Raw genomic sequence first — 71,472 nt, 5'->3', positions numbered from 1 at the left:
CGCAATAGAAATGACGAGCGCATGCGAGGACGAGACGACGGAAAAGCTGAAACAAAACAGCGAGAGAGAGAGAGAGAGAGAGAGAGAGAGAGAGAGAGAGAGAGGCGCGTGAGGCGGTGCACGAACCCAGGGAGCGACGCACAAAAGCGCGCGGCGTTTATCTTTTGCGCGCGCCATTCGCAGCGTGTTTTCCGCGTTTCTCCCTAGAGTGCCGTGAAGTCGAGTTTACCGTAGACGACGCCGGCGGCGTGGGACGCGACGTGGCGCGAGAAGGGACGCACACGCACATTTTGCGAACTCGCACCCTTTCTTTCCCTCTCTCTCTCGCTTTCCTGTCTGTATGTGTGTCTCTCTCTCTCCCTCATTCTGCTTTCCGCTTTCCCCACAGGTGGGAGCTGATGGTTCCCAGATCGGCCGTGAATAATGGAGCCAGGCCACGGCATTGCGTGCCTTCGTCGTCGGCGCCCCCCCCCCCCCCCCCCCGTCTCTCTTCCCCCATTTTCCTTTAGCCTTCCTCGAACGGCGTCACTTCCTTACGTTTATCCTTCCTTTACCTTTTTCTAACCGGCATCTTCTCTGACGCTGTACTCGTTAACATTCGCGCTCCCGAATTCTCCTCTCTTCTTTTCCTTAACTGCGCCAAAGTGGGGGAGGAGGAGTGAATCGGAGAAGTCCCTTCCTCAGTCCTCCTCCTTCCGTCTCTGCCTTTCCCCTCTTTTGCATTTCCTGTTCACGCGACGGTCGCGCAACCCTCCTTCTGCCCCCTCTTCCACTTCCCCAAGCCCCCGTTCACAAAAAAAAAATGAAAAGAGAGCGACCAGCCCAGGCAGCGTCAGACGCTGGAAATACGCTTTTGGCCAGCGATCTCCCTAGTTGGGATGCTGCTGCTGCTGCTTTGAATGCGAGTGCGTCCTCACCTCTCGCTGTTGCTTCACACTAACCCCCGCCTCTCCGTCCCGATCCACACCCTGCATCTCCTTTAGGTATACTCACACTGATGAAAGGCGTCCGTGTATTCTCCTTCCCTTTTTTTTATCCCTTTCGCACCGTTTTATGCCTTGTTGCGTTCACAAAAAAAATCGTCACAAGGTAAGCGGGGAGCATGGGGAGTGTGCGATCTTTCCAAATAAAGTGGTTTCGAGACAAAAGCCGGCAACAGTCTAAGCAACAGAACTACCGAGAACACGAGGGAATTGAAGAAAATCAGCAGTGGAAGTGCGAGCTCGTAGAGCGAAATATTCAAATCGAATAAAAACTACAGGAATGCAATGGAATGATTGATTGAGGTTTTCAAAGCATTTGCCGAATAAAAGTTATCTCTGTTTGGTGAAGAGGACACAATTTGAAAAGATGCGAACGCACTTTTTGCATAGCCTTCATCCCGTCGGCACGTTTAGTCTAATCGCCCCTCCACGCTATTTTTCTCGTCCATTGCGCCTTTTCTTAGCCGAAAACGGGAAGGCTTGCTCCAGTGCTCTTGGCTTATGTTGCTAGCGTAACTGCTTGGTATTAAAACGTCGAGTTCCAATTACGAAGGAAGCTTCCCCGGTACGCTGCTGCACGGTGCTACACATTTGTTCGTAGATTTGTTGGTCCGGCTTGTTTGCGGGACACATTACTACCACTTATCTGATAATCAAAGAACATTTTCGCAAATCAGCTGCCTTGCCGCTGTCAACATGTTCAAAGAGACCTCTATCTCAAGACACCCGTCACCGAATCAAAGTGAAGACTACACAGTTTTTCGTGAATTGTTAAAAGGGAGGCTAATATATAAAAAAGTACAAAAGGGCCAGTATCTTACAAGTATCAGACAAGGCGATGAGCAAAATGAGAACAAAATGAAAGCGGGACCCAACGTCTCGACAGGTGGATTTGTATTTTTCAAGGCATAATACTTATCATTGTTATGTAATTACAATAATATAATACATTATTATTATTATTATTATTATTATTATTATTATTATTATTATTATTATTATTATTATTATTATTATTATTATTATTATTATTATTATTATTATTATTATTATTATTATTGTGTGTGCCTTGAAAAACACGAGTCCACTTGTCGAAACGCTGGCTCCTGCTTTCACCTTGTTCTCGTTTTCCTCATCGTCTTGAATTTCCACCCACCGTCCGCCTGTTTTCCCAAGTATCAGACAAGTAACTCATAAGACAGCATAATGCTTGCATACCGCGTCAGTGGATTTTTCGTGGTATTTTATTGCATAAGGAAGGCATTTTTTTTTCTTTTGAGATATAGAATGACATTTGTACATCGAAATGCTTCGCGCATAGGTGTTTTGTCTGAAACCCCTTGTGCATCGTATATATGCCTCTCAGATGTGTTTTTTCTCAAAATTGTACTCTTCATGGCCCGTTGTATATGGCGTTTGCACTGGTGTAATCTTGTCTGAAACCCTCTGTATTTCGCCCGTCTAATCACACAGAAACAAATGAAAGGCCAAGACAGTGTAAATAAATGTATGTACACGAACCTCGGAGGCAACAGCCGTCGTTCGCCGAAGATGGCGTTGGAGAAAACGCGCCTTCTTTAAGAGGCTTCTTATCCGCGCCTTTCTAGTGCAGGTTCGTCGACGTGCTTCTGCGACCCGCATTTGATTAACACGAGCTAAGAACTTGCATAGAAGAAACCGTGGGCTCGATCGACATCAACTTGTCAAAATTATTTTCGGTAGCGGTTTTATGCGAAGAGCGTTTAGTTTGTAAGTAAGCATTTAAAAAAAATCTACAAATGAAAACCGAAAAACGTGGAGAGAATTACTCCAAAACCTACGAGCTACTGTTAGACGCAACATAAGGTCCCTATAGTAATAGTACGCGGTGGATAGAAGAGACGCCTTACAGTGGACGCAACGCAAAGCCCAAATAGCTTTGATGCTTTTGATGAAAAGAAGAAATAAAAAAAGGAAGCCAACAAAAAAGTTGCAGCCAAGGCGTATCAAATGTGAGAGCTGTGTCTCCAGGAAGTGTAATCGCGTGTTTGTGTCCACCTATAATTAGCTACACGACCTCCAAGGCACACATGTACTGGCAAACGAAGTTCACGTACCCAAAGATTTTGGGTGCTTCAACATACCAAGTTGAAGCTTCTCTAAAACTCATTCTCCAAACAATATAATCAAGCACGCAATGAAAAGTGTGGTCTTCACCAGAATATGTTTACTCTTGTATTTTAAAACTGTATTTAATTCTGTGCAGCGTGTTCTTCTATATATACGAGACCTAAATTGTTTTTTTTTGTCGCTTCTATTTCTTTCAGATGCAAAGCTCATTCTATAACACGCACCCAAGTTCATTTCCTTCTCTTCTCTTTTCATTCAGCAAACTTCTCAATTTAAATTCAATCTTGCGCCCCCGCATGCCATTTCACTCTGGTGACGCGTCTTTTTCAGTTTTGTGCAGAGTTGCCGAGAGGGGTCACTGTACGCCACGTGACATTTCCTCGCTACGTTTGTGTGTTGCGTTTTCAACTCAGGCGTTTCATTCCGTAGTATAGCTTACCGAAGCTTTCGTATGTTTGTGCCGAACCAAGCAAGAACGCTTGCAGGAGACGATACACCAGATTTGCGGGACGAACGGAAATTGGCCACCGCTTCTGATTTGCATGTTATACAGAAAACGCCGAGATGAAAACCACGTGAGTTTGGACAGCTCAGGGATACATCTAAATACACTTGGCATTAGGATGCGCCTCGATTCCTCTTTTTTGCAGTTATTTCGAAAGTTCTTTCTTTTTCGTTCCTTTAACTTTTTGTTTGCTTTGGTGGGCAATGCTTCTAAAAGTTTTGCGAGATTACTCGTCTAGACTAACTTCTCGTTTCTTATTTCAGAATCTGAGCAGAACATTTTTTTCATCATCATTGTTGATGCCGCTTACTACGGTTGTTCTTGCTGAAATATACTTAGCACTACGTAAATTGTGGATGGAACCGACGCCTTCGGTATATAAATTTCGATGCGCTTGAAGAGAAATATAACTTCAAATGACATCTTCATCTTGGAACCCCTCTGTATAGTGATCTATCACTATGGCTTTCTGCAACCACCAGAACGCCTGTGGCAAACTTCATTGCTTATAAAACATTTTTTGATGTATTTTTCGCCATGTGCTCCCTCGGTGTTTAGAACTAGAAGCCAAGATTAATGCGAAAAAATGCGAACGTACCGTATTGGCTGTGCTTCGAGTGCAATCAGCGAAAAAAAAAATGTATTTGAGGAACGTTGCACGTCTGAAGAACCACTTCAGCAGAACTGCCTTATCGGCAAGAAATGACGCCAATCACTCATGTATAATGCTCCTTCACCCTAGCTCCTTACCTTGGGTCAGGCATTCTCGAAAGAAGGAAAGACACAAATTTTCAGTTTGAAAATAACGAACTTGCAGAAACGTTACGAACAGAAAGCCACCTGTAAACAACGAGAAATGCAGCCTTACTTGAAAAGCACATGTGTCAAGAGGGGAGGGGAAAAACGTGTTGGTAAAGTGATGGAGTGTCTCATCACGACGGCAAAATATACGCAGGATGGGCGGCGATCGAGAATTTTCGGTGTAAGCCGTCAGCTATAGGACGTAGAAATGACGCTGACGCCAGACACGCGAGGCAATGGCTTTACAGAGTCGGGAGGGTTGCCTGTCGTCGGCACTGAGAGCCTGACATCTCGTTTATTTTAAGATATCTCGCAGGACCAAGAAGTAGTTGTTTCCCATCACGTTGTGGCTCAGACCAAGGCGTACGATGTGATGCAGTATGTCCGGGCTGCTTCTTTTCCTTTAAATGTTGGCACGTGGAGTACAACTGATGGAGCCTGGCGGTTGCAGTGACAGTGACGGCGGTGTCAGCTATAGATCAGAAATAGAAGTAGGAGGGTGTGGCTGCGATCAAAGTAGATAAGATCCGGCGAGCTGTCATGCCTTCTCGTCTATAGAGTTTCACACAAGCATTACCGGATGCAAATCAGGAGCTGCTCTTCTTACGAGGGGAGGGTATGACATTGCAGCCAAATACTGGGGTATAAACGGACATCTCCTAGTTTTTCCCATCCCGATTCCAACGTTTGCTGTCTCTCCTGGCATTGCTCTAGGAACAGCGTATGTAAGAGAAATGAAAGATGGCGGAAGGCGCAGGAAAAGTTGCGCGTTTATAGTAAACTCTCTCTCGAAAAAAAAAAAAACGGTAAGTGAAAGGCATGGAGGTTAATCAGGACTGATCCCGGTTCACTACCCTGCACTAAGAGAAGGAGGTAAGGGAGGATAAGATTGATGACAGATAGCCAAGAGTTGGTCGGCACTGGAGTCGCCAACGTAGTGAAAATTCTCAACACTTAATTCTTTTCTCCTTTCTCTCTCTCTCTCTCTAAGCACTGAATCACGGACAGTCGCTCAGTGTTGCCTTTGAGGAATCGCAACAGAGCCTTTGTGGTCTTTTGCAGTTGTGAATAGTGAGACAGTGGTCCCAAGACCTTGTCTAAATAGGAAGGGCTAGATGGTCTAGAAGCGGTGCAGAGGTCACCACTCTAACGGAAGTAAACGCTGGAGGTAGGCACTGCAGTCTCTTAAAGTACAAGAACATGATTAATGACTAGTCACGTTAAAAAGAAGCCATAAGTATTAATTATTCCTTTACACGTCAACAAATAATATCGTTAATATGGTGCGTGACCACCAATCAGCAAGTTATATAGAACAATTGCTGCGGCATGAAAAACAAGACCTATTAGGCACCAATCTATCTTGCACAAAAATTCACGACACGTGGCATTATAAAAACAGGCATTACCTTGCGCAAGTTGCACATCATACGCGAGTGGCACAGAAATAAATCTTCCACGTGCTTCGGCACTCTGCACGAACCACCCAATCCGCGGTGAACTCACCGAGCTGTCTTTATTAAGCATTACATTTTCGTTAAGCCGCCTCCATATACGAGTAGCGACAGGAAGTTAAGAGCGCTCCCCAGCTGTCTTAACGAGGCGCTAATCCATACATACGAGCGAGCGATGTCTGAAATCCAGGTTGATGCTCCGCACGGCAACAAAGCTGCCGAACACGGCGGAGAGCGCTGCCTTCGTCTTGGACCGGGACTCCGCTCCATTACGGCGTCCGCTCGCCCGGCATCGCCCCGCAACGGCTGCCTTCGTTAGCGATTGAGCGCCGCGGCTCATTGAATCCGCGCAAACCGAGCGGCGAAAATAAACGAGTCAATTTTTTGCTTCGATGTCGCGACCCACCCTGGGTTCCCGCTAACCTTGCCTGCCTTGTTCTTCTCTAGCACTAGCAAGCCCATTTCGGTGGCGCCTCTTGTACTGCTGCCAACCTCGGTCGCTCCTTGCCATCGTTTTTAGCTTCTGCGCTTGCTTTTGTTCTGTCGCGCTGGGGAAACGTGTCGAACATCGCGAGCAGCTGTGGAGCGCGTAACACCACCTCCATCCTCCAGCCCCCGACGACTGCGCGGGCCGCTGGCGTAGCTTGTTTATATGCCTGTTCAGGACAACCCCTGGGGGGTTTTGACGCAGACCAAATTAAAGGGGGAGGGGGTGGCTTCAGAAAGTGCAGGGCGGTCGTAGTAGTTACGGGGGCGAGTTCGAGGTTATGTGGGAGAGGTTAGGTGGGTGCAAATGTGGAGAGGAGGACGTTACGAGCATTGCGGGCGAGGGTGCGGTGCGCGCTTGGAGTTGTGCGTAGAACGGGAGGGAGACGAGGAGATGAGATGCGTTGCCCCACCATGCCGGTGGAACGCGCGTCCATGCCGCACACGGTGCAGGGCCGCCGAGAGGTAATGGCCTGTGGCTCTTGTTTCGACGAGCAATAATTACGTCGTGACTCATCGCGGGCCCGCTGCTGCCGCCAGCTCCGTGTGCGCGCTCACGAACGACGCGTATTGACGGCGACGCCCCGGTGATCGCCCCCCAACAGCACGGTCCGCTTCGCTGCGGACATGCGCGTGTGACCGGGCAGCTTCAGCCGCATTTAGGCTGATCCCTTCATTTGGAAACTTTGCGCAGTTTGCTTTGCTTTTCTTGTACACGCGGCGCGATGATGTATGATGGTGACTAATGTAACTTTATTTCCGTACACGTAGAACCCTCTTACTCTCTTGATTACGCGGATCGCACTTACGGCACGCTCGCATTTTGCTTCGGGCTGATCAGCGGGCCTCCTGATATTTGACTTCAGTGTAGGCCGATGTTGAGGGGCGAAGCGACCACGTTCTTACTGCTCCGACACTCTTTTGTAAAAGTTGTACATAGGTTCCATAAGCAGCTTGATTTGGGCGAGGTCATGTGGTTCCGTATCGCTGGTCTTTTCATTTCGAAAACACGCATAAATCGGGTTCCATTTCGAAACTATGTCACACGAAATGACACTGGCTTTCAGCTTTATGTTTAGCGTGCATCGCATCTGGGCAGCTTTCGAGCGGTTGCTCTGTAACAAAGCTCACGACGATACACGCTCGCTTCCCCATCTACGCTAACATTAGAAAGCAGGGAGTCACGAAGCACGCTTGCGCCGATGTTCCCGAGTGCGTTCGATAAGGCTCTCCTCGCTAAGAGGGCCTCGTACGGGGTCTCCGACCAATCGGCTTCGTCCCTTGGGTCACGTAGTCATCTCCTAGCAAGGGACATTCTGTAGACGCTGCCATTACGAGTACTAATAGTCGTACCTGCTCACCCCCAGTTGATCGCAAACGTGCACTTTCCCGGCACTTGATTCGCATACATCCTAGACAATGCTTCGTCGCAACGCGCCGCACCTCAGTAGCGTTTCGTTTTCCTCTCCCTCTTGCTTCCTCATTTCTCCCTCTCTCTCTCCTCAGCGCCACGAAGCCATCAAATCCCCGGGCTTAGTTCATTAGAAGGGGGCCTCTCTGCCTTTCGGATTAATTTATGCCCATGGCCCCTGCGGGCACTCGCGGCAACGCCACCTTTTTTTTTTTTCTGCGTTCGGTACGGAGCGGTTCGTGAGAATGCGCGAAAACCCCCTAGCCCTGATGTAGCATCGAGTTCGGTGAAGTGGCTCGCACAGCATTACTGCTCCCTTCTCCACACCGCGTCGCTCCCCCCCTTCCTCTTCCCCTTCCACCTGTCGCACCAGCGTGCATCTCTGTTCGTCGCGCCAGAGCTCGTGTTCACCTTTGGGTCCGTTTCTGGCCGCTGGGAGGGAGGTTAACATACTACTGTCGCGAGGCGCACACGTTGGACCGAAGCTCCGGTCGGGTCAGCGATGCGCTTGCGTGAGCACGTCGAGGGAAAAAGGTTTCGGATTGAGCAGGACGGCGAGAACTCTTTTGCATATACGGGCACCCCGTGTGCCCTTCGTGGGCCAGTCATTGCGCGGTCATTCGTTATGCGGGAAGTTGCCTGCCGGCGACCGACACAGTTACGAAAGAGTGATTCATGTGTATTCCTTTCGTTTTGTGTGTTTGTCTTCGAGCGCACGAATCGGATCGAGAGTGGTTCTGGCGGAATCCTGATGGGCAGCCACCGGGATTGGTGTCCAAACAAGTCAGGCTTCCTCTCGGCAAACTTTGTTCGCTGAACTGCTTGCAAGTTGCCCTTTCTGTGGTTTATTTGTGCGTGGTAGCAGATACTAATGCCTTTTTGTTGCAAACAGAAAGAAAAGAATAAAATAGGATTGAACTCGGCGCAATCTCGTAACATGCATCTTGTAACGTCTTGTAACATGCGGGAGCACGGGGCTTCCACAGGCACTGAAACCATGTTCTTCTCACAGCGAAGGCAATCGCGAAAAGCGCTATTGATATGCGGAGAGATACCATCAAAAGAATGAAAACGAATTAATGAGTCGCACGTATATCAACATAGAAACTGCAAAACGTTGTGGAAAAAAAGAAGAAAAAACAGGAAAGGGGGAGAGGGGGGGGGGGGACGAATGTGACCCGTCGGTCACGTGATGAGCATGATTGGTCACGCGCCGCGGCTTCCGGCGGTCACGGAGCGTGGCTACGGCGCTGCGCTTCAGGAAGGCTGCCAGCAGCGAGGGTCGTGCACGGAAAACAGCGCCGGGGGGTGTCGAGACGGGGGGGGGGGGGAGGAGGAGGAATGCCGTACGTGTCCAACTTGGCAATGACCCCGCGATTAATCGGATTACACGCTGCGAGGCCCCTTCCGCTGCAAGCAGAGCTCCCCAAGCGTGCGCGAGCCACGTTGTTTGGAGGCCTCGGAAGCGTCGTAGCGTGCAGTTGTCGTCACCGGGTGGTCGTCTAGGTTGCGAAGTGTTGTGTACAACAAGCCTGCCCGCCGGCGTTATCCGCGACGCGCATCTCAACAGCGACGTTTCGTGTTATAGTGTGCTCACCGCAAACGCTGTGCGCTGTGACGCGGCGCTGTACTACATATCTATCCTCACTTGTCCGGGGGCTCAGTGCGGGTCTGGATTCGCAACTTTTCACCTCCCCGCAGTGTTTGTCGTCTTAATTAAATTAATGACCCTCGGGTCAGTTGTTTGAATGCGGGCTGGTTAAGTTAATTTGACGCCTACGCTTAAGTTTCTTTTTTTTACTTCTTTGCGGTGTCAATACGCATATCAATGAGAGTTTCAGGTCTCTTGTGAAAGCCAGCAAACTGACGTATTTTTTTTTTTCGAGAGGTTACGCGAAGGGTTATTGAGCCGACTCGAGCATCGCCAGGTCAGTTTGCTTCTCGAGGTGTACTGAAGCGCTAAATCGTCCCGCAATTCAGTATGACGTTGCATCGAGAGAGGCAAAATAAGCTGGCTGCTTTCCCCATTTCAAAAAATAGAAGTTTCCGGTCTCGAGTACGAAAAAACCGCTCATTAATCTCAATGCTTTGTTGTGGGTACGCTTTGGAATAGCGACCTCAAGGTGTCATATCTCTAGGCGTTCTATTTGTAATGTGTTTTACGGTAGTCGTATTGTCAGTTTTGTCTTTTTGCATTGTCTTTTGCACCTTGCTTGCACCGTGCTTTTGCACCTTGTGCGTTAAAAAAAGCAATGATAACAAGCCTGCTTAAAAGAAAAGAAAAGAAAGAAAAAGAGAATGTCTACTTAGTGAAATGACTTCGATGAAGTGGCGCTTCGCTGTGCAAGCTTATACCTGAACTAATAAAGGGGGCAAAACAATTTCAATTCTGAAAACTGTCACTGCCAAATCTTTGTTTTCTTCCGACGCCCTCTTTATTTCAGATTGGCTACCTTGAAACGTTCAGATGGAAAACGGTGCGGCTGGGTTGCCGCACCGACACCGACAGCGTCACCTTATTACCACCGCGAAAACCACGTTCTCGCTTTCAGAATGACGCCCAGTAGCGGGACTCCATCTCCTCAATTACAACCGCGATGGTTGGTGGAGCCGCTATATTGTAAGGCAAATAAACAAAGCCCACTGCGGTGCACGCAGCTACTCAGACTCTGAAGGTGTGCAACGTCCGTTGCCGTCAATATTCTGGCCATCCACCCGCGTAACAACTCTTAGTTTCATCGCAAAGAGCGCCACGGCCTTGCAGCAGCAGCCTTACATTGCAGTCGTCGTTCCGACGATCGAGAGTGTCCGCGCACTCGCGAGCATCGCATCACACCGGATACGCCGGAGTCGAGAGCGACTCGACTGCGGCCTGGTCGACTCCAGTTTCGGCCATCGAGTGGCGGCGCGTCTTCCTCGTGACACGACTCGGCAAAAGAGCGAGGCCCGCGAAAGCGAAGCAGAACTACAAGGCCCGCCCCGGTGGAAGGCGCGATGCGAGAGGAGGGGACCCCGGAGCCGGACAAGTGCGTTCAGGCCGCCACTCGTAGCCCACTTGGGGAGCGGCGCCAAGTGATACCTCTGGCTGCGTCAGCTATACTGGCCGGCGGCCCGACCGCTGCTATGCCTTTGCACTTAGAAGCGGGCCCACGGATTCTCGCGATTGCTCGGCGCCGTGTGAAGGCCACGTCTCGCGTTTCGCTCACTATCTGAGTGTTTTTTTTTCTTCTATTTTTGTTCCTATCGTTCTACACGCAACGACCCCTGCCCTCCCGGGGGTTCGCCGCGCGGGATGTCTTCTCTTCCAGCGTCTTTGTTTTTCTTGCAATTTGCATTAAACTCTTTACGTGCACGTGGGTAACATTTAGCTTTGTGTCTTGGATCACGCCTTTCTCCAGAATTGTCACTGGCTGGAAGTGTTTCGTTTTACCAGTCTATTTTGTGCTCGAAAGAACGTTCGCGGTCGGGAGTTGTTTTTCCGCCCCCCTAGTCTCCTTCGAACTTTGCGCGTCGTATTCACTCGCACAATAGTTCTACCAGTGTCCCTAGATATACGTTCTCACGAGGTTTGTTTCGTATCTGGCAGTGGCTTTGAGGACGTTTGTTGGCGCACGCTGTAGCGAGCGACCGTTTATACTTGTTTCTTGCTAGCATGTCACTGGAGTTGACACACGCGACGTGGTATTGTCGACAGTCGTCTCCCTGCCACTTAGGAAGCGCACGACTATTGTGCGGCAGCACTGGGCAAACGAAGTGGCTGCGACAAACAGGAGCTTCGCGTGCCCCGCGGGCAAGGCTGTCTCCAGGAGGGACTAAATGTTGTTGGATTTGTTTGGTTCTTTGAGAGGTCTGATGAGTGGAACGGAAAGTGCCCAGTGTAATAATGTGACCAAAGGACCACTACTTCTAAGTTGCGCTGAGAGAAGCGCTGTCAAAAGCAACAACACGAAGCTAAGCACTGCCGCAAAACACAAGAGTAGCCAGCGAGATGTAAAAAGTATTAATCTGCACAGTTCTTCGTATCTTGACCGGAGAGGGTCATCGTCAGAAGAGTGTCCTTAAATACGTGTTTTCAACTCGTAAACGGTTGCCTTACTCACACATGAACGTCCTAACTAATGGTGCATTCAATTACCAAAAACTATCTGAACACCTGTAGCAACCCAGCTGGAACAGTAGTAGCACGGGTCTGGTCGCACAGAGGAAAAAAAAAACTATAGTTATGTGTGCTTAGCAGTGCTGCTGCTACTGAACAGACTAGCGTGTACTTTGCCTCCTTTGGAAGCTCATGCTGATCGGTATATTTGAGTGTTCCTTTCAGGCATCACATCTACGTTATAGCAAATATACGAGCTGTAGAAGATTGAACTGAAATAGCGCTGTTGCCGTGTGTGATCGATGATGATCGTTCATTAAGCTGAACGATCTCCCAGGAGTGCATCAAAAGGCAGCACCAACCCTGTCTTAAATATTGGTTCTCAAGGCCTAATCACTCTACTATTAAAATTAAGTTCAATTAAAGATATCTTGAATTATACCTACCACGTTCTTAATTGTCTAGAAACTCACAGTGTTCAAGCAAAGCAGCAGTGTTATTCCCCGGAGACATTTCAGCGTCGCCTTATTCAGTGACCTATTTTGCGAAACTGTGAAATATCAGCGCTTATAGCCCCCAAACGGAATTCGCAATATTAGTTTGTACTCTTGAAGATCGACGAATGCCCCCTTTTTTTCTTTGTTGCTAGTGTTGAGATCACACCGTCATTATTACACCAACGATGGCAGGACCAATGCCGCTCGTGGGGTTCTCCAGTCAGAAGAGTCCGAAAGTGACCACGCCAAGCTTAAGTTTTATCATTTTGTCACTCCAGCTAATCGTTTTACCTATTGTGCGTGCCACCCAAATCCACGTTTTCCTGGCCATCTTAAACAGATCATTTACTCACCTTTGATTCCCAATTGATACTGCTCGCGCTCTATTTCTTAATGTCAAGCTATCATTTTCTAACCTACTGTTCATTTCGCGGAGCTTCACTTTTATAATTCTTTGTAGTTTCAAACTTTAGGCCTCAGTTATGACGCGCACCAAGTGTGTTCGCTGCTTTCGAGTCACAGATGTTTTTGGTGCAGCTGTAGATTGAACAGAAGCGGTAAGTGATAAATATAATGGTATTAAGGAAGGGTCTCTCTCTGTAGCTTCTTTTCGTCTACTTGGTGGCGCGGCCAAATAGTGGAGCCAGCTGATGTCATGCCCCTCCCCCCCCCCCTCTTTCAGGTGAACATTACAAAACTGCACTCTAAGGAAAGGGTCAAACGAAAACAATGTAAGCGCTGTAAGACTTCCTGGCGACAGCTGAGCTGCGCGTTAAAATCCGTTCATAAACGCTGTAGCTCGCTGCTCAGAAACATTGGTCCGGGTTAAGCTGCTACCGCCGGTAGATGGTCAAATGAGCATGCTGTCGTAAAGTGAGCGCACCGAAGTGCTTTGAAAGAAAGTGGAGCAAATATCGGCGGCGCAGCTAGGTGAAAGAGAAAGAAAAATCTGCAGGCAGCGATAAGGCACTGGCATTAGGTACAGGCGGTCAACAAAGATTTGATTACTCCCCACAAGTCAGGCCTTACATAAGCGTGCTATAAAAGAACAACAAAAGTACTCCTTTGGGCTAAGTCTATCGCTGAGCAACGAATTACAAAAGTTTGTAGAGAATCGGTAGCACTTCTTATTGCAAGATGCGGCATGGTAGAGAAAATAATGATGATGATAATGAAGGCAGTGATCACAGTGATCATTCATAAGGATGAAATTCCTCGCTGATGCGACCCGGCCAGCGAAAAGAAAGCTGACTAGATTTGAATTCGAGATTTCTAACGCGTCATAGTACTGCAACGGATGCTAGTTGCTATGGCATGACATTATGGTGTCTCTAGCACCCAACGTCATCTTCCTCGGCCGCCTTTTATATATGGTACGCTCCAGAACGTGTGTCTCCTGCCTCGTCTCGCGAGTTGCTGGGCTAGAAAATAAGTGAAGAAGATTAAAATAAAAAGAGCTTCTGCTCCTGCCATCGGTCCGAACGCTTCTCAGGTCTTTCGCTCGCTGACTCACACATTGGTGCAGTGGACCTAACCTCGGTCCCTGTAACGTGGTGACCCGGCACTGACGTGCGCCGGCACCGAATTAGTTGTGATACCAATAATACGCGCCGCGACGAGGGCCAGAACGGGAGCTGAACCGAGAAGGGATTCTGTAACGGCAATCGTGATCGCGCTGACGACGGTGCGGCGATGATTGTTGTGCAGTAATGGTCTCAGCAAGTTCGTCAATCATTTGCTCAAGGCGAGAATGCGAATCTTTGATGTGGAATGGTGTCAATTGCGCTGTCTTGGTGACACGCAGAGAGACACTGACGCGCTAACATGAAACGGACACAGACCTAGCGCAAGGCGATGTGTTCACCTTGCGCTATGGGCCTGTCTTCGTTTAGTGTTTCCGTGTCAGTGCACATGCAGGCGCCGCCTAAGCAGTACAACTTACACCATAACGCAGTAGATATATTTCCTTTATGGGGTATTAGTGTCGCAACGAGGAAAAACCATTTCACAATGTGCGAAAGTAAGCAAATGTCTTCATAAATGGCTGTTTAACAGTCGTTGTACCATTTTCTCAGTAAACAAATCCGTCTAGTATGTTCCCAGCAGCAGGCTGTAAAGTGTTGTCGTACCGTAAAACGCCCTTCTTCGATTGCCGTTACCAGTTTTCTTTATCGATGATGTTGAAAACCAGCACGGTGAAGCCCAGAAGTCAGCCTGGCTCATAAGGTTCTTGCCAGACGATCACAGTTTGCAATTGGAAACGAGAAGATTATAAAGAAAACTGAACATTGATAATATAGAAAAAAGGGGTTGTGTCAAGGTCGCCATGATGCAAGAACGTCTAGTTAACAATGAGGATTTCGCGACTGCATGGAGCGTACGTCTGGATTGTGCTAGCATGCCTGCTATTTCGGCACGAGGGAATCGTCTGGGAGTGATGCATTGGTTATCAGGCAATAGTAAAAAGAATTGGGTCTATTATTCGCAATGTGGTTCAAGCGCTATTGTGATTCATAAGAAGGGGCGAACTGAGAACTAACGTGTCATTGAAGGCGGCCGGGCAATGACAAGAGTTGCTGCGAGCACAAAGATTTGCGAAATCCGGCCGAAAGGGTATTGTCCACATGTTAATTATAGAGCGTCAACAGACGTTGTAGCTTGAAGAGCCGAATGTACGCCACGGAGAGTCGTGGCCTCTTGACATAAGTTTTCAGATGATTACGGAAATAAATGTGTTCTCGCACAATTGTTACAGTATAGTTCAATGCTATTTGCAATAAGAATCGAAACAAACAAACCAACAAAAATACTTGGGGTAGATATTTTAACGCGTATTGAGAAAGGGAGCAAAAGGAAAGGTATGCGGCTAATACAGTGCCGAGAATGAGAAGCTTCGTGTTTTGGAACAGATTCCTTAATGATGGTGTGGTTGGAACCATAATACGCGGCGTGCATACTTTTACGTCTGAATTTACAAAAATTAATTGTTTAGATTTTTTTTCTGTATTGCGCGTTTTATACCCTCTCAACCATGCGGCGCAGTTTGCTGCAAACAACGAAATAAAGAAACAAATTGAAAAAACTCACAGAGAGGAGAAGAGTGTTAAAACATGCTCGGCGTTCCTCCATTCAGAGTTCAGCAAACAAGAATGCCGGTCCATCCACGTGAGGGGGTCAGGATTGTAACTCAATTAAAGGCGGCAAACAGTCAAAACTGGTTCTACCTCCCACTTTGTTTACTGCTGTGGGGCATTCTGAAGAGTTAGCGAGAGCTGGCGAGGTGAGGAAGCAAACCTTGTTACATCACACGGAGCTAGTTTGCAAGGCTACCGTTTCTTTTTTGCGTTCGCAGGACACTTCCAACAAGAGGGTAAACGTGATATTTCTGTCGCTTGCTTTCTTCTTTGCCGCATAGTTTTGTTTCTTTAAGTGTGAGTTTACTTCTTTCCGGCAGTTTGGTGGCTGGGCATTCTAGTAATTGAGTTTCACCTCTGTGCTGGCCTTTGTGCCCTGTCTTCGAGACCTGGACCTGGCTTTCGTTTACCACTGAGTGAAGTTCAAATTAGGATTTATTTGTCCGTAATTAAAGTTCGGCAAACTCTTGCCTCGCGGTCATTATTCGCAGGGTTCCGACCGTTGTCGTGGTGCCTGCAAGCGTGCTTTTTTGCAGTATGAGCTTTATTGAGGCAAAGCCGCACTAGTGGCAGCGTCCTCGAAACGAGGTTGTTAGCGCGCCTTCCTTACCCTCACTTCAAATTTCTTCTTATTTGTACGTTTGATTTCTTTTTCTCTTCTATGCCACTCTCTGTCATAAGCTGGAAAATTGTTACCAGAAGCGCTCTCTTTAAGCTGAGAGATCTATTTAATCACACCATGACATTAATTGGAAAGTGCGATTTCGATTTTCCTGTTCGTAATCAAACAATAATACCCGTTCGTACTTCAATAGATAGCAAAAAGAAAAGGAACCAACAACACGGCAGATTCTGTTGTTTGTGCAATTACACATAAACCAATTATTTCAGTCAATTATATAATAAATATAATAATAAATAAATAAGGAGAGCACACAAAATTAAGATGCAACAAGCTACCTCTACACCCAACTACCAGCTCGAGAGGGTGGAACAAAGAGTACCTGGCATGAACAGCGCACCACCAGTGATTGGACACTGCAGATGTAGGTCAACCTTATACAAAATACTCTTTACAGAATCGTCATCAAATTGAGAAACATGAGTTATACACGTATTATACATAATTGCTTAGATTCTGTTTTGAGCAACAGACCTCGCGAAGAAGCCGTCTGTGGTGAAAACGCCTGGAACCATGTGTGTGCGCTTCCGAAGCATTGCGTCGACAGCAGCAATCGTCGCGTGAGCTGCACGTAAATGAAGGAAATCTATATACGTCGGAGAAACGCACATGCATACACACGACGGAAACACTCTTATTAATTATCCGCGGAACAAAATAGACGGTGCGCTGTTTCGAAATACGAGAACGAAATTCGTGCTTTGATCATGCCAGCATGAACACGCGGGCCTTCTTCCGCATTCTGGTCGCGCAGTGGTGCTTTATTCTAGAGGTCCACTACTGTATACTCTCTCCTTAAGTGTCTTTTCTTTTGTCTTCTTCGCAAGAACGTTGCCGCGCAGGGCAGCAGCGCAGGGCGAAGCATGAGAGCAGCGTCGCCAGCGGACGACGACCATTCTTTTCGCCTTTGTTGACAAGCGCACATTTCGTGTCGTCGGGCCTCTTCGTGAGCGCGCAATCATTATTATTATTGCACGACCGCGGCCCAGCAGGAGCAGCAGCAGCAACCGCACCCGTGGGCGATTCGGTAATCCATACGCATCGCCACGACCACGGTTTTTCTTTCTTTCCATACGGAGGGAAGAGGCGAGGCTTAGCTTTATTAATAAACGCCGCGGGCAAGGCAATTACCGGCGCGTTATCGCCGTAACGGCCTCGACCGCGCGCGCGGTGCGTCCTGTATCCCGAATCAGGCCTGACCCAGGCCTGCTAACGCAGTCTCGGCAACGACCCAAGCACCGTCGCAGTCCGTGAGCTGTGTCACTTCCTCGATAACACCGTGTCGAGGGGCCACAAATGTTCTTTTTCTTTTCACTCTGGCACGGGCATGTTCTGTGCAGTTGGGTCTCATAGGGACTTGATGAGCGGTTGGCCACCGTCGTCAGGTGCACAACACCCTGTGCGGGCACTTCGGTCTCATAGCGACTTGATGAGCAGTTGGCCACCGTGGTTAAGTGAACAACACGCTGTGCGTGCACTTGAGTCAAATAGCGACTTGATGAGCGGTTGGCCACCGTCGTTAGGTGAACAAGACCCTGTGCGTGCACTTGGGTCTCATAGCGACTTGATGAGCGGTTGGCCACCGTTGTTAGGTGAACAACACCCTGTGCGTGCACTTGAGTCTCATAGCGACTTGATGAGCCGTTAGCCACCGTCGTCAGGTGAACAACACCCTGTGCGTGCACTTGGGTCTCATAGCGACTTGATGAGCGGTTGACGACCGTCGTTGGGTGAACAACACCCTGTGCGTGCACTTGAGTCTCATAGCGACTTGATGAGTGGTTGGCCACCGTCCTCAGGTGAACAACGCCCTGTGCGGGCACTTGAGTCTCATAGCGACTTGATGAGCGGTTGGCCACCGTCCTCAGGTGAACAACACCGTGCGCGTATACTTGGGTCTCATAGCGACTTGATGAGAGGTTGACCATCATCGTTAGGTGAACAACACCCTGTGCGTGCACTTGACTCTCATAGTGACTTGATGAGTGGTTGGCCACCGTCGTTAGGTGAACAAAACCCTGTGCGTGCACTTGAGTCTCATAGCGACTTGATGAGCGGTTGACCACCGTCATTAAATGAACAACACCCTGTGCGTGCAGTTGAGTCTCATAGCGACTTGATGAGCAGTTGACCACCGTCGTTAAGTGAACAACACGCTATGCGTGCACTTGAGTCTCATAGCGACTTGATGAGCGGTTGACCACCGTCGTTAGGTGAACAACACCCTGTGCGTGCACTTGGGTCTCAAGCCGACTTGATGAGCGGTTGACCACCATCGTTAGGTGAACAACACCCTGTGTGGGCATTTCAGTCTCACAGCGACTTGATGAGCGGTTGGCCACCGTCCTCAGGTGAACAACACCCTGTGCGTGCATTTGAGTCTCATAGCGACTTGATGAGCCGTTGGCCACCGTCGTCAGGTGAACAACACCCTGTGCGTGCATTTGGGTCTCATAGCGACTTGATGAGCGGTTGACCCCTGTCGTTAGGTGAACAACACCCTGTGCGGGCACTTGAGTCTCATAGCGACTTGATGAGCGGTTGGCCACCGTCGTTAGGTGAACAACACCCTGTGCGTGCAGTTGAGTCTCATAGCGACTTGGTGAGCAGTTGACCACCGTCGTTAGCTGAACAACACCCTGTGCGTGCACTTGAGTCTCATAGCGACTTGATGAGCGGTTGGCCACTGTCGTTAGGTGAACAACACGCTATGCGTGCACTTGAGTCTCATAGCGACTTGATGAGCGGTTGACCACCGTCGTTAGGTGAACAACACCCTGTGCGTGCACTTGGGTCTCATAGCGACTTGATGAGCGGTTGACCACCATCGTTAGGTGAACAACACCCTGTGTGGGCACTTGAGTCTCATAGCGACTTGATGAGCGGTTTGGCACCATCGTTAGGTGAACAACACCCTGTGCGTGCACTTGAGTCTCATAGCGACTTGATGAGCGGTTGACCACCGTCGTTAAATGAACAACACCCTGTGCGTGCAGTTGAGTCTCATAGCGACTTGATGAGCAGTTGACCACCGTCGTTAAGTGAACAACACCCTGTGCGTGCACTTGAGTCTCATAGCGACTTGATGAGCGGTTGGCCACCGTCGTTAGGTGAACAACACCCTGTGCGTGCAGTTGAGTCTCATAGCGACTTGATGAGCGGTTGACCACTGTCGTTAGATGAACAACACCCTGTGCGTGCACTTGAGTCTCATAGCGACTTGATGAGCGGTTGGCCACCGTCGTTAGGTGAACAACACGCTATGCGTGCACTTGAGTCTCATAGCGACTTGATGAGCGGTTGACCACTGTCGTTATGTGAACAACACCCTTTGCGTGCACTTGAGTCTCATAGCGACTTGATGAGCCGTTGACCACCGTCGTTAGGTGAACAACACCCTGTGTGGGCACTTGAGTCTCATAGCGACTTGATGAGCGGTTTGGCACCATCGTTAGGTGAACAACACCCTGTGCGTGCACTTGGGTCTCATAGCGACTTGATGAGCGGTTGACCACCGTCGTTAGGTGAACAACACCCTGTGCGTGCAGTTAAGTCTCATAGCGACTTGATGAGCCGTTGGCCACCGTCGTTAGGTGAACAACACCCTGTGCGTGCAGTTAAGTCTCATAGCGACTTGATGAGCCGTTGGCCACCGTCGTCAGGTGAACAACACCCTGTGCGTGCACTTGAATTTGAATTTGAATTTGAATTGAATTTTATTCTCCTTGAACAAATACACAAGGAAGGAGCAGCCACAAAAAGCTACTGAGATTAGTAGCTTGACGAGGTATCTGCCCCTTTACACAGCAGCAGCAGCAGTAGTTCTGCTGGTCTCATAGCGACTTGATGAGCGGTTGGCCACCGCTGTTAGGTGAACAAGACCCTGTGCATGCACTTGAATCTCAAAGCGACTTGATGAGTGGTTGGCCACCGTTGTTAGGCGAACAACACCCTGTACGTGCACTTGAGTCTCATAACGACTTGATGAGCGGTTGGCCACCGTAGTCAAGTGAACAACACCCTGTGGTTGCGGCGTCCTTATTTGTAGCTTACGGCACTGTGTATCTCATTGTTTGATGTTGTTGTTTTTATCATTGTTATACGGTCAGTAAGCACAGCTTTAGAAATAGCTCTGGCTGGCAATGTTTGTCTTGTAATGGAGTGCTCATGGTCCAGGCTTAGACAAATTTAAAGACATATAAATTGGAGGAGCAGTGTAATGCAGCTAGTAGCCGTAGCAAAGTGAAGCACTGCCCCACTTGCAACAATCTATTGAATATTGCCTGTTTTCTCTTTTTTGATTTTGCATAAAAAATAACCTTTCTTTCTTATTTTTTGTTTCGTTGCAATTTCACTGGTCTCTATAATGTGTTCAGATGTGGGAGTGCATGACGTAACATAACGTAAAATAGGCAGGCACGCTCAGGATGTTTCTTTTTCTGTGTTGATACAGCGGCCTAACTAGTTATGTGCGCAAATATTAGCAACAGTTAACGTTCAGTGATCTCCATGCGAAGGAACAGGATGTGCTGGTAGTTTGGAGACGGAATACTTTTTTTAAAACTTGTGTGAGCATTCATTTGCGATAGAAATAGCCGCAGGCTGCCAAGAACAAGGCAAGGAACCAGTTTGACACACCACTGCGACTCATTTGCATTACAAATAGCAAATTAGCAGAGGCAAAAAACTGGCTTCCAGGGTGATTCAAATATGCTAAAAAGGATTCTTGCCAGTTTTCTACTCTAATGAGCCGGTGAAGGATGCGCTCACCTACGCCACCGAATGACCCTGGCCGCACCCTGTCTAATCGTTTAATCATGACAATTGGCAGTCCTCTCGTTAATTTCCGAAAGAAAGAAAGCGCTATGTAAGTTACTGCTTGAAAGAGCGCGAAAAAACAACATTGGTGATGATAACGCTAAGGCGAAAGCTCTTCTACATGTGTGTCTCCATTCCCCGGTTGGTTCAGTGATATTGGATGCGTTGTAGAATTTCTGCGGGCGCTTATCGCATAACAAGATATGAAATGCACGTTCCTATTTCAGTATACTTCCAATTCTCGTATTATTCTTTATGCCAAACAATATAAGATTGAGCCAAACGCACACAGCGTATACGACATTCACTAACATTCGTGCACATGACTACTTCTTTTTTCAGAGCCGCGTGGTCGTGAGGGCCCTTTCACCTTCACTGAACGTCAAATCTTTTTTTGAAGAACTCCGTTCGGTGGCCACGACGGCTGAAACAGAACAGGAGGCAAACAAAATTTGCAAGCTGTTTCGCTTCCCCCGAGCCTCTCAGTGTTTCGGTTTGCGTTCGCGACTTCACCCGTTTGTAACCAAGTCACGATCGGCGCCCACCATTTCCTCTCTGCTTTTTTTTTGTACTTTCCGCCCAGAGACGGCACGGTCCCATCGCTCTGTGTGGCGCCACTTCTCGCTATCTCAATTCTCGCCGCTTCTTCGCTCTGTGCCCAACGTGTACGCGGCCACGCCGGTTTGTCACTGGCGTTTAGGCAGAGTCGTTTCGCGGCGGCCTATATTCTTGCGCGATTGCGACGACAATATATGGCGCCGCTGCCTCTGCTGCCTGCTCTATTCCTTTGGTAAATTCCGTGCCGTGCATATGCAGCCACCCTCGACGCCCTTCCGCGCTAGCTTTGGTTTCCAAGCGGGCTGCAGTGGCGGTGAGTTATTTGTTGTCAGTCGAGGCCGCCTTCGCAATGCGAGTGTACGAACGCGATACTGAATGCGAGCCGTCTGCATAGGCGAATAAAACGCGAACAGGACAATTCAAGCGCGAGAACGAAAACTTCAAGACTCCTATTGATATCGTTAAGGCGCAAACAAGAGTGGCGCCGCTCTCAATGCGTCAATCCAAGGTGCAGGTAGTTTTCTCCTGCAAAGACCAGTATACGGCATGCCAAAAATCTAGTTAGGAGCATTAGTCAATTGCACCACCTCGAACGCAGTGGTGCTTGCTGATAGTGAGAAGTGATGGGGGTGGACCTAGATTGGGAACTATTTTTCTGCAGACACCGTAACCGCTGTGCTCCAGAAGACAATCGGCGCTCCCACGTGGCCTCCCTGTCAAGGACGGTCTGAGACCAGTGCTGCTTAGCTTTGATGATCCAACGAAAACGGGCGTACTGAGCCCGGCATGACTGATAGTCATGTTCAATTTTCTAAACCAGCGATTTTTCGTGATCTGATGCGAATTTTTTCTATTCGGGTTTCACTTTGGCGTTTAATTGAAATGCAGCTCCGAAAATTGGTCGGGGCGCTTATCTCCTAACAAGTTTCGAAACTTACGTGCACAATGTCGGAAGCTTAAAGCGTGCTCTATGTTTGAAGAAATGGCAACAAAACGACGGACTACAAGGGGTAGCATACAGGGCGCCATTATATTATTCTGTACAGATACAAGCCACCAGAAGCGTACTCACCAACACGTGGATGTTTTGGTTTATGTGCCAGCAGCAATATAAGAGCGTTTAGCTGTGCGCGGACGCTTTAAGTTACTGCCACCGGGCCCAAAAACAAAATATAGTTCGTATTGAGCCTCAGGCATTTCGATAAGGGAAATGCTGATCGACTGAACCATTGAGTGGTATGCAGCACGCATCTACACAGGTTCATCGTGCAATGTTTTGATATAGCACGGCTTAAAATGGTAATTCACGTGCGCTCTTATATTCTTGAGCTACGGTCAATGCTGCTACCTAAAGTCAGTCACCTTAAAAATAATAAAAAAAGAAAAGAATGCGGTATCTTGATGCCTCTTGTTTGGCGACTACTGCTCGATAATAGCTCTGTCTCAAAGTTCCGCTCTTTGAACAAGTAGGTCACGCAATATCTTCAGGGCCACGTATCTGAAACTTAATGATTTTACTGCCACATGGTTTCGCTGTGAGATTGATGGTGTCGCAGAATCCACTCGCGGCTGGCTTTTTTATCGCCGCCGCTACCACGTGGTCCTCAAAAGTTCGAAGCGGGAAGACCAGCTCTGGGCCGTCCGGCAAGCCGAAGATACCTCCCACTGGTCCAAGGACTTCGAGCCGCCACCTGAGGCCCCCACAACAAAAACTGCCGGACCATTCTTTTCATTAAATTTGTTTGTTCTTTGCGTCCATTATACAGCCGTCAACAGCGTTAATAAGTGTGGACAAAGTGTTTTACCGTTGTGAGCAGGTTTATTTAGGTTCGCTTCAGATTGCATATCCTGTTCCTGATCTAACGGTTTGTCTGGGAGCAGGGAATAAGTAGCAGCGCGTTTTTGACCATTACAACATGTTTGATGACGCTGGGCTGGTGATACGCTGGGCGCTGTGGCCGAAGAGAGTTCGAGCATTAAGTGCGGCTACAGGTTGAAGTTTTTGTAGACGCCACCAAGCCGAATACTTGTTTTTACAAAGCTATATTCGATGTATAAGTGAATGTTGTTTTCGTTTGCGGGAAGAGGAGAAATAAATATTCAACCAATAAAGTATTGTGGTCGCTATGGTCACCGTCGTACGATATTGAAATTGAGAACTCTAAAAGGCAAAGTTTTTTGTGCAAAAAAATAAAAATCGGCGATTAGAGGAGCTGGTCAACACGACAGCGAGCAAAACATTTTAGAATGTCACGAATAATGAGACATCTTTCTTAGCTACGAATGACATGGCGCAAGCGCCTCCACATTTCTACGAACAGCCTTGACAGGAGCCTGTAAAGTGTAACTAATTGACTTGAGTGTTCTTTGTTCTAGTGAATGCTTCTGCGTGCACGTGCGTGTGTCTTTTTCCTCGTGTCATCATCCATACTCAGAGTACCACGCGCAACCAACAGCTATGTGGGCTAACCTCTTCAGTTATTTGTGATGTTATTATGTTAGTTACCATATACTAGTTTGTAGGGCTAACTCATTTAGTAATCTCATTGGGTTATGTCGCTTACACGAGGCACTGTTCATTTAAATATCATTTGTCCAGCATGCCAATATGTCCCAGCTGCGGTTGTGACAGGGACTTAGTCATTTTCATTTGTATTCGTAGACGCTTAACAACCTGGAGTGCTGGCTTGAGAAACGCTTTAGACATGCGACGCGACACGCGACTTCAGCTGCGGGATGTTATTGAAAGTTCACGATCTCCGATTTCTCAACTACACCCCCCTAAATCGTTTATGGTAGGTGAGCGAATGTTCAAGGTTGCGAGTACGAATCGAATACTACACGCTGACTATTTGTATTCGTATTGGAAAAGGAACTACTCAGTATTTTCATATATTCAATGCTGCTCAAGTATTTAGAAACAACCGAATGTTAAAGTCTGCTCATTACTGTTCTCTGTTTGCTAAGCAAAGTATGGTAAGTTATCAGAACTGGGCAACGACAAAAGTTTGCAATGTAGGAACAAAAGGAATAATGCAAGCAATATTTTTGGTTTCGAGGTGCCGGCCTATGTGAAAGCCTGGGATTTTGCTTGTTGTCTGTCAGGTAGTGTTTACGGAAGTGTAGTCATTTAGCAGCTATATTTTTACACTAAAACCTGTGGTGTTTTTCTTGCAACGAACACTTTCACATGCGTCTACCGCACACATGTCCTTCAATAGCTTTAATTGTCTTTTACTTTTCTACAACGTCAGATCTTTTTTTTTTCTGCTGCCCTATATTTATTATCGTTTTTGGAAAACTGGTCATTGAGTAGCCATTGCAACCAGGCAGTAAAGTTGTGGAGACGTAATTCTTGCAGTTATTTTTAATAACAATTAGTGATTTTGTGTCTAAAAGTGTTCCTTTGTTCCGGATAGATAGCTCTTTTGCTTGACCTGTCGGTACAGACATGGTACATGATTAAATAAAACTTAATTTTTCCATACATATATTTCGTCTGCGTACGACTATTCAAGTTTTCATTCGATATTCGATATTTCCATGCGGATTGGATTCGTTTTCGAAAACGTTTATGTTTGTCTACCTCTGTGTTGTGGCCTTTCCGCGGTGTAGAGGTCTAAATCAGACTCTGTAAATAAATTTCGTATTAGCTCACTTTGTGCGAGTGTATGAGTTGGTTCGTTTGCAATTTATTTTCTTTTTTTGTCGTCGCTTTCCTTATTTCCTCACCATCTCAGCTTGAGTAGCCCGCCAAGCCTGTCGCTAGGCTAACCTCTCCAAACATCATTAAAATTTCTCTTCATATTCAGGCATCATCAAAACTAATCTTACAGCAATCTAAACGCTATGGAGCAAGTGTATCGCGCTACTCGTCCGAATGCAGTCGAAAAATGCGACACGGGTCCCTAAGCCTCGGGAAGCCGGCCACCTCGGCGGCGGCTCTCCGGGCGAGCGCCAGCCGCCTCGAAGTCGAAGCGAGCGGCTGGCGCGTCGCGCTAAGAAGCCGCGTCTTTCTGAACACGTCGCGTCTGCGCCCGGGGAGTCGGCTCGCGTCGGGAAATGAGCGTTGAGGATGCGGCGTCACGTCCGCCGTTTTCTGCGAAGAAACCGTTTACTCGAGGAGTGCGTCGGCCCGGAGAGACAGAAGGCCGCGAGAAAGAAAGCCCCGAAGGAAGCAGAACGACGCAGCCAAGGTGCGTGGCCCCGGAAGGAGCGCTATAGGTGCTGCGGGATGATTCGAAAAACTATACACAGCGCGCAGTTATACACACACAGAGCGAGGGCGATACGGGAGGGGGGAGGACAAGGCGCGACGAACCGACGAAAAACGCTGCGAATGATTTATTACGTAGTCGGCAGGGGACCACGGCACCGACGAAACACCGGGCGAATTTCGGCCCCACTGCCGCCCCGCCGTCACCCACCGCGCGTTGTGAGATGCTTCGTCGTCCCCTTTGTTTTGCTACCGCTTCTTCGAGCGTACAACACGCTCGCTTTCCAGCTTCCGACTAAAGCTAATTTGCCGCAGAATACGTGGGCGACAGATTAAACGACTCTGAAGCAGTGCGGAAAATGAGAAACTGATATCAACGTCCGGGGTTTCGGGGAGCACACATGTTTCCTTCAAGTTCATATTGCAGCTGAAACTAGACGGAGAGCGTAACAAGTTTCTAGTACATCCGAGGACCTCACGCCCATGCGTAAACATGGAGTACGTTACTAGAATACGTAGTTAACCAAGTTGCTCATCCCATTGCAGCTTTGCGATATTTTCCATTACTGCAGATTTTCCGTTAGGTTGCACTTGAGTGGTAGTTGTTTGGAATCAGGAGTAGCACAGGTTGAGGATAAAAACGTTTTCTTTCATTTGATATTGCGCCGTTGCGTAATTTGTTCGGGACGATGACGTAGAAAGGAGGTGAACGTGCACATGCCTAATTGAACTCTCCTTGTCCTGTGTTTGGATATGTATATATTACTTTCCTTCATTTATGTTTAGATAACACATTTCAAGTCACCAATAACGCGCTCTATAGTTTTGAAATGAAACTCTGCTAACCAATTACTCGACGTTTCGACAGATATCACTATTGTGGCTTCATCCATACCAAATTATAACCAAAGTAGCACCTTGATGCTGTTTTGGATGACTGTTCTGTCACAAAAGGCTGCCATTTTACTTAGATGACAGTCCATGTGGAAAGATGTCACGATGCATGACGAATTGTGCTATTACAGGGTACACATGTCCACGTATGTCTAGCATCCTGTGATAAGAATGCACCGTCATCATTACGCTTCAAAGGATTAAGCTGCTTTCATACTTCATTGTGCTGAAGAAATCTACTCGAAAACTTATTTGAAGTCACAACACTAGCTGCACTGAAATAAAGCAAAACAAAACATAATCTAGCCGGGAAAAACAATTGGGTCTGATGAAGGAGAAAGAACGGTGCTTACGCGAAGCTGCAATCTGTAGTTCTCTAAACTGTAATTTTTGAAGATCTCTGCGAAGGTTCACTAAAAATATCAAGAAGCAATGCATTTGTGGGGCCCAGTGAGCGGCTGTAACACCACGCTGTATCTTGACTTTTGTTTTCATTTCAAGTTAACACAAACATCCTAGTAGTTTAATTTCCTTTAACTCCCGTGCGAGTGGGAGTTCGTGCGTGGAAGCACCGTTTTTCTGCACAAGGGATTCTTGCTGGCAAGTCAGGCGCTGCGATGTTGTGTGCTTCATAGTACCCAGCATTGTGCCATGTTTTTGTGTTTCGTAGTCTTTTATACTCTAAACTACTGCATGTACAGGTACACCGTCACCACCATCAACAGTGTCATAGGTTAAGTGAGATCTCTTCCGTCTTATGCAACACTTGGCGCTTCGCCTCTCTTGCTAAAAGAAATAATACACTCGAGTTTCGGTTCACTCCGTCGCAGTCGTACCTCTACAGCGTAAACTTCGGCAGGCGCCCTTCTGTCTACAAGCTCATGGCCACCGGTCCCCACGCGCCAAGAGAGCGCGGGAGCAAAACACTCGGGCGCAATGCCTCACGGAGCTGCGCGCTCCACTCGTTTCCCATCGAAGTTGTCGCCAGTGCGAAGAGGACTCTCTCTCCGGTGCGTCTTCAAACATATATTGTGTCTTCTTTTCTCGGAACGAGCCTCGGCTTCGCAAAAAGGCTCGACTCCGTGTACGGCGCGTGGGTCCACGCTGCATCTTGTTTCACCTCGCCAATTCGCTGGTTCTCACCCAGCGTGTTGCGCTCCGTCTCCTCTTGTTTTTTCTTTCTTCGCGCTTACTTTGTTTCGCTGGCGATGCGCGTGCGCTAGTTGTTTATAAAAGAGGTGCGGCGCGTCGACAGCAAGCAGCGAGGCGGTCGCACGCGTACGGCGCCGTGGAGAGTTATTCCTTTGGCGCTCCCTGGCGCGGGAGCGCACGACTTTTCGAGATTCATCAATCACTTGTTCGTTTTGGATGTGTCCCTGTTGCCGCCTGTTTTTCGTCTCCGGCGTCGTTGACGATGATGGCCGTGGCCGCTCGATGGTTCGTTTCCTTTTGACTTTAAGATTACCTGTCTTTTTCTTTCTCTACCCCCCCTTCCCGAGCTACTCACACGTTCCCTTTCGTGCGCGTTTCGGCGGTGCAGACCTTGTTGATTCGCTATAACTTGTTTCTATGGCAACCGTTATTCTGCCTGAATTCTGGATGCGCTTGCCCGGATGTCTGCATTCCCTTTTCTTCTTCTACTCAGTCCTCCTCACCGATCACTTGTATCTTGTACCGCTTCGCACGTTAAAGTACGCGGGCACATGCGAACTAACGCACGTCCACTCATACACACATATACACACGCACGCGCGCACGTGCGTGCATGTACATAAACACAAGCCCTACCATGCAGTAGTCAGCGCTAGAGCTGCCCATCCGCGACCCGTTAGCAGAAGATTTGCATTATCTGCTCTTCACATGACGATAAAGTGAAACCTACCAGTTCAAAGCACCGAAAGCACCGCACCCGGTATCGAACCCGAAAGAGAGAAAGGGAGAGAGATAATGTTTAATTAAAAGAAAAGCGGCGCATTGAAACAAACCTGCAGAAATGATGACAAGAAATGGTACTACGCTGCAGCTGCTGTCTTTAGCCATTTAGTTCTGCAATTTGCTACTTTCGCCGATCTCCGTGAAAGTTCATCAGGAATATCAAAAGGCAATGAACTTTTGGTTGTATTGAATCGCTGTAACGTCACGCTATCTCCGAACTTTAATTTCTCGTAGTAGTTGACGCTTCAGGCCACTGCGCTCTGGAGACGCCAACGAAGTGCGCGCGCTAATTCTGTTGATTATTCATCTGGCGTGATTGCTCAATCAATTTTGGATATGCCCTCTGCAAAAAGAACTAAATCTCAAAATTTATCGTTTCGTTATTTTTTTGTAATTCACATCTTTATAATATGTAGATACAATAGATTTCATATCTATGTCAGCTAAATTTTAAATCGCACAAATTGCCCTCTCCAGTTCTGATTTAAATTTTAATCCTCAAAATTAGGAACATATATTTTTTGAACTATTGCACTGCCAGATTCATGGTTAATCCCGCAAACTGGAGTATGCCAGGTCACTGAAGAACAACAACTACTACTACTATTACTGCTACTCAATACTGGACTATTGAACAAGATGCCCTGGATGCCTGTAATTGTTATATTTGTGTGTGTATGTGTAATGTGTATGTGTGGATCATTTCACGCATCGCCAAACTCATCTGCAGAGAGAAGCGTGCCAAGCATATGGCCAGGGAAACGTGCCCAGTGCTCACAAAATAATCTCTCTCTCTCTGGTATAATTCTTCCCTTTCCAATTTCCCTTCTACTACATTTTCATATAATTTATGTATTTATCACTATCTTAATAGTATTCTTTTTTCTAAGTGCCCCATCTTCTCCCATCTCCTATTGTCCGTAGGAAAACATAATAGAAATAAGTGGGGTAGGTGCAGGTGAAATGTGTGATCGTCATCTTAATCATTATGATAATCATTGTCATCACCACCATAAAGACAATGAGAAGGAAGAAGTCCAGTGTAGCCCCGAGTGTCGCGGGGAAATTCTATAAGGAAATTATAAAAACGGGAATTTGAAATTTGCGTTAGAGATTTGTGGGTTTACTCCTTTCTCACTACTGCATTTCCACGGCATGTGGCCCGAACAGTTACGAGGCACAGACCGCTCGAAAATAGAAGACGTTTATTTAGGGGTGTGTGATAGCTTTTATCTCATGAAGTGGGAAAGGAAGTGGGAGTGGAAAGAAAGAACGGAAGTATACTGGGCATGCGCAGAACTATCATGACGAAGACACAACACTCACCTTCTTTATTGCTCTTCAAGATATTTTTTACTCCTGAAAAGCTGTCTACTCTGGTACATATTCCTTTATTTCACCCGCGATTGGTTATTTCGGTATTTTCATGTATCTCTGTCTTCTCCTTCTACCCCCCATATTCATCGCTTACTTTTCACAGTAGGCTTTTGCCATTTCTTGAGGAGAGCATCATTGTCGTCATCCCCAGAAGAAACTGAATGTTACTGTTTTTGTATTTAGTATTATATTATTATTTTAGGTCCATGGCCTAGTCAGGTATAGGCAACATCACCATCACCATCATTATTGAAGCGTCGGCCCAGGAAGCTCTAGCTGCAATATGTAATAGTGCATGACCACGGCGCTGACAGCTTAAAGCACTTTGATGTTGGCATAATCAATGTGTCATCACTGCAGCGTGAACCGCTGGATATTATGTTGTACCTGCTGAAAGTTGCGCAGGTCTCTGCTTTTTTTTTATGCCTAAAGAACGGGATGAAACAACACAACGTCGCCGCCTGGCAGGGATGGGCTATTTCGCCTTTCGATACGTAACTTCTCGAAGCGCTTTTTTTGCCTGCAAATCTGGTTCTTTTTGCTTAATTCAATAGCACTTGTGACATCTGCTCCCCACTACTACCTCCGTTTCATACGATCACTACAGGCGAGCTCCATGTCCAGTATGATTATCCGACATTCGCAGAGCGACTGATGACCACAACTGAGCTCGCTAAGTATTTGTTTATTCGCTAACTTGACTGTAAACTACCTAAGAACAATTTTTTCTATTGTATAAGTCCATCGACCCAGGACAATGATTTCGCCCCACGGACACAACGAGACCTTGCGTCCACCTAAGGCCTCTTGTAGGGCACTGAACTCGCAGCTTATAGAAAAGCCCTGTGCCGTGCACAAGACTAGCAGTCGTTCTTTCCGCTCTCCTCAAATGTCTTCATAATTTTCTTCACCTTTAACCCTTGCTTCACGTTGAGTAGGCGGCTAGAGCACGTTGACCGTAGCTAATATCTCTGCTACGCCTGCTAATATAACGCAAAAATATATATAAAATATTTTTCTCCATGATGTACTTGAAGATTCGAAACTGTGGTTGCGTACAGTAAGCTTGCACTCCTCTCCGCTGAGCGGTGGCATTCGGGCGGGCAGCGCCAACGGCGTCAGCGCAGCGCCATGCTAGGCGTGCTGCGGGGCCGAACGCCCCTGGGAGCCTCGGTGGGCCAAAACCCGGCCGTCGTCTTCTACGTCGCCACCATGTTCACGCTCATCGTACTCGTCATGCACGTGTGGCTGCGCAAGCACAGCGAAGAGGCGGCCTCAAGGCTTGCCGCGCAACACCACCTCGCCAGGCAGCACCAAGGGTCCGGCCGGCACCGAGGTAGGTCCGCGCTCAACGACACTGACGGACGATACGTTAACGACGACGGCTACAGCGACCTAGAAACGCCAATCGCTGGCGCCGTGGATGACGAGTTCTTTTTGGCAACGCGGTCACTCAACACGAGCAACGTGAGCGTCGATGTCGTGAACGAGAAACTATCGACCGGTGGCGGGGTTCTGCAGAGCGCCCCAGACGAGCGAGGGAATTTAGACGAAACGTCCTGGTTCATCAAGTGGCTGAAGAAGAAACTTGGCCTTGGGCGGGTGCGAATCTCTGTCGAGACACGAGAACCCCCTGACAAAGTGCTGTAGACGCCGCTTTATTTGTTTCGTGAATTCGTGTTCATGGATATTTTGGCCTCATGTTCTGGCGCGAGAATTTCGGGCCGTATGAATGACGCATGAAGAAGAACGACTCGCGGGTGAAATAGCATCGAGACCAGCGAAATCAGCTGGCTGTGGAAACTTCGAAGAGCGCAAGTCATTGTAATTTTGTCGCCTGGCGTCTTTAATCACGGCATGGAGCAGTGGCCAGTGGTGTTTTTCTGCACATTAAACCATCCTCGCTTGATTCCGTAATTTTTTAAAGAAGCGTGTCGTGATCGCTCTTTTGAATCTAGTAGTATATAGGTGAAGCACATTTTCTGCGGCTCACGGTATCCCTAAACCGGAACTTTAAAGTAATAATCTGCAATTCCTGTAGGAAAAGCCCACTTTGACCTAGTGCTTTTCGACTGTGACATTTACAGGGACCGTATTTATTGAAGGCGGCATCGAAGCGAAAACGTGGAATGCCTGTGTTGGTGTTGAGCAGATATATGATCTTATAACGGACAGAAGTTTGTACTACCATTGATACTACGTGCAATACTTCAGTAGTACAGCGCAGGCCACTTTCGCTAAAGTGCTACATGGCAAGTGCTATTTCTAAGATGGGGTAAATGGGCTTAAATACTCCTTTAGTATTATTAATCAACCAAGTTTGCTATCTTGCTGTGCCGCACGCTAATATGCCGCTTTAGACAGTTACGATCCACTCCGTAAATGATAACATTACTATATTCAGCATAGAACACATTACCGAAGTCGCTGCAGGAGCTGGGTTCTTTTATTTCACCCGGCCAGATTCGAAGAGGACGTTGTAAAGGACGCCGCTGAAGGGGAACTTGCCCAACCCGCAGAAACCGCAGTAGTCATCCCAGTTCATGTCCCAAATGCCGAAGCAGCCGCCATGTTTTGTGGCGTTTGCAAGGGCGTACATGACCTTCCGGTACACCTTCGGATTCATGTAGGACACAAAGTTCCTCCCCCTGATCGCAACCACGCTGTACTTGGTGTCATCTTCGATTTCGTACGTGGCCTTGCACACGTCATCGAACGCCAGGCGTCCCGCTTGTCCCGATCCAGGAAACGCCTTTCCGGGACCCAGAGCCATATTTCCGGGGTTGCTTCTGTTTGTAGTACGAGCCATGGTAAAGGACCAGCCGGCAAGGGATGTCATGTAGCAGAGATGGTACCTGCCGTCCTTGCGAAGGATGTTGTCCTTGGTCTCCCAGAGGATGCGGTTGTACTTGTATAGAAAGTCCACTTTGAACGGCGTGAAGGTCCTCGCAAAGGAAGGCTGCTGGGCGGCCGTCACTGGTGGCGTAACGAGGATGCTGTATGGGGCGAGAAGAGCAACTAAGGCCGGCATATCGAAGTGCTCTCGCAACTGCTGCTCGTACGGTACGACTGTGCCAACCAGTTTGCCCGTCAGCTTGTACAGCTCCTTCATCAGCCTCAGAAGCTTGACGTGCAGCTGGGTCTCCTGCAGGGACGGGTACGTCCAGTACAGGAAGACGCCGCCGAAGTCATACGCCTTCAGCCAGCTGAGGATGTTCATGGCGAGTGTGAGGGCCGATTTTTCGTCGCGGCAAGCCACCGCGAACTTCCCATTGGAGGCTTCGCCATCGCCAACGGCAAGCCAGAATCGGGTGACCTCCGTTTTTCGTGGCAGGTTTTGTACGAGACGCAGCGTCTCTGGCGTCGTGGTTACGTTGAAGAACTGGTCAAGGCCGAAGCAACAGTACACGATGTCTGTGCAGAGGTGCGTTGGTAGGTCGCTCGGTTGCAGTTCTAGCGAGTTGCACGTCCGCGGGTGGTGGCGCCCGTTACTGCCGCTTCGGCTACCATGAACCATGCAGACGGATCGTGCCGTGCGGCTCAACGCACTCTCGGGCAACAGCGTGGATGGGAGATCAGCGTCTTCAGACACAATTTCGATGGCGGTGTCCTTGGCAACTACCTGAAGCGAAAGCGAATAAAGGCAGCTTAAAGCTCACTGATGGCAGTACCCATGTTCACACGTAGGACGCAAACAACGTTTCCACCATTCATCACTGTAGACGTTTAGCTAAGATTTCTCCACCAGTAAGAAGGTCGAGTCAATAGCCAATACATGATGTAAACGTTACACGCACATTTCAGCGCTCCTTGCTGGCAATAATACACTGGCTCTAATTACTAAGTGTTGTTTTGAGAAGTCTTTGATACAATTTCTAGTACATGTGTGTGTATCATTGTGAACTGCACAATACAATTTGCAATATGTCTCTGCAGCTAACATGTAGCAATCATCTTTATGCACAGCACTGTGATTTGTACAATGTATAAATGACAATTTACCGCGAGACGAAATTTACACTCTGTAAGCGAAACTTTCTTCACAAGGTTTTGCTTGTTGTCGTGCCGATGTCCATGCACGATTGTATATACTGCACGTACATTAACCGACAATGTAGTACCAGCGGTCTACCTGCCTTCTGATTAATAAAACAATTTATCACGTAATGACTGCTGTACATTCAATATAGGATCATATAGGTACATTTAAAACGCAGACATTATGGTACGATAGTGCATTGGCTTACTTGATTTTGTTATTTTTTTGTATTTCGGCTATCCCATTCTTGGTCAACTTACGTGCTACCGGCTATCTGTAACACAAAGTGTACAGAGTCCCTAAATCTAGATGTAAACGACGTAGATGTTTATATAAATGCTAACAGGTGTCGTCCTTCTGAGTGTGTATGCCTGTCATCACCATTATTCCCTGGGCAAGTGCCATACATCGTGGTTGTCTTCGTAACATCGCCGCGTAGACGTCTCACACTGTGTATCTGCCCGACTTGGTGTTTCCATTTCGACATTGCTTGTTAACGGTGTGGTGTATAAACATAAACATTCCACGAGATAAAAACTGCCACTTAGGTGCTGCATAAAATAAGCATTATATGAGATACGCATTGAATATCATGATAATAAACACAAATGTACGCATTGCATTTAGCTATACATCATTTAATTACACCTTCATATAGCTTCGCTTCACATAGGTTACAACACGCTCATTGCATAGATCTGCATAATCTTTTACCGTGGCTAAGCCTTAAACTAATGCATTTTGTAAATGCCCATCGATAACTCATCATACGTCAGGAGGCACAAGGCAAGTGCCCTTGCAATGCTAATTATTAGTCGCTAAGTAATTATTGCAAAGTTTCGTAAGTGAAAGAAGATATCGGTGGGCATAAATAACAATATGGTTTAATAGCAACGTTGTGCACCAGTAACATCAATTGACCTTTTTCGAAGTGTTTGTTCTTGTCGTAAACATTAAGAAGCTTTAGCTTGGACCCAACTCCAACGCCGCCTATTCAAATAGATGTAAAACGCAAAAAATCTTTTCTGAGATAACCCCTGAACCAATTTTAATTACATTTGTTGCATCTGAAAGAGAAGCTAAATTCTAGTGACTGTTTGAAGCGGAATTTAGATATAGGGCCTAAATTTTCTGAAAAGAATTTTTAAAAATTGGAACGTTCGAAAAAAATAGAAGCACGAAGTTTACAAATTATTAGCTTTGTATCAAGAACAGATATCGCGGTTCTGTAAGCGGCATTCATTAGATCATTCAAGCGGAAAAATTCGATATGTCAATTTATACCTTACCTGAATTTGTTACGTTGAGTACGAGGGTTCTGCAAAATCTGTATTTCCATACTAGTAATCTTTTTCAGATTCACGTCTAACATAAATTTTGTCCGCTTTATATGTACTATCATATGCAATTCATTGAATTGTGATATCAATTTTCATTGCTGAGTTACAGAGTTTTAAACTTGATACTTTCGTTTGCTGAAAATGTGCAATTTTTGGCAACTTTAAAAAAAATTACAAGCTAAATAAAATATTCGAAATACACAGTAACTAGATTTTAAGTTTTCCTTTAAATGCAACAAATCTCGTTGAATTCGGTGTAGTGGTTGCAGAGAAAAATTAATTCTCCTTTTACATGTACATAGATAGGAGCACCCGAGCTGAAGCTTCCTCTTACGCGAACTTAACAGGTTTTACTGGGCTCATGAACGTTGCGATGCCGATTCCGAATACGTCCTAGGAACTTCAGACATTCAGGAGATTCGCATAATTATAGGTACCAATAAAATAAGCCTGAAATTTTATTTAGCCTCTGGCGCCCATTGTATGAATGCGCTTTACATTGTGCGGCAGCAAGCCTTTGTGTAATCTGGGATATACGTAGGCTAGTAGACTGTTGGTTCCGAGCATGCAGTTTCCTGCTGCAATTAGTATATAGGGAAAGTATGGTGCTGCCATCGTTCAGCCGCCATGAGAATGATGGTTAGTACACAGATTTGTCTAATCTTCATGCTTGCGGTTTCAGACATTCATGTAGCTTTAGTTACTACACGGCCTTTATCGCCCTAAAATTCGAACCAGTCCTACTTTTCTAAACGCAGAAGTCAGTGTGTCTGCATAATCATCGCGAATTGATGCATTTCTAACGCAACATTTTGTTGGAAAGGATCAATTTGCGAAGTAACAAGCTCGTTTTTAACCGGAAGGACGTGATTTAGGCCAATCCATCACTAGGATGCTGGTATGCTATTCTGGAAACTGTCCAATTTAGCCATATTGTCACGTGGTAGTGACGGTGAAGAAAGAAGCAGTATGGTGGAATACAAAACTAGCTTTTATTGGGCAAACCTGTGCCCACAACACAGGCTACACTTATAGCACAACGATAGCGGCGAACACGGTCGGCGATCGTCGGAAATCTGATCAGCGGGTCAAGCGCGTCGGCTTTTATAGATCAGTCGTGGAATGTTCCAGATTAACCGATGGGACCCGCGTGCCTTCCACAAAGTTTTGCACTATTCACGTCGCGCATACATGCAATCAGATTACACAAGTTGCGTTGAAAGACAGTGGAGGGAACCATCGATAACATTCCAGAAACTTCTTTTACATGCTGGCGTGTCCTGCGCTGCACGATAACATTTGTTAGGCGGCCAAACGTGGTCGCCCGATAAAGATAAGTACACGTGTCATTACCCCCCTCTTAAAAAGCATCGACCCGATGCTGCATACAAACGAAAGTAATAAATAAGCACTCGTAGCAAAGAAAACAACAAAATAAGGGAAGTTCGTTAGCGTCCGTAAAACGGTTTAAGACGCACCACGTGGACCACTTCAGGGCGGCACCACTGTGAATGCGAAATGCCGTCTGGCACGACCTCATAGTCCAGTGCGCCAATACGTCGGATGACCTTGTAGGGTCCGAAATAGTGTCGCAGTAGTTTCTCACTCAGTCCTCTTCGGCTATTCGCCGAAGAGGACTGAGTGATTCTCTATTGATGATGTTTTGAGCCAATCGGAGATGCCGTAGCTGCCCTTGCTGCCCATCAAAGTTCCCTCTAGTAATCTTTAACCGTAGTGATCTAGTAACCATAGGTACCGTATGGTTAACAGCGTGACAGACATTCGATATAGCTATGTGCTCGCCAGCGTCGAGTTGCAAAATAAAAAAAAATGATGACCTCCCTGATCTGTGTGGAGTTGTCTGTGTGACCATCTAATCAATTAGTCATATCATAAGAAGCGAACAAACACTGACACCAAGGACAACATAGGGGAAATTACTTGTGCTTAATAAATGAAACCCACTACCTTCGCTAAATGCGAAGGTTGTGGGTTCGGTTCCCACCTGCGGCAAGTTGTTTTTTCATCCACTTTAATTTCCATTAATTTATCGTTTCTTTGTTTCATTTATTAAGCACAAGTAATTTCCGCTATGTTGTCCTTGGTGTCAGTGTTTGTTGGCTTCTTATGATATGTCTAATAAAAATCGGGCCCCTCGGTTAGCCCCCTTTCTTCTCGTTCATCTAATAAATTGCCATATAACCTGCGGAACTACGCCCGGTGGACCTGTGCCTACGGATCATGAGGACAATAACAATGGTCTCAAGAAACGAGGGTTCTCTTTACCTCCTCGTTGTCAAACACCCGCTTGGGAAGGTAGCTTCCGGACGGCGGTCGCCGTCTCGCGGCCGCCTTCTTGGCAGGCCCAGCAGCGGAAGCAGCAGCGGCGGCAGCGGCGGCGGTGGCGTTGACGGGCTTCGAGACGCCGTCTTCGCCGGGGTCCGGCTCGAGCAGGTCGAACTTGCCGGTGCGCTTGCGCCCAGCGGTGACGCCGCGCAGGACCATGAGGTCGCGGAAGGACGCGTTGTCGATCATGCGCGTCTGGAGCAGCACGACCAGGGCGAACATTACTACGAGGGTCATCACGATGCACATGACTGAGGTCGAATTTTCGAGTTGCGTCGGCCCAGGGCCACCCGCGGCGCCGGTCGTCTCGGGACCAGCCGCGGGGCGGCCGCCCGGCCGAGCGACCGTCACCGGCAGCGCTGCCTCCGTCGTGAGGTTTCGTCCTGGGGGCTGGAGAGGTCTTGCGGAGCGTCCGCTTCGCCCCGCTTCACTTGTTCTTCTTCCTCGTTCCCGTGCCGCATGCCCTCGCGGTGACCTCGCCCACCAAAATCCGACCCGATTGGATGTGGCCAGCAAAGCTTGGAAGTGCCTGCCCAGCTTTAAACTGCAGCTATACTTAACAAAATTTTTCTCCATTGTCGAGCTGGTTTTAAAGAGAAGCTGTTTATGGCTGGGGTTCCATGCATTTCTCGTCTCCGTCAAGAAATCTGAGTGAACAAGAACTATCATCATCATCAATAGCTCGTGCCACTGCTCGGGCGTTCGTCGTCGTCTTATACCACAGCTGGCTCTTCGGCGTCCCTCGACGCAACTGCGCGAACGAGCTCGTGCTACTGCTCGCGCGTTCGTCGTCGTCTTCCATGGGTGGCTCCGTTGCGTTGCCACTCATCAAGCCGGCGTTCCCGTACTACCCATCCCTCTGCGAAGCCGCTGATGGCACTGGCCCACTCATAGTCTGTGCGGTGAATGAATGAATGAATGAATGAATGAATGAATGAATGAATGAATGAATGAATGAATGAATGAAGAACTTTTATTTCCACCGAAAAGGGGCTATCCGTGATTTCTCCTTCAAATTGTTTGCCTCAACGTATCGCGAAATGAAAACGCGAATGCATATAAAGGATGTACAACGCGAATGAACGCGGGTGTATAAAAATAAATCTGTGTGCGTACCATCAGTCACAATGACCACCGATCAAGACAATAAATATATTCGCACCTTTGTTCAAAATTCTGTGTCACCTCGTTGTCGTGTGCTACACAGTTTCGCTGGTCATTCACTCTCACAGGGTGGAATGGCTCATCATATTTTGAGTTCTCGGTTTTATCACCGTTGCAACGCAAGAAACCCAGTATTAAAGGATTCTTCGTGTTTGTAAAGGAGGAGGAGGAAGAGGAAGAACGTTTATAGAAAAAAAATGAAAATGCAGCGCGCACCTTCACAGTGTCTGCTTCCCTAGGCAGGCGAAGAAGCGCGATGGTCATTTTCATCTAAAGAGAATCAGTTTTGTAGTGCAATTAGTATTCTTTAGGGATTCCCCCTCCTATGTTCAGTTTGTCCGTTTGTGTCTATTCTGTTTCACCCAGTGATCCAAGTTACAAATGGTCTGCTAGCTGCCACTAGTTCCAAGTTTCCTAATGCCGGTATGTGCTGACTTGTGTCTTGCAGATAAGACGGCATGGGCCGCTGGGTATGTGGCCGAATCGACAACTTGCTGATGGCTGCGCTCTGACCTAGTAGACTGCTTGGTTCACTGGATATTTGCCATAGGGTAATTCGACATGTGGTATGTGATATTGATATGTGCTACAGTCTTCGTCCATCCCCTAGAATGAATGCGCCGAGGTGACCAAAGGGATATGTAGCCTTAAATATGTTAAAGCGATAGCGCCCCATCCGCAACAGACATCTGTGCATCGAGCACGGCCGCTTGATGGATAGCCATTGCAACAACGTCGCAACCAGGATACTAGGGATAGGGGGATTTGCTACGGAGTTTCAACTGGGTACAGCGATTACATGATATATTGCGCCGCGGTATATTACTCGGCATTGCGGCTGGCAGCAAGACTGTCACTTGGTGGGCCTACCGATGCGCCCGCCAGGTTGCGCGATTCACGGGTCCCATGGGGATAGAATAGACATCATAATAATGATCATAATATATAAAACATATCCCCATCACCAACTGCACACCCATTATAAGAAATATTGCTTGTCGCATTAAGGTCGCCAATCATATGTAAAAAATCGATGCACTGCAAACTTAAAAAGCTTTTTTTTTGTCTGTTTGTTACCGTGATTGATGTGTGCTTATGATCTTGTGAAAGATGTGTGCGCAGTGTTCACAGCACAATGTTTAGAGCAGCCTGAATACAGCTGTATCAATACCCCCTTTGTAAGGCCATCTAAACAACTGTGGATGATAGGCTTGCACAAATGTAGACGGTAAGGATAGTATAGGAATAACCTTTTTGAAGTGGCGGCAAACGACGGTTTAACGCGTCGTGAGGCTGGCCAAGCGTCGACCCAGTGTTATGCCCTACTCTGTACGACCCCGGTTCGTCCCGTTTGTGGTGGGTCGTGAGGCTTGTGCTTTTCGATATCACCCCAGGTCTGCTGGACGACCCATAGTTGCGTGTCCTTGTCTATAGACTGCACTGCGATTTGAAGTTAGGGCGTGTATGTCCTGGAGGTAGCTTCGGTCAGGAACCTGGTGTGGTGACATTGCGTACGAGCGCGACGCGTATTCGTGTCGGAATGAACAGTCGACGAGCCGCGCTCAAGGTGACGAAAGGAAAAAAGCCCCTTGTTTATTGTGCTGGCCGATAGTATACACTTGAGGGGCGGGGGGACGTCATGTGGTAAAGTAGCTTGGCGCACGCAGTTGGCGCCCAGCTATCTGTCGTGACGTCCCACGCCGCACATAGGCAGGCGATAACAGCACATCTGGCACAGTCCCACATGATGTGCCATTGGTCTGCCGAACCCACTGCAGAAACACCGCCCACACGACTTGGATAGAGTTCTGGGTGAAGCACGTGTAGTACTGCCGGGGCGAGGCGTGACCCGTTCCCTGTCTGCCTTGGATGACGGCCTCCTCCCGACAGAGTGCCGGGTGGGGAGGCGGCATTGTCCGTCGAGCTAAGCGGTAACACTTGGTGACTTCGCCATGACTGGTCACTCGGTCCTTGGTTTCGAACCACGGCGCGGAACGGTAACTCTCGGGGCCGCGGAGGGTAAGCGCTCGCGCCGCCAAATGGGCCATCTCGTTGAGATTCGGTGAGGATGCACACTCGCCGGCGTGCGCCAGGAACCACCTGATACGGATGGTTCTGCCGTGGTGTTGGAGCTGGAGCTTGCCGGTGATGGCGGCCGCCGGCGCACATACTCGCTCCTTGGCAGAGCCGCGCATGGCGTTCCTCGAGTCAAGACGGTAATACTTCAGCGTAGCCAAATAATATGCGATCCCCCCCACCCAAAAAAAAAACAAGAAATTAATAGTAAACAAGTGATGCGCACTACAAGTTAGCATTACTCTGTCTTTCCATAGCAGCTGTATTTAGTTCATAACATCGCAACAAATGAATGCTAAACAGCTGTTAACGTTTGAGGCCTTGTTCGTTCATTCGAATTGCAGCCAGTGCCATGCAAGAAAACATCAGTCCGCGTTGGCCGAAAGTCTTGTTTACCGATGTTTTCAATAGCCTTAGCCATGACTGGCGCAGGGACAAGCCCTGCAAAACAACCAAACGTCTATGCATTGACAATAGCACATGAGAATTTAAGAATAGGTGTAGGCTTTGAGTTTTAGCTGCTACGGATATGTTCATAATACAGCATTCACTTTACTTCATGTATGAAACATTCACCATGTAACTTTCCTGTCACGTTTTTGTATCATATTGCGCTTGCTCCCAATCAATTTTTTCTTCTGTTTGCACTATGTTACCTTATTGCAAATATTCTTTCTTGATGTACTTATTCAGCAGTTTTTCTTCATTTATTTGAACTTATCATCTTATTCCGAACAGATGGATTCCTGGACTTTTCCCCGCGCCCCCTTTTGTGGGCACGCTCTAGATTTGCGGCCCACGTTCTACGACTCCTCCTCCTTTATTGACAATGAACGCGGTTTGAACGTATTTTCGGAGTAAACTGCCTCCACAGCGCAGCGAACTTTTTGACGTATTAGCTGAGTGGCACAAGGCTTAAATTTCTGGTGATTTCTCAAAAATAGTTTCCCGCTACCTAAATGAATGAATGAATTCCATCTAGTGCAATAACTATGACTTTGAAGGGCTTAGCTTTCCAGTTATTTTGTGCTTGAATGCATAAAACGACGTTTTGTTAAGAATGCAGCTGAAACGCCAATGCATTTCTCCGCAAAGTTCGGAAATTAATATCTCAAAGCTGCATGGTGTCGTCCTGAGAATTCGTTCCAAGTGGATCCGCCTTGCGAACTGCATGGCTAGAATTTGTAAATAGCAATGGAGCATGAGGTAAATAGTTAAAAAGTTAAGTAGCGATTTTTTTGTTAGTCGATTATGGATAATTTTTTGTGCAAGTAGTGTCCGCCGCTTCGAGTAGACCATCTCATGAACTAGCATTGATATTTACCACAGACAACCTTTAGGAATTCAGTGTTCGCTGAAGGAGGAGGAGCAAAGCCCACAGTATATCATTGCACCTGGGAGTGCCCACACCCTCCGGGCTACTCCCCTATTCCTTCCCCTTCCCCTTCCTCCTGGGAGACTGCGCTGGCCAGCTCAGACCCGCAAGAGCAGCGCTGGCTGATCCGGCGGGCACGCGGAGTGGCGCGAGCCAATGGGGCCCTGAACTAAGGGCTTCACCCTGCAAAGAAGTCGCCCAAACTCATGATAAATAAATGTTTTCTCTCTCTCTTTCTCTCTGGCTGAAACACCTTGTATATAACGAAGTGGCGCAACAGCGCTGTCATATTAGTGATAAACTAGCTCCATGAAGTACTTTTATGTGTCACTGCAAGGATTGCATGCGGACTGTTTGTAGGAAGAGGAAATAGCTTTATTATCCGGCTGTTCAGCGCATTAAACCTCAGCAATCGCCTTCCAACAGAACGTTACGACTTTCCACACTATAAATAAATTGGCGTAAGTCATAAGACATTTTTGTCGTTAAGATGCCGCATTCTATTACTCAAGCCACGACAGAAATCGAAAACTTGCGAAAGCAAACATAACAATATATTGAAGGTAAACAAAGATAAAATAACGCATTGAATGATGCGTGCGCAGGCATTCGGATGAACACGGCTGGATGAGCAAACACTGCTCAAACGTGTCCCTTCAGCCGCGACTGGCATTGTTTGTGGCACGTGGGCGCTTCGTCACCTTCTCTATAGCACGCTCTGTATTGAAAATAGTTTGGACCAAGGGATATGTCCCTTGGCCGCAGTGTCCGGCAAAATCGTCCCAGAAGGGGTCCCAGATGCCCAGGCATCGCGTGCCACCGGTCACCTTCATGAGTGCTCGCACGAACGCCTCGATTGAACGAGGCGTCGGGTGCGAGATCCACTGGTTCCCGTACAGAGCCACTCGGCAGTACGGACGGTCTTGCGTCGCGTCCCAGCGATGTCGAAGGCACAGCTCGTCATAGGCGAGTCGACCCGGCGAACGCGTGCTGCGGCCTTCCTGCCCGGGACCCGAGGATTCGACGCCTTCGTCGGTCGTGTTATCTTCGGCGTCGGTCGTAAACAACGTGTACGACGTGGACGTGACGTCGAGAGGGTAACAGAGCTGGAAGCGCCCGCTGCGGCGATGGCCGCGAACCGTGTACTGCGTCTCGCGGAAGGCCTCGGCGTAGCGCTCGACGACGTCCTGAGTCCACTTGAGGGCCGTCTTTCCGTAGGTGGGTGGCACGGGCTCGGTGGGGTCGACAAGGATGCTGTAGTCGTCCATGAGGTCGACCAGATCGCGCATGTCGTAGCGCTCGCGCAGCCGGTGGTCGAGCGGCACGACGACGCCCACAGAGTGGTCCAGGCGCCGGAACGAGGCGCGCATGATGCGCAGTAGGTCGATGAGCCCGTTCATCTCGTGAATCTCGGGGAACTTCCAGTAGAGCAGCAGGCCGTCGAAGGACTGCGCCTCGAGCCAGTCGACCGCGTTCGCCACGAACAGCGACGCAAGCGATTCCTCGCGCGTTATCTTGCTGTAGGCGCCCCGGTCCTCTTCGCTCGCTTCGCCCCCGTCTCGACCGCCCACCGCGATCCAGACCCGAAGGAAGGAGTTCTTGCTCTTCAGCTCACTGAATTTGCGCCAGCCGTGCCGGAAGACGTCCACCGTCGCGTCGCCCGGTTTGATGGTGACGTCGGACGCGTTGATACCGGCGCAGCAGTACACGGCATCTGTGCACAGGTGGTACGGGAAGACATCGATGCCGAAGTTGTGGCCGGCCCGCGAGCGTGTCTTGCGCCGTGCCTGGTACACGCACACAGACCGGTACCGGTGGTACATCACGTCCGGCCAGAGCGTGTACGATGCCGGAGTTGCGTTGGTGGGCGCCTCCTCAGCCGCCGGGGAATGCGGCTCGGCGGGGTGACGCGTTGGTGGGTCGCCAAGCTGTCCCGACCCTAAACCCTTGTGTCGTGACGACGCGGTCTTGCGACCCGGTGAAGGGACGGTCGTCTTGTTGCGCTGTGTCCTGGCGTTGGCAGTGGCAGGCGGTCGTGGCTGGCTGGTGGCGTTGGAAACGAACAGTTTATCGGGGTTGAAGCTCATATTAAAGCCGAGTAAGTCCTGGATAGTGGACGATTCCACGAGGTAGATTTGAAGCGTCACCATCAGGGCGAACATTACTACGAGGGTGAGTGCGACGCAGACGGTGGAGGTGAGCGCGTCCGCCTGCTCGTCCGGCGCCGGGGGTGGTCGGGGCGGCGGGGCGAGGCGCTGCACAACGCGGTGGTTGGGCAGCCTCGCCACCGCGGCGGGTGCCTCCATGGCTGGCGGTGAACTCGCGGGCCTGCCAGGCTGCCGCCGTTCGCCGGTGTCGCAGTCGGGTTCCAGTACGAGCGGCTCGGAGCTGGCCGTGTTCGCGGCCGTTCCCTTCGAAGCGCTTTCTTCTTCTGCGCGCGCTCGCGTGGCCAGTTCGTGTCCACGGGGCTACCTGCGCATCTCGTCGTCGTCTTATTCATTCGTGCTTCGGAGCCTACGTTACACCAGGGTCCTTCAATGAAAAGTATTGAACTCTGGTTATACTCTTATGTGATCGCTATGTATGAGAAATGGCTTCTTCTGTCGTCAAATATAATGCTTTGCAACTTGAGCGCGTAAAATCTGAAGTAACTAGTAGGCCTACGTTAGCTTGGTCTCCAAATACAGGTGAATGACACTTTTTAAATGCGGGGCATTTATATGCCTAGTCGGAACCAAGGTAAAACGCGAGGCCCTCTAGGGTCACAGAGTTTGTCACCAATGCGCCCGTTTACTGGCCGGCTCGGCCTTTCCTTGACCCTCGCGCATGCTCGCTCCCAAACCGCTACTGAATTGACGCCTGCTTTCTTTGCTCACAGATGCGGGTGTGAGCACCTCAAGTAGACGTGGCTAGGATGCGCTAACTCCACTATGTTGCGCGTAGGCCGCTACTTGCAGATAGAACAATGAGCTCTCGAAAATATCAAGCGGAAGGGGAGCGTAAGTGTGCAAAGGCTCTGCAGAAAGTATAGGTATGCGATACGTACTGAAGTAGCAAGGCAGGAGGCAAAGTGATGGACCGACAAGATATACGTGTGGCCATGGAGTGCGAGCAACAAGCGAAGCGAAGCGCGGTCGAAGAACAGTGGCACGCCAAGTGAACGGCGCGAGAAGCGGCGCCGAACACAGGCACATATACTTTCGAAAGCACTTTTGTCGAAGACAAATTAAATGTGGCGTGAAGCGTCTGCGACTGCTTTCTGTTTCCGACCGTAAGTAGTCAGGGTGTCGCGGACCCCGCATGTGGCGGTCCTCGAGTGAGCGTTTCACGGGAAGGACGTAAGACTGTTCGGGTTTTGCTCCACGTCCAGCGGAGAGATGCTTAGATAATCGTGGAGGATGGTTTTCGTCATTTTCTTTGTGTTGTTGTTCAGAAGACCACTCTTGCACTTTGGAGGGTCACTCTCATTATATGGCGCTGGCATTTAGCCGCTTCTATATTGTAGCCATATCCTTCCGCTCTTATATATTTTCTTCTAGTAGAGTAAGAAAACCCTTTGTTCATATACACTCACTTTCATCATATCTTCTTTAAAGTGTCAAAGCTCTTATGCTAGTAAACAGGCCGTGAGCTCACTTTTCTCCTCACGTCACTTTGATGTCTTTTATCCCTGTACGTTCATTTTAGGTGGCGTTTCTTCTGTGGCAGCTCGGGTGCCCAGTTCGCGGCACCATAGTGAAAAAAATTTGTTTTACCCGTAACGCGCAGTAGTGCTGTAATGAGACAGCCATCGAAATACATTGCACGCACTGTTTCGTGTAGTGTTTGAGCGAACATTCGCATGTGGGAGTGCGCAATCTCCTTTTGAGAGAAAAAAAAAAGATTCGGAAGCATGTTAGACTCTTTTAACATGTGAAGCAGAAATCCTGCTGCACACGTGGTAATGCATTAAGTTACACGATGGGAGGGGTCAGACTTCTTGCAAGTCATAACTAGTCGCAGTATGAAGTAAACGTATACCGCTATTGGTCGACTTTCTCAACGATACATGCAGGCACTACCTAAAATTCCTCCCTTCCTCCCCTTCTTTTTTTATTTCGTGCTTTTTATTTCTTGTATCGTCCCATCTTTCTTTTTATTCATTCATGTTCAGCCATTGCATCTTTGCTTGGTTACGGGGGTACGAACCATTGCTGATGATGATATTGTTTGTCTCACTCTACTAGACGCCACTTTTTTTCGGGTACGAGTCGTCGCGACGAGCCACCTAAGGCTTTCGGCTTATTAAGTGTCCTGCATCCGTTTGTGGAAGTCGCGCCTTCGGGAGGGGATGTGGAAAGACCCGACTTTTCTTCCTCCTCTCTGCTATTCGGACTTAGCCATTGGTTTCTACTAAAACAACCATTTAGTTTCTCACTGCGGGATTAGTACGGCTTTCCTCAAATTAGCTGGCTATACGCCGAGCTCCCTACATTTCATATAGATAAAAAAAATGGCTGTGGCTTAGCTAAAGTTAAGCCCAGGATGCGAAGCATACTAGCCTTTACTTTAGTTGTTGAACCACTGTTTAGCCTGGTGAACTGCTGTTGCTTGGCTATATTTGGTTCGGCTTGACGAAGAAACAACTCATGCGTTACTCTGCTTCGCCTTCAAGAGTGGAACGCGATAGCGTTCCTGTCGACCCGCCAAGGGGTGTAAGACAATGGGCTACGGCGCAGCGACTACGCGCCCCGCATTGGACGCGGTGAGCGTCGAGCAACGCAGCGTTCGGCGCGGCAACGAAATGTGCGCCTGAGCAAGCGACCGCATTCACTAGAGGCGCTTTTGTACCGCTTTGAAGCATCGTACTCGTGGCTCATCAATAAAGAAAAAAAAAGTACTCGTGGCTCAGTGGTAGCGTCTCCGTCTCACACTCCGGAGACCCTGGTTCGATTCCCACCCAGCCCATCTTGCAAGAGTTGAGCCAACGCCACCTAGAAACAAGCGCAGCTGCTTATATACCGCCGCGATGCCGCGAGCGACGGCGCGAGTTGGAGCCCTGTTTCTCCTCTGTCGTGACGTCACGGTGTCACGTGGTATGGCATGGGGTCAAAGGTCATTGAAGGTGACACCGCCGCGCCTGAGGAGCTGGGTTGAGCTCTCGTAATATGCTTCGCATAAAAAGAACGTCAACTCCGTGCAGTAAACATGTGAATTCTAGCGTTCGAACAAACCGGCGACTAATACGTACGGAGGAGACGTCCTCATTAATGATAGTCACAGGCATGTTTGCGACGCCATCCAGGAGTTCATTATCGATTCCAAGCGTTTGCCCTAGTGAAATCTTCTTCGTTTATCATTATATCTTAGTACATTTCAATTCAGGCTGAGCCATTCATTTTCTTGCGTCTATCTCATTGAATTTATCAGCTTTCACAAATTCGCAAGGAAAATATATTCTTATATTCATTAAGCCTTATCCACCTGATTCTTGGCTAATCTCCAATAGTGGGTGTGAGCCACGATTTTCGAGCATAAGAACAACGATATGTGTCGTTACAAGTAGAAGAAGGAAACTTAATTGGCAATGCCTCGGTAACGCTGAGAGTGGCGAGCAACGCGAAGAAGACGGGGACGCCGACTGTATCCAGTGCACAGATGTTGAGCGGGCGTTGGCAGCTTCTGGCGCCATCACGCTTTCCAGGATCAGTATTCTCCACTTCTGTAACACAGGAATGAGTGGCTGAGAGGCAGAGTCCAGGGCTGCCATGCTGTTGGTCGTGAGCCCGGATCCTCGCAGCACAATGATATTTTTTTTCTTTGTAATTCTCGAGCAAATGATTTTGGAATTCCAGCGGCGGCACCAACAGACATCAAAAGTTCCAGAAGGAGTGAGCCCATGACAGTTATCGCCGTAATACACGCTTTTCAAGAGTCGCATAGGAACGCAACTAAACTATGCGTGCCTCAATAAACTTTAGCACTACGAATTTACTTGAGGAAGTTCGAACTGGCCGTGTAACTGTCGTATGTGCATAAACGAGCAGCAGAGTATCCACTACCATTATCACCACACCGGCTACTATCATCGACGAGAACTATAGGCTTGAGCAATGGGACGTTCGGCCTAGATTCTACCCTTGTGTGGACTAGCACGTTCTCGGACCTTAACCGATCTCAGTCCTGTTACCACGTAGTCGTTCTCTTCTCTTGGTTACGGCACGATAACAAACCTGTCATAAACGTAACATTCGTGCAGGCTTGTGCAGCAGTTCTTGCAGTACATAAACCAGGGGCTCAGGTGTGTCCTAAATTAAATGTACACAATCGCTCGCTGTCCCCCTAAAATAAAAAAAAATATCTTGAATGTCTTATAAAACCAACATAATTGAACTGCAATTGTTATAAAATAACAATGACCGAAGAAACTGTTTTAATGTCATAAATGTCGCCGGTGATGTGTCAGATTGAAGTGGAAGTGCGCGGCGCTCGATGTCTTTCCGTGAAGATCGTCTTGGTGAGTGGATACGGCTCCGGCCTCGCTCCCTGGGCGGTGCAGTAGCCGGAAATATCGTCCCATTCCGGATCCCAGACGCCCAAGCAGGGTGCACCGCCGGTTACCTCGCGGAGCGCTTCGAGGAGCTGCACCAAGCTGTTTTTGTCCTGGTACGCGACCCATTGGTACTTGCGGGCCGCCAGCACGACGAACTTAAGCCGTATGCTCACGTTGGCCCTGCAAGTATATCGGCAGAAACGATGATGAGATCATGCATCGAACGGCAACCGTAGAATACATACTGCTTACTTCTCTCCCCCACCCCCCACCCCCAACCCCGCTATAAAATTAAACGTGGCAGTTCCGCCCTAAGGGCAAAGCATTGACAGTGACAGCATTGTGCTAGAATACTACACAAAGTAAAGCTTTTACTTTTAGTGCCAGCATAAACTGCAGTAAAATGTCCTCTTACTGAACATGCATGGTTTCATGCGCCTAGACACATGAACAGAGTTCAGTGTCAATGACTGCGAGCACCCGCGGTCCGAACGCTCACATGACGAGGAGCGCTGCCTTATCCCAAAGCGAAGGTTTCGTGCTGCCGGACTCTCTACCATTTCACCATGGCACACCTCAGAAACTGAGGTGACCACGTGAGCTTCAACCAAAATGTAGTTCCGGTCCAATCCCAGAGCATAAATAAATAAGTAAATAAATGAATAAATAAATAGATAAATTTACAGGGAAACCACGAAAAAATAAAACAATCGCTTCGCGGAAATCGGCATAAATTTTGCACAAAATTTTGATGAGGTTCCTTCATGGTGTTCCTAAGTTATACGGGAAGTCTAAAAAAAGTACACGCACTGATGTTCAAGTCGCAAGACGTTAAAAGATCACGTTGTGGAAACACACCTCAGAAGCAACACGTTATTTCTATGGAGCCAACTCCAGGTTACATACCAGTCATATCAAAAGTGACCGCTGAGCTAGGAACCACTTCATGTCCGCGATTGTACATATTTAGGTCTCCCACCACCAGATAGCTATTTGAAGGTCGCCGATTTCATCCGCTCACGAGTTTATTACTAACTTGCGAGCCTTCCGACGCGACCCACTGAAATTAGATCTGATGGTGCTTCCATTCACTCCTAAAGTGACAGCAAGCTCTCGTGTGCCTTTACACATGAGGGAGCGCGGTCGAACAACAAGTGCAGGCAATGCATGGGTGAAAATGCACTAGAGAAGGTCGCCAACCTAAAGTGAAAACTTTTACGCTAGTCTTCTTGGTTTCTATCCGGAGTGGAAAAAAGCCTAACCTTTGGTATCAGTTCCGTTTCGCGCAAAAATAACGTTTTGTTCTTTCTTTGGGGAGGGGGGGGTGAAGGGGGGATTGGTTAAGTTTCAGTTGGATGCCCTGTCACGAACAGTCGGCGCACGTGCCGCGCATGAGCTGTCGCATACGGGACGTCACGGCGGCGGCGACAGCACGAGGGAACGTAGAGTACGGAATTCTCCCCCAAAAAACGCAAAAGAAACGAAAGGAATCTGCACAGAAAGTTTAACTCCTTCGAGATTTCATCGCTCATTCTGGGATTCTGATAAGCGGTGTCGCGATCACGCAGGAATGTATCCGCTGCACGATTCGTTAACGAGGTCTTGTCTGCAACGAAAGGCTGTATGCAACGAAAGGCTGTACTGAGACTGTGAGACTGTATGCTCCGAGAACGTGTGTGGTTCTGGGCACCTCTGAAATATTTCCGCCGTCTTATAGCCTTGCGCGAATACATAATTTTTTTTTAATATTTGGGGTTTTACGTGCCAAAACCACTTTCTGATTATGAGGCACGCCGTAGTGGAGGACTCCGGAAATTTTGACCACCTGGGGATCTTTAACGTGCACCTAAATCTAAGCACACGAGTGTTTTCACATTTCGCCCCCATCGAAATGCGGCCGCCGTGGCCGGGATTCGATCCCGCGACCTCGTGCTCATCAGCCCAACACCATAGCCACTGAGCAACCACGGCGGGTGCGCGAATACATACACTTCATGCTTCGCGATAATCAGATCATGATCGAAACAGGAATACCTATCCATGCATTAGTGCTTATTAGTTTCCCTAATACCCAAATTAGGGAACTAATAAGCACTAATATAAAGATAGGTATTCCTGTGGGCATTCCATATCCTAGTGCAGGGTTGCAGACCGGTTGCAGTACGCGCACTGATGTTCACTGATGATGGCAGGGAGGTTAACCACGCACATGTGGTTAACCTCCCTGCCTTTCCTGTCTTCTATTTCTCTCTCTCTCTCTCTCTCTCTAATAACTATATCGAAGATACTTCTGGACACAGTCATCGCTCAGCGCAAGACATGCCTCGACGAGCATCGCATTTCGAAGGGAATATAGCGAGATGCTCGCGCCGATGACACTGGGTGATGTCGGGCCGAAATTGCGTCTGGAATAGGTTTGGTGAATTTGCCGCTTCTTTACAGAGTTTTTCTGTGACATCACCTGTGAAAGATTGCACAATTATGGGCCCTGCGATATGTTACTCGAGAACGCCGACATTAACTTAATCAGAAATCACCCCGACACATACCTAATCTGAAATTTATTAACGTTTTAGTTATTCCACTTCAAGCGCGGGTTGTAAGCAAAGCAACCGGGAGTCCACAAGATACGTATACACTCGGAGCAAATTTTCAAGCTAGCACTAGCATTGGGATAAGCGTCCTCAAAAACTTGCGCTAAATATACTCTTGCTTCAGTTGCTTTTTTAAAACCCAAACACATTTTTAAAACCATGCATGAAAATATAGAACGAATCGCGATGCATTTCGTCACCTAGTTGAGAACGGCTACATCTACGCTATGGCGTAAATCTTTGAATTTGTAAGCGGATAATGTCTTGTAGACTTATCGTCTCGAATTCGTAAATTGCATTATGTCTCCTAAAGTGATTCGTTTCAAGGTTAGTCAAGATTTTATTGATTAGTTAACTATTCATTTCGAAGTCTCGCTCCAGTAATATCCACCTGTTCTAATAATACAGCTCATGAAGTGGAATGGAGTCTCAGAAGGGTTTGGGTGCGAGCTAGTTGGCACGGATCATTCATATTTAAAACAGCACCAAAAAACACGGACAAGGGAGGACACAGGGCGAGCGCTGTTAGCCTCTCGGTGCGGCGTTTTCCCTGTCCACTTCCGTTAGCAAAAATGTCGGCTGATCCCGGCGGCTGTGCAGGGAAGGCGCAGTGGCTCGTGCCCCCGTAAGGCAGGCGGTTCAAGCACTCAGCAAAGTGAAGCAACGAGGAACGGCAAAAGGAAAACGAAACGGCAATAGGACCAGCGGCGGCGTGCTGCCATAAATTACCGTTACTTCCATTACTCTAAAGCAATAAAGCATTGCATATCCCACTCAGCAGTTGTAGTGGTGGTTTTCAACAGCTTCGCGGGACACCCACTTTGGCAGGGCCGAGAAGGCGAGTAGATTTTTTTAAAAGTTATGGCAACATTTGTGGCCGCTGGGATACAAAAATAACACGCTCACCTTTAAGGGCTGAGGTTAAATCGTTGATGGTGACAAATGAAGTGTCACTTCTTGGCGACTTTTTGTGTTTAGTAAACATGATGATAGCTGAGACAAACGTCACAAGAACTGCATGAAATAAACATTCCTATCTGTCGATGTCAAACTCTCGGGTCAGCTATTTCGGTGCGCGGCAGATAATCAGAATTAATACACTTATAAAATATTGCTTCTCTCATCTCAGGGGCAAATTGAACTCACTGTCTCATAGAATAACATTTTTTTTTACAGCCTTACATTGTAAGGGTGCCAGGCACGTGAAGAAATAACACTCTTAAGAGTACGAATATTTTTTTTTCTGTGGTACAGGAACTCAAACGGCCGTGCGGTAACTACGCTGAAACAATGCTGCGACCCCTTTCGACGCTTACGATGGTGAGTCGAAGTCACTTTTGCTTCAACGCTTGAATATAGGTACACGAGGTTAATCACGAGCCAACAGTTGTCAGTCTTGCAAAGAAAGATAGTTGTATCTTCCTATGGGGCACATGACGAAGTGATGATTTAATAAGACTAACACCGACTTGCAAATTTTCACGGATCACATTTGTTTAGTAAATTGCTTTAATTCCTTATGCTACGAGTTATCGAATACGGCCGCAGGCTGCTCTTCGCTAGGCTCGTCCTCGTACACTTCTTTAGCGTTGCGTTCTCCAGTCTGGTGGTTGTCCCTGGCACAATTCGCCGACTACGATAATTTTTTTTTTCATTGAGTGACTTTGCGCTTTTGCTAAACCGACATGGAATTTTACTGAGACATTCACCTGCAGAGTAGCGGATGACCTATCTTTCTTTCACCAAACCGCATTTACCGTCGAGATTTTTGCTGAAATTGTAAGTTGTTACCATCTAGCCTGATTTATTATACGCAGATCCTAGGTATCGCTGAGGAGACAAGAACAGACCCATAAACATCTCTGGTTTTCTCTTTTTATAACTAATTAGTATTTCATTATGAGATGTCAACTAGTCCGCATGATATAATGCCGTGGTAATTTCCTTATACGCGTCATGTTTCAACAAAACATAGGGCCAAGGCACCGCAGTCGCTTTTCTGTTTACCTTAAATCGGTGGTGGCGGCGCACGTCGCATCGTAGGGGGTCACGGCCAAGCCAGATTTAAGTTGGAAATCGGCGATACTCGGCAGCGATGACCTTCGGCTCCTGGAACCCCCGGAGCTGGCCGCGAAGTCTTCGAGAGCCAGCGAGTATCCGGCTATCGAAACCGGGTAGCAGATGTGCCGGTACTTGGTTCTCTCCGTCTCCACTGTGCGGGCGAAGAAGTCGCGGTACTTGGCGACGCTGTCCGCCGTGTACGGGAAGAAGCTCCGGAAGTACGAGTTGGCGTCTGCGGAGCTTCCCGAATCGGCCGTGAGGGGATCGACGAGCATAGAGTACGGCTCGAGGATGTTGAGCAGGTGCGCCACGTCGGCGTAGAAGTCTCTGCCGCCGGAAGTGAGCGGAAGTACTACGCCGACGGAGAGGCCGCGGACCCTCTTGAATGTCTTGACCATGTGGGAGACGAGGGCGGGGAACTGCGACGCACCTTCCTTGAGAGGAGGCGACCAGCGCAGGAACAGTCCGTCGTAGCGCCTCTCGATGACCCAACGCAGTGCCTTGAGCGTGAAGTTGACCACGGACTCGGCGTCGTGCGAGATGCGGTGCACGCTCGAGTCGTCGTCCACTCCGATGAAGACCCGCAGGAACGGGTTGCCGGACTTGAGACCCGGGAACTTGCCGAAGGCATTCTGCGCGTAAATAATGGAGGTAGCCAAGCTGGGAAAACGCGACGAACTTGCGGCTATAAACCATGCATTAGACGCATCCACTGAACCAATGGAGAGTAGAGAGGTGGTGATAGCGACAAGCATGAACGTTAATCGCCGATCGGAATGACACTGGTGACTGCTTATTCATCAGTGCATAGTTTTAATGCGCTATGTATTTTACAGGAAACAAAACGAATGAAGAGGTTCGACGCAATCTTGCTTTGTTTATACAGCATGACAGGATACCGGAGACGAACCCCGAGTTGTAGTGACAATACCAGAAAGCATTGCTGTATCAGCATATAGCATAGCTGTATCAGCAGATTAGAGGCACTACAGCATGTCTCATAATCAAAAAGTGGTTTTGGCACGTAAAACCCCACAATTTTTTTTGTATCAGCATATTTGTACGAAGGCATTCGTTATATATCGAAGAACACACCACATTGTTATCTCAGGCCTGCGAATTTATATCTCATTCATAAATCAGTCGGTAATTGACTCTTGCACGGTCGATGTATCTTTTTCATTCTCATTTTTTTAGGTGCCATAGCCCTTAAATCAATATTTAAACTTCGGGTCCAAGCCAGAGCGGGCTTAATATTTCAATAACAAGCGGCGGCCGCCAAGTTCTAATGAATGTTTAAAAAATGAATCACAGTGCTCTAGACATGGAACGACCGCAGAAACAAGGCACATAGTGCTTTCTGCGTCCTGTTTATTTGATCGTACCTTGTGTAATGCGCTGCAGTTCACATGTGATGCAAGGCCAACGGGCCCTGTATGTTTAAAGATGCATTAAGGAGAACGTTATGAATTAAATTGGTATAAACTGCGCTTCCTGAACAGCGAAAAGGCAGGAAGTTTCAGTTTACATCATGGTCATGCATGAGCTCGGTACACTGCGAAATGGGGTAAGTGCCACCCGGTTAACTCGGGTAGTAGTTCGGAAATTCAGCATTGTAAACTGTAAAATTGCCGTTGTGGCTTAACGACTATGACGTTGTGCTGCTAAGGTCGCGATCGCGGGATCGAATCCCGGCCGCGGTGGCCGCATCTTTCTGGGGGCGAAATGCAAGAACGCCCGAGTACCCTTTATTTCATGCACGTTAAAGAACCCCAGTTGGTCACTACGGCGTGCCTCATAACCAGATCGTGGTTCTGGCACGTAAAAACAATATAACTAACAAAAGATTATAACACGACATTTCCAGCTCAAAAATTTCCCCATAACTGCTGATCCACAAAACTGTATTTTACGTTGCGCAACCACGTCGGCTGTCATGTTTCTCCCAAGGAACTACGTGCATTCGGCGGTGCAGATAAGTTTTCTCTTTTTTCCCCTAGAAAGTCATTTTGTCGCACTCGTTCCTTGTTTATTTTATGCTTTTAATACTCTTTCCGCGAACGAAGAAGTGTTTGCTACTACGCGCTCACACCTGTAGCAGGTCAACTTCGACGTTGGAGGCCTGCAGGCTGTTGGCGCCGTCGACGCTGGCGCTGTTGTAGATGGCGTGCGTACAGAGGTGGTACGGAAAGCTGCTCAGGTTGTACACGACGCCATGCCGAGACAGGCCCGAGTTCTTGGAGTTGAACAGGCAGAAGCTCTTCTGCTCACTCAGGTAGAAGCTGTTGCCTAGCATCGAATGCCTGCGAGTCGGTGAGCCAACTAGAAGATTGATCACCGCACTCCACCTATATTACCACCGCTGTGCGGCGACGCTTCTACTTGGCGTCCGAGACTAACAATACGCATGTCTCTGATGCGGATTTGCTTTGTAACGTTGCAGCTGAAGGTGGTAAGGGCACCGAAGAGACGACCATTATTCTGTTCGTCCGCGCCACCTGGATGACGGATAGCACCAATGGGCAAATCGTTGTATGGACATTTAAACGAGTTCAAGTGGACTCTGGAAGGTTCGCTTATTGAATAGAAATTTTTGTTAGAAATGGTTGATTTAATTTGGCTAAAGCCTGTCAGGTCAATTTTCTCAGGTGGACCCGCGCTACTGTAAATAGATAAACACACGCATTGGCGCCATATCTTGGTTTGACCGCGAAATTGCTTGTGTGAAGCGTTTTGCGGGACTTCACGCCGGCCGTTCAGCGTAATGGATATGGGCCAAAGAGGGTGAACGTGCGTGATTCATGACGTAGTAGTTTTTAATTTGCAGTCATTGTGTGCGCCTATATTTAGAAGGGACGACTGGGACACTGCACGTGACAGTTGTTAACACGCTGTGTAAAGGATGAAATATGTAAAAGGTTCAGAGACCAAACATTTGTTGCATTAAATAGTCACTCTGCTTTGCTTTCGCGAGCTTTCGATCGAAACACAATAACGTTCCCGTGTTAACGTGATAGCATTAAGGGCTCCGTCTCGCAAAAATTGCGACGTCGGCGTCCCGTATCGGACGTCGTTACGGCAAAACAATTTTCGAACCACCTATACCCAGGCCCTCCATGTGGCGCAAAAAAATTTACTGAACTAATTGACTTTCACAAGCTAAAATACGTCGAAAAATTGCAAAGTACGACTTACGCGCAACGTAGAGACATGATAGCGTCGGATTGTAATTTGAATGTACGAAAAGACACAATTCTGTTACGGGAAAACTAAAACAAACCCCTGTTCCACCGTCTATAGATCGGCCACGGCATCCGTCATTTGCGCGCGCCGGTGTTCGAATATCTCGGAGTCCACAAGCGGTGCGCCTGTTTCCTTGAAAAACTTCCAGAGGGCGATCACCTCCACCGCATCGCGGACTACGCAAGAGGCCCCGTTTCTACCAAAAAGCCCGTCTTCGTGCATAGCATTCGCCGCGAACGTTTCCCTGTAATCCTTGCGGTTACGTACATTGTAGTTGCCGGGAAGCGTGAGAACCAGGCTGGGATCTTTTAATGCTATCGCGTTCCACTCTTAAAGGTGAAGCTTAAGCGTCCTCCAATTTTTTTTTTTTTTAGATTTAGGTGCACGTTGAGTCACTCCAAGGGGACGCAATTAATACGGACTCATTTGCTAGTGCGTCGCTCATAGCGACAGTGTTCACTTGAGGCATTAGGCTGCATGATTTAATTGTATAATATATATACACATCAATTTATTTTAGGCCATTAAATGTTAACGTCGCCATCAAGGCACACTAATTTCCAACAATGGGCGTCCAGAAGTATACACACTATAGCATACTGTGTTTAAACGAACACATTACAAAAAGTGTACACATTGCCTGTGGCAGATAGCACATTTCTAGTCCATGAGCTGGTCTACTGGAAGAGACGGCCATTACTTTCGCTTGAAATGTATAATCGACTAATTGGCAAAAATTCCCTATTAAGTTCTTAACTAATTACCTTGTGGCACGCATCGCATTTTACCTATTCTAGCGGGTGAGACTGCAAGGAATATTAACTTGAAAATAATTGTGTGGATGACACCATTTACGAGATGTGCACCGCTAAACTTGCGGTAAAAATGCAGTGTCATTCCACTTACTTGCTTAACAAGCTGTCGTTTTATGCATTGAAGCGCAGAAATAACTGGAATGGCAATGTATTTCTCTGCAAAGTTCGGGAATTAATGTCACGAAACTGGTGTCATCCTGAGAATTCGTTCCAAGTGGATCCCCCTTGCGAACTCCTTGCAATTTGTAAATTGAAATACGTTCCATGATGTAATTAGTTGCAAACCTAATCATTGGAAGCTTGTTTATTGTTAATTATGCATTTCAATATTTTTGTCCAAGCAATGTCCAGCTCTTTGCGTAGACCAGCTCATGCACTAGAATAGCGCTGTTTGCCACAGGCAGTTTTGAAATATTTTTTGAAAATGTTCGCTGTAACACACTATATATTGGCGCTAGCGAGTATCCACGTGGAGTCACTGCCACTTTAACACAACCTGTGTAACTGTTTACGACGCACGTTAGTTGCGACTGCACAGATATACAAGGAAGTTAGGGAACGATAATGGCTATCTACCCGCCGTGGTTGCTCAGTGGCTATGGTGTTAGGCTGCTGAGCACGAGGTCGCGGGATCGAATCCCGGCCACGGCGGCCGCATTTCGATGGGGGCGAAATGCGAAAACACCCGTGTACTTAGATTTAGGTGCACGTTAAAGAACCCCAGGTGGTAGAAATTTCCGGAGTCCCCCACTACGGCGTGCCTCATGATCAGAAAGTGGTTTTGGCACGTAAAACCCCATAATTTAATTTAATGTAATAATGGCTATCTCTCTAAAATGCCTAGCTACAACATTGCCCTCTACTGCATTACTTGCGCTGCGACGATATACGCTTAAGTATGCGTCAGCGCTTCAGCTAATGCCGAGTTGTCGACTGGGCTAGTTGCGAACTGCGCACCTAGGTTTGCCGGGAAAATCCGGCGGCCGCTCGTCGAGCTCGACGTCGAGCGGGTCGCTGTCCGAGTGGGACAAGGACTCGACGCGGCCCGACTGTGCGCCATCTTTTCCCGCGTACTTCTGCTCGGCAGTACGCCAGGGATTGAAGATGTTCCAGCCGACTTCGCTGCCGCTGCGCATGGTGATTTTCCTCACGAGGTAGACCTGGAAGTTTCAAAGTCTTATTCTTGTGCAAGTCGGTCCCGTTGTTAAGAATTAGTTGAGTAACGGGAGAAATCGGTCTAGTTGGTGTTCATTCATCTTGTAATGCGCCGACTGAAACTGAGTACGCCTACTAACCCGCGGGAACACACCAAAAAGGGCAACAAGGCGCAAACTACGAAGTGGTTTATTGTGAATTAAACAGTGCCCCTATATTGACTGCAGTCAGTTGAGCATGTGAAGATGCCCAGGCTAGAAAGACGGCAAAAGAAAAAGAAGAATGAAAGAAAGGATAGGGACACCCTCGCAATGGAAGAACTAGTGACACAACAGCGGATGTAATCAATTATTAACTATGGCAAGACGTTTTTGCTTACGTGACATTTTTTGCCAGCTTAAGCGCTGTGAGCAAGACAGAAGGTGCGCCGTCTCGTTGTGAGCCTCTGCCCTTATGCTCACAGCTTACACAATTTCCATAGTACTTTTTTTCAATAAAGCGGACAATAACGGCAGTTCTTTCGAAATTTCGTATGCCTGAGTGTGTTTCATCAACAATAAATCAGTTGGCAGTGCGCACCATGTTTTATCAGGTGAGCACACCCGTGTTAGTAGCCGCAATCTGTTTCACTCAGCGCATTTCAAGAGGAAGAAGGCTTATTTGCCTGACTTATAAAATGCGAGGCAAAGTGAAGCAGCCGTTACGAAAGCTTTGACGCTTTGATCTAGCATAGGGAGAATATATTGGCACGTCTACTCATTTATCTTTCTCCGGCGACCACTTTTCACCGGCTAACAAATGTTAAACGCTATCGCTTGGCGCGGGACGGGCGTGTACGAATGGGTAGTTTCTCAAGTATTATCGATGGTTCTATCCATTGTCTGTTGTCACCGTACCTTGTGTAACCTCAGGTTCAATTCTTGACATTCCGCCATTTTCTTCAAGGTGTGGCACAGGTGCGACGTTTACAATATGGTCCTGGTGGACCCGATTTGCTTTGGTAACGTGATCAAAAATTTTACGTTTCGCCTAAAAAAACTAATGTAGGCACTGAACCTAGCGTTCTTGATAAATCAAAACAGTTTTCCTCTCCAGTAAAAAAAGAGCAGCTAGCTCAAGCCGTACGAATATTCCGTGGAAAATGCTTCTCGCTTCCGCCGTCTGCTGCGTGGAAGCCATCGTCTGGTACATCAGCCAAGGCGGATTTAAAGTGGTGGCGAAGGCTGGGCCGAAAAGTGGTTTAGCGCGACTGCAGCACAACCAGAGGATGGGGGGCAAAACACTCATATAAAGAAATAATAAAGCTACAAAATTGGAATGTAATCTGCCAATAGAAAAGAAAAAATATATTAGCACCTTGTTTTATGAAAGAGGTAAGTCATTTTATTAAAACCTGGCAAATTTTGTATTTTTGCAACACTCTTGACCTGCCCCCTATTCATGAGTGTGCGGTGCATTACAGCGCGTCTTTGCAGGCCTTGTTTCGATACCCGGTTAACCCGGCCACAGTGGCGGGAGCTTACGAAGTGATTTCTTATCGCCAGCTATCTGCGATGGCGCGCCTGGTAAAGCGTATAAATTTAGCTCGCCGGTCTCAAAATGCTCCTTTTGCGAAGTTTTCGTCGTCCTTGCACGTCGCTTCTTTGTCACCGTTCGGTAAGATTTGCAGCCCGCTGCACCGCTGCGGCAGTTTTCTCGGTTTTGTCGTTTCCTTCGGCGTGCGGCCAGTGCGAAGTCTTTTTCCGTCTTTGCACGCTTCACGCTCTTCTTTTGAAGCGCTTAGCGCTTCATTTCAAGATGAGCTTGCGGCATGTGAAGAAACGATGCTCAGTGGTACACTGCGATAGCGTGGATAGTACCATTGGTGTCACGCTACACCGATTGCCGCTGGACTTTTACCTGGCTATATTGTAGCGTACAGTACACTGATTACATGCTTTGCTGCCCCGCGAATGTCCTTGCACTTCACTGTACGCTGTACTTCATGTGTGCTTTTGTTGACGTAAAATTACTTCAAATTGATCCGGCTAACGACTAGAAGTACTCTGGAGATGTTACGCCGGCTCAATGTATGGTATTTGCTCCTACGCTGAGCACGTTTGAGGGTGCTAAAGCTGGCTTTAACATTGCCTTGCAGATGTAAACGCACCTGCTATATTCTTTCAGCTGAAGAAATTAAATGTGAAGAATAATCCCAGTGTGCTCTATGGTCTGTGTTGATGCGCCTACTTATGTCATGTTATGTTTGCTTCAATTGAAGCTGTCGTAGCATTGTTTTCTATAATTTTCAATTTCCTAACTGACAACGTTCGTGGCACTTCAGGGCTTTTTCCTATCTGCACTGTCACTATTGAGATGATTAGCCAACTTAAGCAATACTGCTTGTACTGCCTGTGACATGTATTTTTTGTGTGTGTGCCAAGGGTGTGCTTTGTGACTGTATTTGTTTGGTTGCTGCAATAAACAATGAATATGAAACTATGAAAACCATACTTGCCGTACACTCTATTGCGAACTGTGCACTTGAGCCAGTGCTTTGTGCATCATACCTTGCTGTACTCAAAAGCTCTCAAAAGTACTAGCACCAGTATTTGCACTACGAATCATGCATGCTTCGCCAGTGTCTGGAAGTGTTGCTGCCTTTCTATGCTGCCCCTCCTTTACCAGTCACTTTCATTGCGTTCCCAATTGCACATTAACAAGGCCATAACTAGCAGGAACTCAAGCACATTTGACTGGCAAAGGTTGGGGCGCGCTGAAAGGCAGCAACCTTCGAGAGGTACGGGCTCGAAAACGCGGATTCTACAGAAAGACCGCTTTATAATTCGCGCCAAAAGCATACGTATGCGTGACGTCATTCTACGTCACGTTTGCGTAGTTTGCCCCCCAAAATCCAGGGGGCGCTGGAGTGCCCACGAGCGGCCATTTTTTGGACCAATGGGCGTCTATGGAGCCTTCGCTACCAGTACATCTACCTTGCATTAGCCAGGATGCGTGTCCCCGAGAAACGGCATGAGTCATCGTATATTGTCGTAAACACGCTCGCTTTCTTCTACCTTGAGGCAGCATACGCGACCAACCATGTGATGATGAGCGCACGTTCTACTTCACGTTATCACAATCTCGTGAAACGCAAGTGACTCAGACACGGCTGGCCTAGAAGCGGCCGAATATCACCGATAACGTTGGACGCGCCTGAGGTATCCGCTTGAGCGGCGCATGCAAGTGCCGGTACTGCCATCTCTTGCTCACTTCACTACTTATTCGCACCATGTGAGGAAACTTCAATGGGAATTCGCAGCTCCGCAACGCTGAAGCATATTCCTTCAATTGAAACTTCAATGCGCTGCCTTGTGTGCAGTTTTTATAAATTAAATAGCCTCCATTGTCATAACGTCCGATGATGTGAAAACTCATTAATATTAATTACTATATGAACGCAGCAGTGAAAAGTACAAAACGTCGAAGAAGATTTGTATTGTTCAACTAATATTATTTCAATTAAACGCGTTTTTGTTTTTTTGGTGGCCCAAAGCACAAATAGATGCCTCCCCCCCCCCCCCCCCGAGATCAATTAAAATTTTATGAGCGCGTGTTATGAAAAAAAAAATGGCTGTGGCTTAGCTAAGGTTAAGCCCAGGATGCGAAGCATACTAGCCTTTATTTTAGTTGTTGAACCACTGTTTAGCCTGGTGAACTGCTGTTGCTTGGCTATATTTGGTTCGGCTAGACGAAGAAACAACTCATGCAGGCGAGCGCACGAGCTGAGACCCGGCTATGTAGCTACGCGGCCGCAAGCGAGCGCACGAGTTGAGCCTCCGCTTTTGCAGCTGTTATGACGTCATATGGTAGCTACGCGGCCGCGCGCGGCGCAGCAAGGAAGCGCGTGGTTGTGCGGCTAGTATGCTTCGCATAATAGAAGCAACTTATTAACAAACATAGCAAACTTAAAAGAGAATAGACCCACATATGAGACGCGCAGCAATGAACAATGGCTCATACCCTCAATGGTAGCTACGCGGCCGTGCGCGGCGCAGCAAGGAAGAGCGTGGTTGTGCGGCTAGTATGCTTCGCATAAAAATTTCAGAACCTCAAACGGTGGGAGAATGATAGGATACACATGCTTCTTGGCTGCCATTGCATATGAGCCCTCATTAGCATAATTCGCGTGGCTCGTTGCGCCATAAATTAAGGCGGGAAATCTCTGCAATTGCGGCCGAGCACCCCAGCACAACGTTACACAACGTTGAATTGACGTTTACGAAACGACCCTCTCTGTAACGCTCCTCACGGGATATACCTTCAGTCAATCAGCTATGACCTGGCCGCTATCTTAGACTACCCCCACATATTCACTAAATTGCAGATGCATTGTACGGGCTATCTGCACACCACCCATCACGTTCTTTTTAAAGTGCTCACGTCGCAATAGATCTGTCAATGATCAGAAAAAAGTATTAGTCAATAAAATTTTCAGTTCCACGTCACGTCATCTTGATGAAAACGCAAAACTGAATTTTGCAAAACTTGCACTTCCCGGCGAAAAATCTGAAGGCATGTGACCTCACGATAGCCAATCAGATAACCAAAATAGCGGATAAGTGCGTCCGCGCAGCCGCCATGCGTGTCGAGAACAAAGCCCCTGATTGTATGCGCGACATTAATTGTGTAGTACTTCCTGGAAAACATTTAAGGAAGGGAGCATTTACACGTGTACTCCATTCTTTCTTCAGTGAACACTTTTTATCGGTTAACAAACCTTAAATGCTATCTCTCAGGGCAGGACGCGCCTGCATGAATCGGAATTTTCCTTAATGTTATCGATGGTTCTATCCATTGTCTGTTGTCACAGAACCTTGCGTACCCCATTGTATGCGCATGCGCGACACGAATTTTCTTCCTGGAAGACACGCTGGCACCAGCGATTACGGTGGAACCTTCGACGAGCCATGTATAAAAACCGACGCGCTTTAATCGCTGATCAGATTTCAACGATCACTGGCTACGTTCGCCGCCATCGTTGTGCTTAGAGTGTCACTTGGTTTTGGGGGCACAGGTTAGGCCAACAAAGAGTTCGTTACGTGGTTCAAAGTTCTGCTACTGTGTTCACCGTCACTACAACGTGACAATATGGGCGAATTGCTTGCTCCAACGAGACGTAGTATGAAGCAGCATGCCTAATCGTAAAAGGCTCACATGAGCGGAGCCCGATGATGCCGAGGCAAGTCCTTCGCACCGGCTAACCGATGATTAGAAGCGCACCGTGGTGCTCCGAGGAATAGGATGAGAGCACAGGGTACGTATGCTTGCTTGAGTTGTCCTCTTGAAAAGTGAGTTGCTCGTCGCAATACTTGAGTCATGGTTGTTGTTATTCTGTGGTATTTGTAACCTCTTTATGGGTATTAAAACGTGAGAAAGATGGCTGAAGAACCACGGACGAGAGGCCATCCTAGATCTTTCCGCGTTTTAATGGTCATAATCTACGCCGGCTAACATGGTCAAGTTAACGATTTTGTTACGACGACTTCGGCGCACCCACCTGAAACATGACGGCCATGGTTACCATTATGGCCAGTATGATGGCGACCGACACGACGGGCACCAGCGAACCGTCTCGAAACGCTCGTTGCAGGACGCGGCGTGCGCCACCGCTCACGCCGCCGCTGCGCCCGAAGAACACGCCGGGGTCCTCCATCTTGTAATCCCGTTCTCCCTCTTCGAACGCTGTGAAGCCCCGAGGTTGAGAATCGTCCCGCTCTTTCTTTCGCCTCACGCTGCTTGCGCACAGTGCAAGGCTCGAACTGCGCGTTCCCTCAGGCACGAGGCACAGTGCACGAGCAGCCAACCTCAGCAGCCGGAAGTGGAAGACAAAGAAGCCGCTAATGCTTCCGCTCCTACGTATGCCCTAGGGGTGCGGTAGCGAATGCAAGGCCTTTAATTAAAGCTTCTTACAAGGAACTTCAGTTGGTTCGACGTGTGCAGACGCTGTAACGAAGAAGCCTGCGCGGCCGCGTAAAAATGAGGTTATGAAGAATCTCGCTCATCACATGAGTGTCAGCTTCAGAAGACGCCAGCAGATTTTCCGCAGGCGAATTCTGTTGGGGAAGAGGCCCTGCAATAAGTATACCACCGCATTAAATGACATGTTCTATCTCTCTCTACGTATCCGTATTCACACAACTTTCATTCTCTTTCAAGATACAAGTTTTTCTTGCGTCTGTGTCCACGTGAAATTCCTTTCAAAATACGTGACGGAACTTCCGTCACTGCTGGCACGCTAGAATCATTGATGAAAGTTTCACGAAACAAACGCAACTGACTCCACCGTATGATTGCAAATTTCCTAATTTCATCACACCAACTGATTATCTGGCGACCTCTACTGTGCGACTCTTCCTCTGGCGCCCCATCCTGTAACTCCAGTTCTAGTGATGAAGAAGTAGAAGACTTCTACCAGAATTAGGTTAGCAATAATGAATGTGAAAATTAAGTATACTGTAGTCCAGGGTGACCACAATACGGAAGTGGGGGAATGCAGGCAGAGAAACAAGCTCTTGGCAAATGTGCGCATGGCCCCGACTCAGGAGTGGAAGAGCGCATAAGAAACAAATAGTTATTTGTAAGGCTAGTTCTCAGTTTCGCAGAAATGGCTCGGCGTTTGTAGCCAATGTGGCTGGGAAAAATTTTGCCGCGTGCTCGGTTTTGGCGTGTCCGTTTATTTCTTTTCTGCACCCCTACTTGAATTGCTTTGCTTTGCTTTCCGCCGAGAGTGGCTCACGCCCACTATAGGGGATTGACCAAGAATCGGGTGATTCAATAAACAGATCATCCGCGTCTGAAAAGAATCACCATTAAGAAATTTTGAATGGCTAAAGGAATGAACTCAGAAACATTTTAAGAGTTTAACAACGAAATCGTCCTGGTGTGAATTATACATCCCGCAACAGCTGCACCAATATCCCCACGATAATGTCCCAAAGAAGAGGCTCCCAAAGGTAGAATGTCGGGAATCGTTATATTCAATTCAGCACTACGAAACTTTCCTTCTAACGGGAGTTTTCTTAATGCGGAAAAATAGTGGCATGACAGGAAGAAGTGTTCTGTCGTTTCGTCTTCACCGCAGTATGAGCACAAGGAGGAGGGCGCCAGACCAAACCGATGTAGATAATAGTTCAATTCAGGTATTTGACATCGGAATTTCGTCTACAGGACTTCAACTTTTATATTGCGGCAGAAGTTTCCGTTCCAAGGAACTAGAGGTGTCGGTAATCAGTTAAGTTTGTAAATGATAGGTTCCAGGAATGTTGCATGCTTGCCCGTCTCCTGAACCTCGCAGCACTTATGAAAGCAGATACAGGAAGCATCCGGAGGATCGGACCACTACTGGCAGCTCTCGCCAAGCTGTCTGCTAATAATTAGTCCTTTATGACCAGGAACTCATACCAATCTAATTAGGGTTAAGTGAGAGGGTATTAAACAATGAAATGTACGTGAAATATCTGAGCCACTATTTGCAATGAGAAGTGAACATAAAGATAAACAATATGTTATTACCTTTATGTTCACTTCTCATTGCTAATATTGAGAAGTGAGAAATTACACATTCCGAGATTAATGAGTTCACTTTTCGAAGAGCCACTGTAACCACTACAAATTCAGCTATATATACTGCTACGTAGTCATGAAGTCTTAAAGAGAAGGACCAGTGAAAAGCGGAAGAGAAAATTCCAATTCCAGATTTTTCTTCTGTTTTCGAAGCATCTGTCGCTACGACAGCGTTTATTTTTAGCTCCAATAAGTGATTTTGTAATAGCCCATTCAATATATTCTCAGATCTTTGCGTTGTTTGGGTATATGTCGTCAAAAATAACCTGGGGTATTCTGTCTTTCGCTGCTAATAGGAAGTATCTCACATAATCATACATCTAAGAGACCAATAAGTGCCTGAACGAAGATTACCTGAGGAGTGTGGCACCGAAGCCAGGAAGATTGAAAAATATTTCAGGTCGAGAAATAAGAATGGTTTGTAATTTTATAGGGAATTCACACACCTTTAAGAATGTTTGGACCGTTAATAACCGAAATCTGCGCTAAACAGATGGTAAATGAGTTTCTACGTATAATACGTTGTTGGCAACGTACTTTGGCAAACCAAGGCACAGGCGTAAAGCTTTCCCTTCAAGAAGCACGATGTACTTTATGTGCCGGCACACCTGAATATAGAACACATCCAAATTCCAAAATTGGCCGTACGTACATTTTATAAATCATCACATGAGAGTTTCTCCGCATCCCCGATCGACTGTTGCAAAAGTCTGCTTAGCATTCCAACCACTTGCACTGATTTTGTATTCATACATTCTATGTGCGTGAGCAAACTAAGCCGGTTATCATATATTATTCCCAGGTATTTTACTCAGTCGACCTGCGGTATATTGTGCAGTTGGTACGTAGGTAAGGTTTATACGCACTGGATTCATTAATGGAAAAGGAATAATTGAGCATTTGCTGACGTTAAGGGAGAGGCGAATATTCTATAACCAGGTTTCTATGGCATGCAGGTATGTTTGCAGTCGATTATATAAAAAGTGGATGTCATTGTCTGATGCAAAAAACGCGATGTCATCTGCATATACATGTCATTACGGCAAGGTATGTAGCTTAGCAATACATTAAACAATAAGGGTGACGGTGACAGCTCCTTGTGGAACCCCACGCGACTGGCGACGTCTATTTGACGAACATCCTTTCAGAGAACAATAATATCCTCGGTAAGTTAGAAACTCATTAAACCATTTTGTTATACATTTAGGGAAATCTTGACCCCTGCTAACTTCCCTTTCTTCGCAATGCCCTCTGCAATGTTGCGCATGAATCGGCGAAGTGTCTCGAAGGTGCCCATCCCTCGGTTCGGTTCTGCGTTTTATTGCGAAAGCGTTATGGTCCCCATTACTCGAAAATCCGTCGTCATCATTGTCGCCACCGGGCTTTGGTACCAAAAATGGCCGACGGCTCAAAGCGTAAGAACACGTCAAAAATGCTCGGATTTACGTGAAATTTCTCAGGAAGGTTCCTGCAGGCAAAGTAAATCGATGGTTTTGAAAAGAAATTTTGGGTCTGGATGGGAATCGAACCCGGGCCTCCGGGATGCAAGACGAGCATGCTTCCCCGATGCCCGGTGGCTCCACGGTTCTGGCTGACTAAAAGTGTGCCTACTGTGTACGTCATTTGGCATGTTGACGGCGCAGCCAATAGGGAGGAGGTGGCGCCACGTCATGAGTGTATGAAATGAATGCACAAAACCAAAATGCATTAATGTGGAATTCAACGCTACTAAGCTGTCCTTCCAGTTACGAACTCCTCGCGGCCAGTGAGCACGTTACGACGTTTGGCGCGTTTTGATTTGGCCTTTACGAGGGGCAGTTAGAACGCAGGCGTCATAAGGAACGCGCAGAGGAAAAAAAGAAACATTTCACCATAGGGACTATAATGCTTTCACATTCCCACACTTAAGCAGTCTTAAATGTCTCTGCCGAATTTTTTTCTCGTTTCCACTGAATTCGAGAAAGAAGAAGTCTAACTAGATGGCTGGACAGTGCGTTGCACATGGGAGCACGCGTATGTAATAACGCGTAATGGCACGCTCCCTCCCGAAGACAAAGTAGGGAAGCATTCGCAGCAGTATATTCTGGGAAGATTTGCGAGGAACTAAATGCTAATGTATACTGCTTCTTCGGACATCTGGTATACATATGCGAGCGCTCTGTTTGAAGTTATCACAGGTTAGGCAGGAACGAGGGCAGAAAAAAAATAATTGTTGATGTTGATGTTGAATACCGCGATGCTACCTGCCGCCTATCTTTATGCTTGTTGACAAGAAATTCACCCAAACGGGAATTGCCCAAGAAGCAAGAGGCATAGGACCATTAAAGATATATATGCGTAGAATCTAAAGTCTAAGAAACGAAATAAAACCTACTCGTTATTTCTCTTCTGGCGCAAGATCAGAACGAGAAAAGCCCGTCCAAATAAGCCACGTGCACGCTCATTTTCTCGTGTTTCTCTTCAAGAGCAGTAAGAGGGAAGGAAAACAACGACGCTTCTCCGGGAAAACGAGTTTTGCTTTAGCACACGCAGAGGACGCAGCTGGAAGAAAGTCTCGCTTCACTGCGCCGCAGTGTTGCCGTCGCACGGTTACCTAGGAGACGACGACATTTGCATATTTCATGCACAGATGACACCTGCGAACCGCCAAGTGCCTTCTCCCGGCGGAGCCCTGGAAAAAGTGCGCACGCGTTAGCCGCGTGTGCGTAGAAAGCCTTCGGCGAAACCCAATGAAAACACAGGAGCGCGGGGCTGTCGCTTTATTGCTGTTTTTTTTTTTCTCGGAGAGAGATAACGAAGAAACGACGGAAAGGTGTTCGCGTCGCTCGTGGAACGGTATAACAGCACCGAAGAATTATCTCAGAATAACAAAACAAAAACAATGAGAAGTCGCCTAGTTTTAAATTGAAGGAGACGCATAAGAAAGAAGAAACAGGATGCTTGAGCAGCTTTCAACGGGGACAAAAGATGATGGGGAACAATAGCAAACTCGGAGGAAATTCGTTGGGAAAAGAATGGAGCTTCGTTCGCGCATTTTCATAGACGCACAGACATCGCTCCCGTGAACAATGCGTGTCGCGTGAAAAAAGGTAAGCTCCGGCGAAGCGAATACGGAATACTGTGAATTAAGAAAGGTCAATAACACACCTTTAAGCTGACGTCGCGAGAAAAGGTGGGCTTCGACGAATGAAAAGAAAGTATAGGCAGGAGTTTAAGACTGATTTCTCGCGTTCCGCGCAGCTAGCTTTAGGAGGACCCCGGCGAATGAGTGAACGAGCAGTTATGGGAGCAAAAAACCAACGAATCGAGTATTGCGAGTCAAGGGAACTTACTGTCAAGAAAATTATAGGAAATGTCTCAAGAGCGCGAGGTCAAGGTGAAACAGGGCAAGAACACATTGCACTGAGTTTTAGTCAGGCGATTTCTCAAAGGCGAAGAGATGTATCTACGTATGCCCATACGCTTGGTGATACTTAAGTCTAAAGTTTTTACTTTCTTCATAAGCCATCTTATCCCTGTACACATCTTCATTTGCCTAAGTGCATTGTCCATTGTCGTTGTTAATGCAGTCTCTCTCTTCCTAACCCTCTTATGCCAAACATGAAACTAAATGGAAATTAAATTCGATACGCCGGCACGTTCCTTTCAAGGGGATGTCTCATTTTGTGAGCTTTAACAAGAGTAATTCAGCAAGACAGAAATAGGAATTCACGTCGTTCAGAAACGTATGTTGATTGTAGTTTTTTCTTAGCAACTACATTTTTACCCACGAATTCACGCCTTCCGTAAAATAGGAGATTGTAACTTTGTCACTGCACGCAACAAAGGCTCCGTCCTGAGACGCCATCATTTCTCGCAAACTTCCAGCAACGAATCCATGCCTTTCAAAGGCCGATTAGAGTGGCGAACTGTGATGTGGCATTCAGGCTTCATATAGGTGTTGGGAAAGCAAACTAAGCAAAAGAAACGACAGCTTCATGGAGTCTTCGAACACTCATTCCTATTTAACAAGATAGCTATAGTGGCTTGTTTTATTTATTTATTTTTTGCCCCTAATATGAATTTTTGGGGGCTTTATCCGCTTTCTTCCTTTCTCTAGACCTTCATTAGTGAACTGAAATAAAAGCAAAGTTAGCCAGCTTCATAACTTTTTCAGTTGCTTTTAATGTTAACATAATAATACAAACAGTTTAGTGTCTTAAGTGAGAGATAAACGAACGCAAACAAGAAGAAATGCTGCGAGGCATGACCCTTGGCTGTTCGGTTAGGTCAAAATGTGTCTGGTGTGGGAGGGGGGGGGGGGATTTTATCTACTGGCGGCCACACTGCACGTTTGGCAACACGGCAACACATTTGGTTATGGGTGGCTTACATATATTGCTATGTTTTTTTACACGAGCTTTCAGAATTTGTCTGGTCTGTGTGGGCGTCATGGAAAATAAGCATGATCGTCCTATGGTTAAAGCGCCAGTTTTACTTCCTAGGTGCCTGGATTGCCAGTCATTATTTGTCCCCAAAAGTTGATACGGTTGCGTGAAATAGCATGTTGCGATGTTGCAGGAGCTGCGCTGTTTCTCCGAGTCAATCTTGTTCGTTACTGAAAACTCGATAATGTTGCTGGAATATAATGTGCACTACACGAGGAGCGCAGATGATGTAACCTGCTCTTACAAGCACGTGGATTACCTGGCCGATTGACTTATCTTTTGTGGAGTGTTGTCAACAAGCACAGTATGTCGCCGGGTTATCCAAAACTCTAAATTTTTAGACGGATGAAGGGCGAGGATGAAAGAAGACGCAAAACACTACAAGTGTTTAGGAGTTCCCAACCAAACACGGGGCCGGCACTTGCAATTAAAAAAAAAAGAAACACGAGAAAGTCAGCCTTGCTTTAACATCTTTGTAAGTGATAGCTTGTTCTGTTGCAGAACTCCAAACAGCACGTACATGCACCATGAATGGTCTTTTTTTTTACGCCATGATATCGGGAGTTTTGTTCCGCATTGAAACGCGTTGAATCACAAGACAACTTGCATGACCACGTAAAAACACGCCACAGCGCCGCGGCATACGCTGAGTGACGCGCAGCGAATTCCGGCGACGTGCGCGTACCTTAACGATCTTAACCGTCAGCTAGAAGACAGTCCCCTTTTGTAAGTAAATTGTTGCTA

The 71,472-nt window shown here is 47.5% G+C and overlaps 3 protein-coding genes across 3 annotated transcripts; all 3 read right to left on the bottom strand.

The window, feature by feature from the left end:
• Positions 1-32,379: 32,379 nt before the first annotated feature.
• LOC135902300 (acidic mammalian chitinase-like) lies at positions 32,380-38,303 on the bottom strand. Its single transcript, XM_065432269.1, has 2 exons — positions 37,622-38,303; positions 32,380-33,578 (listed from the first exon to the last, which is right to left on the bottom strand). Exons 1-2 carry the CDS (start codon positions 38,255-38,257, stop codon positions 32,403-32,405), a joined length of 1,812 nt encoding a protein of 603 aa, XP_065288341.1. The 5' UTR covers positions 38,258-38,303; the 3' UTR covers positions 32,380-32,402.
• A 4,530-nt stretch (positions 38,304-42,833) lies between these two features.
• Positions 42,834-44,716, bottom strand: LOC135901926 (chitinase-3-like protein 1). The gene has a single exon (XM_065431768.1). The coding sequence runs from the start codon at positions 44,600-44,602 to the stop codon at positions 42,953-42,955; it is 1,650 nt and encodes a 549-aa protein (XP_065287840.1). The 5' UTR covers positions 44,603-44,716; the 3' UTR covers positions 42,834-42,952.
• Positions 44,717-48,674: 3,958 nt separating this feature from the next.
• On the bottom strand, positions 48,675-64,570 carry LOC135902308 (uncharacterized). Its single transcript, XM_065432280.1, has 5 exons — positions 64,236-64,570; positions 58,499-58,701; positions 55,576-55,786; positions 53,430-54,115; positions 48,675-49,008 (listed from the first exon to the last, which is right to left on the bottom strand). Exons 1-5 carry the CDS (start codon positions 64,389-64,391, stop codon positions 48,738-48,740), a joined length of 1,527 nt encoding a protein of 508 aa, XP_065288352.1. The 5' UTR covers positions 64,392-64,570; the 3' UTR covers positions 48,675-48,737.
• Positions 64,571-71,472: the final 6,902 nt, after the last annotated feature.

Source organism: Dermacentor albipictus, chromosome 1, assembly GCF_038994185.2.
Source record: "Dermacentor albipictus isolate Rhodes 1998 colony chromosome 1, USDA_Dalb.pri_finalv2, whole genome shotgun sequence".
NCBI lineage: Eukaryota > Metazoa > Arthropoda > Arachnida > Ixodida > Ixodidae > Dermacentor > Dermacentor albipictus.
This window is presented reverse-complemented; position numbering and strand designations above follow the sequence as displayed.

What these genes read in the sequence shown, in the direction of transcription:
- LOC135902308 (XM_065432280.1), bottom strand. Translation starts at nt 64,391, where the DNA reads ATGGAGGACCCCGGCGTGTTCTTCGGGCGCAGCGGCGGCGTGAGCGGT. An exon ending in CCATGGCCGTCATGTTTCAG is followed by an intron (nt 58,702 to 64,235) that starts GTGGGTGCGCCG and finishes TGAAACTTCCAG; the next exon opens with GTCTACCTCGTGAGGAAAAT. An exon ending in GATTTTCCCGGCAAACCTAG is followed by an intron (nt 55,787 to 58,498) that starts GTGCGCAGTTCG and finishes ACCGACTCGCAG; the next exon opens with GCATTCGATGCTAGGCAACA.
- LOC135901926 (XM_065431768.1), bottom strand. Translation starts at nt 44,602, where the DNA reads ATGGAGGCACCCGCCGCGGTGGCGAGGCTGCCCAACCACCGCGTTGTG.
- LOC135902300 (XM_065432269.1), bottom strand. Translation starts at nt 38,257, where the DNA reads ATGGAGAAAAATTTTGTTAAGTATAGCTGCAGTTTAAAGCTGGGCAGG. An exon ending in GGGTGTTTGACAACGAGGAG is followed by an intron (nt 33,579 to 37,621) that starts GTAAAGAGAACC and finishes CTTTCGCTTCAG; the next exon opens with GTAGTTGCCAAGGACACCGC.